The sequence below is a fragment of the Sphaerodactylus townsendi genome, linkage group LG02 (genome assembly GCF_021028975.2).
Source record: "Sphaerodactylus townsendi isolate TG3544 linkage group LG02, MPM_Stown_v2.3, whole genome shotgun sequence".
In the NCBI taxonomy this organism is placed as follows: Eukaryota; Metazoa; Chordata; class Lepidosauria; order Squamata; family Sphaerodactylidae; genus Sphaerodactylus; species Sphaerodactylus townsendi.
In genome coordinates, this window is record NC_059426.1 from 70,196,801 (window position 1) to 70,267,929 (window position 71,129).

Below are 71,129 nucleotides of genomic sequence, written 5' to 3' on the forward strand. Positions count from 1 at the left end.
AGCCCTGAGTCCACTTTCTGCTGGAAGATAAAAGCGTCAGGATTATATTGGAGGTAGCAAAAAATTGGCGGAGGTATTTAGACTGAAAAAAACAAAGAACCTCAGATGCTGATGTTTAGTGTAAATAGTTTTGCATTAATAGTTTGTTTCTAGCACAAGTTTACAGAATTCATTTGCTGATTGGTGTTTCAAATAGCATTGTATTTTACAATTTGTACACTATTATTTTATTGGTATGGGTGAGTAGACTGCAATAAATAAATAATATTAGGCTCTGCTCTTCAGCTTCCAGGAAGAATATGGTTTACCACTCTGAGATACAATGCAAGTCTAGATGGACATTTAGTTCAGTCTACTAGGACTCTTCTTATTCTTACGTCTCTATTTTACTAACCTGAGAGGAATGGCGGACCACCATTATGCGCAATGGGAGAACAGACTATTCACCTATATAAAATGTAGGCAGGTCCCTATTGCTTTCCCCATCCATAGTATTCAACCAACCCTGCTGGACGGTCAAGAAGTTTCTGGATCCATCACCTGTTTTCAAACAACATGAACCCAATAACATTTCCTGACCAAGGAAATCAGTTGGCTGTTCCACACTATGAAACATCAACAGAACATTGAGAAAATGAACTAGAAACATAGATGGTACTGGGATCTAAATATCAGGAGTCTGATATTTCTTGGGTTCGGTTAACTGAAAATAAATGTATTTTACATTAATCTTACCTAGAGATTTTGCAACAATATTCAAAATACTACTGGCAAGATCAGAAAAGTTTTGGATGTATCCACTTCCTTCTTGAATAAAAGAAAAAAGGCATGTTGGATTTCGCTAGCATGGTAATGCTTTTCTTTAGACTTAATGACTCAGGTAAAATTAACAAAGGCACTATTAGCGAAGGATGATCCATTTTATCTGTCTGAGGAAGTGTGAGGAAATCTCCAGGTGAGAGGGAGATGTAATTCATTCTTTTGTCCCCAGGAGGTTTTATTAGGTAAATGTGAGCAGTGGGTATTTTAAAAGTTCCTGAAAGGTCTCAGGATATTAATGAGGAAGCCATAATAGGTGAGTTCATTAAAATTATTTTTACATTCATTGAAGGGCGAAAAAAAGATTTTTCCTCTAACTTTCCAGAATACACCCCCTGCTGGCAGCACACTGAATTAAAAGTTGAGATAGATTGAACAATGAAGTAGTTTATGTTGGTGGGCAAAATCTGCAGCATGAATGTAACCCTCTCCTAGCAGGATTGCCAGATCCAGTGTGGTAAACTCCTGGAGATTTGGGGAAAACAGGGACCTCAGTGGGATCAATGCCATGGAGTCCAGTCTCCAAAGCATTCATTTTTCTCTACGAGGAAGGATCTCTGTAATCTGGAGACGAGATATAATTCTGGGTGATCTCCAGTCCCAGGCTAGCGTCACCAAAATTTCAGGCTATCGCCAGATAACACTTCTGATGATACCAACCAAGTTTGGTGAAGTTTGGTTCAGGGAGTCCATAACGTTGGACCCCCTGATGGGTGCCCCCATCCCCCATTGTTTCCAATGGGAGCTAATAGTAGATGGGGCTACCCTTTTGAGGATCCATATCTTTGGACCCCCTGAACCAAACTTCAGTAAACCTAGGTGGTATCATCAGGAGAGTCTCCTGCTGACACCACCCAGGTTTGGTGAAGGTTTGCTCAGAGGGTCCAAAGTTATGGACTCCCAAAAGGGGTGCCCCATCCCCCATTGTTTCCAATGGGAGCTAATAGAAGATGGCGGCAACACCTTTGAAGGTCCATAACTTTGGACCCTTGAACCAAACTTCACCCAACCTGGGTGGTATCATCAGGAGAGTCTCCTAAAGATACCCTGAAAGTTTGGTGATGCTAGCTTAACAATTGACCCCTGACAGCAGGCACCCCCCAAAATTCCCCAGATTCTCCTTTTGAATCCAACCCCTTCGGCATGGATTTAAAGGGAGAATCTGAGATCCCCAGATTAAACATTGAAAGTGATGCTGTTTTAGGGTGGGGGATAATCCACCCCAAAACAGCATCACTTTCAATGTTGTTTTAACTGGGGACCCCAGATTCTCCCTTTAAGATGGATTTAAAGGGAGAATCTGGGCTCCCTAATTTAAACACCATTGAAAGTGATGCTGTTTGGGGGTGGATTTCAGCATCACAGCAGCCACCCATGGGGGGGCGCAAATCTCAGGTTTTGCACCCGGCTCCATTTTCCCTAGCTACCCCTCTGCCTGGAGGGGAGGGTGAAGGGACTGCCGGCTACCAGCTGGGAGCCCAGCCGGGGGGGGGCGGGGGGTGGGGGGGCAAGCAGGGCATGGGAGTCTGCCATCTCTGGCCTCAGAGAGCTGCTTTTATAAGCACTGAGGCCAAGGGTGGGGCTTGGGGAGGTGTGGCCATGCCCTTAGGGGCGGGTGTGGGCGTGGACTCACCCCCGAACCCACCCCCCATAAAAAATCTATACCTATATCACTGCCCCCAGCTATTTTCTGTTATAATTTTCTGTCAAAGGAGACACCTAGCTCATCTCCCAACTACCAGACTCAGGAGCCATCTAATAAAGTGCTACTAGGTAGTGCTTCTTCAGATGGGGAGAGAGGCTGATGGGGTTGCCATTATGTTACCACCTCTGGTGGACATGGGGCCCCCAGTATCTCTGGCATACTCCCCACCTCAGGGTGCGAAGCCACAGGTCACTCACCTGATTGGCTAGATTGTTGCTCTAAATGGGCACCCTTTTTGTGCAATTGAAAATGTCAGCTTCTGTAGGCTGCTCCAGGAAGCCTATCCCTGATACACACCCCCTGCCGGCGGCACACTAAGCAGGAACATGTTGCCTTTGTTGTTTAGGGCTTCTAGAAACTATATGAAGTCACAGTTGTCTTGTACTCATAGGAGAAGTGTGCACTTCACATCCAACATCAGGAACTGTCTTCATGAGTATCTCTTGCTGATGCCTCACTTATGGCAACCTGAGATCATTCTGGGTGGGGGTGGGGAAAATCAGCATTAGGCAAGTTAAGAGCCACTGGCCCAGCTACTACCAGACTCTGGTCCATGACGAGGTTCTCGATGAGGTGCGCATGGCAGACAGCATTTAAAACTCCCTTGAAAAGCAGTTTGTGGGGTGCATACACAGAGATATCTCCATGGACTTCATGGTGACCAATGGCAGGGCAAATTAGGGCAGCAGCACAGACACTGAGTCTCAGGCACATTTACTATGCAGCCCACTTTCTCCACCTTGTGGTTAAGGATGCTTTGGGTCTGGGTTCTGAAGAGAATCCCAGGCTGCAAACTGAGACTTGTGATTTTCGACATCTCCAGAATTGCCAGTATCTCATGGGTCACTTCTTGCACCGTGTGAAAGATACCACGAGAATCAGATGCTGACACACATGCCAGAGCACTTGTTGTGACATACCTATGAAGATGCCAGTCATAGATGAGGGCAAAATGTTAGGAGCAAAACTACCAGACCATGGCCATGCAGTCCAGAAAACCCACAATAGCCACTTGATACCAGCCATATGTAGGTTTCCAGGCACACATAGTTTTGAACTGCAGATAAGACTAAATGTACCTTTTTGAAAAAATAAAGTCTATCTTTTAAAGTAAAACTGCTTAGTAAACATTTCCCCAGCTGGTTAACAGGCTGAATAGCACAGAAATAGCCAGCATTATGTAATGGTTACAGTACTGTACTAGGATCTGGACTAAATTAGGAAACTATATTTATCCTATCCAGAAATGGAGCTTTTACTTTAAATATTAGTTTGAATAGACAAAAAGCTCTGAATTATTTTCATTCCTGGTACATTAAAAAATTGTATGAGTTATTTTTGTTCCTGGCACATACAGAAAGCCTCATGCACTTTGCCAAAATAATTGATTGTAGAATCTAACAGGTTCTTGAGGGACCAAGAATCTTAAATTCCAACACTTGTCCTGTTTAGTAATTGTATTTTAGATAATTCTTCATTCAGTTCTCTAAAGTTCCTTACAAACCATTTGGGAAAAGACATGTTTTTAAAATTTATGAAGTTACATACTTGAAAGCATTCATTTTCTATGCTCAATTTTTTTTCTTTTTTTCTTTAAAGCTCTTGATACTAATTGGGGAAGAAAATGCCCAGTCTACGTCAAGTTAGGCCAAAAGGCTGAGCATGGGTTTCTCTGTAATTCTGGGCCGTCATTAACAACAGGAGGAAGCTATGAGAATGGGGTTCTGTTGAGATCCACAAGTATTAAAACAGTGTTTTCCTGCAGGTGAACCCAAATATTTTAAAATATTAATTGTATGAATCTGTGATCTTTATAAATCTAGGAGGCTGTTCCATATCATGCAATGTTATGAACAGATTGCTTAAGCTGTTGTATTTTTAAATTCATTAGGTTTCTTATTTCTTTGTTTTGTTTTGTTTCTCCTATGAACACCTAAGAAACTCCTTTCCCCAATTTTACTTAAATGGCCCAGGCTGGCCCAATCTTGTCAGATCTCAGAAGTTAATCAGGGTAATAGCTGGATGAGAGATCACCAAGGAAGTCCAAGGTCACTATACAGAAGCAGACAATGGGAAACCATCTCTGTTTTTCTTTGCCTTGAAAATTCCATGAGAAGTCACCAAAAGTTGTAAGCAACTACCAGCACTTTACACATACACACAAAATATTCTGTGTCATGAAGATGTAATTTAGCATCTTTTTGCACCCTGTCAAAAACATGGGAAAGTAAAAAAAATGTAAATTTCTAATAACCACTTGGTGGAAGGATACAGACAAGCAGTTTATCATACATTACAAGCATAGTGTAATAAACTTGAGAAATGGTTGTTTCTATGTACCCTTAATCAGTTAAAAGAAAAAAGAAAATTAGACTTGACATTAATTGGATGTGCATTTCACATAAACGTAGTGTTTTAGATCACATAAAGTTAAGGTTCTTCAAATAAGCCTAGAATTTCTCAGTGATGCCACTTTAGGATGTTCAAAGATGTTTTTATTCATTGCTGTGATTTAACAAAGAGAACATTTCTTCTGATACATCTGTTGAAGACCCAATTTATTATCTTCTTTCTATTTGAGAATTTACATTAAATCCCAGCATTACTCCCAGCTGGTCATCACATTACATAGCACTAAATAGCATATACGTATATAGAAAACACAAAACCTTTTGGTTTCTTTCCTCATGATTACAAAAAAGTAATATGGTATTTTTACTTCAGTGAATTACCCTGCCTGCTATTCTGTTCACAGCATCCTTTACATCTTTGTTCCTAAGGCTGTAGATTAGTGGATTGAGAAAGGAAATCACAAGTGTGTAAAACATAGATACAATTTTGTCCTGATCCACTGAGAAATTGGAACCAGGGCGAATATACATGAACATGATGGTTCCAAAGAAAATGGTAACAGTGGTTAGATGGGAAGCACAGGTGGAGAAGGCTTTGAATTTACCCTGGGCAGAGTGGATCTTTAGGATGGCAAAAACAATGGCAATGTAAGAGATCAAGACAATCAAAAAAGTAGTCAGTGCAATTATAGTGGATAAAATGAAATGTACAGTGTGAGTGACATGGATATCTGAACAGGATAACTTAAGCATTGAGGGAACATCACAGAAAAAATGATTAATGATGTTTGAATTGCAGAAAGATAAACGAAATATCAAAATGGTTTGAACAGAAGAACTTGCAAAACCACAGGTATATGCTCCTACCAGTAATATGGTGCAAAATTTCTTAGACATAATCACGAAGTAGAGCAACGGGTTGCAGATGGCTATGAAACGATCATATGCCATCACAGCCAGAAGACAGCCTTCAGTGGTGATAAAGAGAGCAAAAAAGTAAAATTGCACAGCACATCCTGTGAAGGAAATGCTTTTACCCTCAGTCACAAAGGTTGCCAGCAACTTGGGGCCAATTGCAGTAGAATAGCCAATGTCTACAATGGAGAGGTTTCTGAGAAAAAAGTACATGGGAGTGTGTAGCTGAGCATCTATCTTGGTCAATATGATTATCCCAATATTCCCCACCAGACTGGTAAGATAGATGATAAGAAACAGCATGAAGAGGGGCACCTGAAGCTCCGGGTGATCCATGAATCCAAGAAGGATGAACTCAGTCACATTTTGATTCATTGTTTATTCCTGTGTAATAACACACAAAAAAGGATATTCAGAACCAATACCAATACATGGCAGAACTAATACAGAAATAAACAAAATTGTGGTGGGGACTGGTACAAAATGAATAAATAAGCTTCACAATCCATATAACTTTTAGTTTTCCACATGTTATGAAAACAAATGGTGAAAATTTCTATTGATTTTATAAATCTAGAATACTCCACCAGCTGTGTTTGGAAAATATTCACAACCTTTCTTGTCATACAACTAAACAAGAAAGAAAGAAAATAACAGTGCAGTTGTAATGTTTCATATTTTTTGTTTGATTGTTCATTTGTTTGGTGAAGGTCCAATTAGGAAGTAGATTTTTCCTGCCAAATATTATGAATTTTCACTTGCACAGTGGACACAAAGAGCATGACAACCTTGTGTCTTTTTTTTTTTTACCCTGGAGCCTCAAGTGGCAGGAGTACATGTCTGTTTTAAAACAACATTTTAGTGCATCAGTAGGGGGAAGTGAATTTTGCACACATATATCCACTCAGTGAGGTTCATGGTTGTATGAGGAATTGAACCCAGGTCTCTCAGGTCCAGCTTTCTAATGCAGACCACACAAGATCATACGTTGCCAGAATGTTTTCAAAGCAGGCATGATCATTGCAATGTTTGCTGCTTTATGAGATAATCTACCTGCACAAAGCTATGCCTTTCTGACGATGCTCTGGAGAACAATGAAGTAAATAAGGTCCATATTACCTTTATTACACTTTACACAATCTACAGGTTTCTTCCAGCTCCTTCTTCCTTATGGCCCTGTAAGATAGGTGAAGAAAAAAGAGGAGACACATCACAAAGAGGTGGACAAGAGCAGGGAAGATATTCTGTCTATTGTTTCCTCTGACTGATAAAAAACTGCTTTTCAAATCAGAGCCAAAACAGTAATACATTAAAAGAGTAAAGTTTAGTGCATCAAATGTAGAGATAGAGATACACAGAGATAGCATGCAAATATTTTAAAATTTAAAAAATGGAGTTCTTTCTATAGAAGATGATATTCTGAGTCCCAAAGTAAGAACTCAGGCAAGTGCAGCAACAAGTCCCCACAATGTTTCTAATTGCCATATAAATCATTGATAATTAGAGAGTCTCTAATTGTCATATAAATTGATAATGGCACCATCAACTGGCTAACATTCAACTGAATAAAACAAAAGTCCAGTGGCATCTTAAAGACTAATAACATTTATTTCAACATTAGTCTTTACGGTTTTTGTTTTGTTTCACTATTATAGTAAAACAGACTGGCATGAGTTGCTTACATTTGCTGACTCATAATTCAATTCTTAAAAACAGGGAGCAAAATGCAGGCCCAGGAGAAGTCACCCAGTTACAAAGACTGGGTTGTGTAACGTATAATGAGATCCCAGCACTGCATCATGCAAACTGTCCTTAGTATATATGGATGGACTGGCCATTTAACTTGCAGTGAAATTTCCCAGTAGGCCACTGCCCTGCCAGTAGCCAGGAGCAAGCATAGCCAAGCCCTAGCCAGGCTGCAAATGACTCAAGGCTCAGATCCTCCTTCAGCAGAGGAAATTGATGTGAGTCCCACTGTCTTCTCCTGTACTGCTGCCAGTTTAAGGAAGGAAGCAATGAGTGAATTAATGTTCTTTACTGGGGCTGCTGCTGAGCTGAGAGGCCACTGTACCATTGACATATAGCACCACTGAAACTACTGAACTTGCCTTGTTCCAAAGACATTTTCATTTCCCAATCCGCTCTCATGCACATAAAAGTGTGCTTCCTGAATCATGGTCAGTATAGGTGGAGTAAGAAGTTATTGAAACTGAGAGGTTAAAAAATGCAAAAATCTCAAAAAAATTCCTCTATAGACTGAAATTTATATCATAGTAGTGAAGCCAAAAGGAAACTATTAATAATATGATATAAATTGTAACTGAACTTCTGTAACTAGCTGCTTCCCACTGTAGGAAAAGAAGACATCTCATGTAGCATCACAGAAAAACTGCCAAACCACACAAAGATAGGGGACTGGAGTAAATTATGATTTAATTTAGTTTTCAGGTAGTGAAGCTGTTCATAGAGCTGATTTCTAGAAATAAAGCTGCCTATGCATTTTAGAGAGCATGTCAGGTTAAATTCAAAATATTCAAAAGAAACATACCAGTCAGGAGGATGAGATGTCATTCCAAAAGCCAAATGACATGATATGTGCATAGCATGGTTCATTTATTCATTTTGTAGATGGATTGGCATTACTTTGGAGCTGAGTGACTGAAAGTCTCAGGTGAGTCTTATATCACTAATTTGCTCCATATGACCTCTCGGCATAATCATCTGAGGACACTCTAGGTGGGAATTTGTGTCTGTGCTATTCTTCCTTAATTATGGTTTCAAACATAAATGTTTCCACTCCATTCAAATCACAATGTATCAAGAATTCTCAATAGATACTATTCTTAATCTTGTTACGAAGTGAGTGGTACAATTTTTGTCCACTCGTTTATAACTCGTTTATAACTAAGACATTCTGTTAATACTAGATTATTATTATCACAGGTAGCTAAATACGGTATTATTGTGTTACTTTTGACCACTAAGGAGGGCCAACAGGCTGAAATGTGTCTGATTTTAAGGGTCAAAAAGTGTCCCTTAGGACCACTCGGTGTCTTGTAATTGTGATAATTGAGTACATAAGCTGGGCTATTATGGTCCTTTTATAAATGTATGATTTTAATTTTTAATAAATACATATGTGTTTTGATACTTAGCAGTTTTATATTTAGTGGCCTCTTTATTTCTTAAATGTTTAGGTACTTAATTCTAGTTTGTGGGGTTAAGTTTGTTATCCCCTTCTTTGTTTGCAAGCCCATAGAGCCCAGTGGAAGGCTCTTCAGCAGTGGGGAGGCTAAGAAGTCCTCCTGTAGGCAGCAGAGCAGTGCCACAGTGGTGCTGTGTCCTGCCACGGGGGGCTCTGGATGAGACTGTAATTATGAGAAAGTTTGGAATTATGAGAGTATTCTTCCAAAATATTTTATTTTTTCCAAACTATCCTGATCATTGTTAAAGATAAACCATTGATACAATGGAAGAGAGATTTGATAAAGTTTATGTGCAGAAAGAAAAAGCTGAATCCAAGGATGAATAGCACTACCTGACTTGAGGATGTACTACCAAGCATGTGCCTTCATATGGATAAAATAATGGATAGTTTTGGAAAAAGAAAGGCTATTTAGATTAGACGGGCCCAACAATGTATATGGTTGGCACACGTACATGTGACTTGAAAAAGAGAAATCGGATAGAATCTTCAAAACCATTTGTGAAGGTGAACCCTTTTAAAAATATGGATGAAATATAAGATCAAGATATATTGCATTACAATTAAGAAATTATAAGAAATTGGGATTTGGTTTAAGATATAGAGATATAACAGAGAAAAGAGATAATGAGATGTTTTTTAAAGCAAGGGAACAAATGAAGAGGTAAAATGTCACTGGTTCCTATATATGCAAGTAAGAAATACACTTGAAACAAATGAGAAGAAATGAGGTTTTGCACCAGACCATACAGAATTTGAAAAGAGTTTTTGTTCTGAGAATGAAAAGCTGATAAAGAAAAAGCACAAATATCTGTTGATTTTTCAGACTGAGAAAGAGTTAATGAAGCAATGACAAAGTGGGCACAAAATGTAGGAAGAAATATAACAATGGAAGAATGGGAAAAATCTTGGAAGAGGCTAAATAAGTTCACATTAAGTATGAATTTGAAAGAAAATTATTATAAAGTCTTCTATAAATACTTCTATATTTGCCAGCTATTGCCAGTTATTGTTTAAAAAATGTGCAAAAATGATGCCCCAGCTTGCTGGAAATGTAAAAAAAGGTACATATTTTCATACATGGTGGCCCTCTAAAAATGTTCAGAAATATTGATGAACAGTTTATAATTTAGCTCAAAAATATAAAAGATGAAATTTGATATGAACTCTAAAATGTACTTATTTGGAATATTTGATATTGAAGCATTAAATAAAAATGATACCTTGTTTTCTATGTGATTACAGTGGCAAAAATGCTGGGAAATGCTGAAGATTCTGACTGAGGAGGAATGGCTGAATAAAATATGGGAGTATATGAAATTAGATGAAGTAACCAAAATGTTGAAAGAAAGCCCATTAGGAAAATGTGAGAGAATAAGGTTACCTTAGAATTTATGATAGAACAATGTGGCTCAGATTTATTTTCAGCTGTGTTTAAGTTTTAGCATGAAGGTTGGATATTTATTAAGTTTCCTCTCTTTTTAGATGATGCTGTATTGGTATATTTCCTTTTAAAATCTCTTCTCTGTTATTTGAATTAGATAGGCATGACATATATTAGACAAAGAGGCAGAATGTAAGATATTTCTCAAATGGATGTGAACATGGAGGTCAAAATGTCTGTGCAACACTAATTAAGTGTGATTTTTTAATCTGTATGTATTCTTTTTGAAGAACTTAATAAAGACTTTATATTAACAAAAAAGAAATATAATTATTATTGGGAAAGAAACCATCACTCAGATTTTTAGACTGATGGGCTCAAGTCTTCAAAGCTAATAAAAGACACTTGTGAATCACCACGAGGCGCAGTTGCTGCCGGGGATGGGGAAGAAGCTTATAGGCCATAGTGACGCACTCACTTCCCTGCATTAAAGTTGAGGGGCGGAAGGGAGAAGGACTCCATGCTAGAGAAGGGCGTGAAGCTGCCACCAGAAGAAAGTGAGGGGCGAAAGCAAGAGACTTTAAAGCCGGCTTCCCCTCCCTTTGCTCCCGGGCCATGTGCTCGCATTGGCTTTCACGACATTTGCTCCACCCACCTCTCCCTAAATTTTTTTTTTTTTATGCGTGTTAATGGCATGCTTATTTTGTCCATAGCCCTGATGATTGGGCGGTTTGGCGCATGACAGGTATGGCTTCTGGAGAGGGAAGGGGAAGGGAGCTAGGGAGCTACTCTTTCCCCTATGGGAACGGGCAACAGCGGCAAGAGGCTGACCGCCCTCTGTCGAACCGGGCCGGCGGGGAAACATCTCTGGCCAGGAGCTGCCTGCCCGCTGAGAGCCCCGCAATGGAAACCCGAAGGCTTCGAACGCAGGCATCCGGCCTCTGGCTGAGCTGTCGCACGTCACCTGTTTTACCAGACCCAGACCCATGCTTAGCCTCACACTTCTGCTCAATAAAATGGCTATGGCCAATTTATTACCCAGCAATTGAGTACTGTGTATTATTGTTAAAAGGGGACTCGCACAAAAAGAGATCCACCCTCGGACAGCAACAACTGGTAGCGTACAGTGGTGCAGTAGATTGGAGATAACATGTCTCTTAGGAAACTCTCCACAAGGCCCTAGTAGGTCCTAAGGGAATGTTAACAACCACAGTTGTGTCTCATTGACAAAGATGCCTTTAGGGTTTTTGTTGCTAATTGCCAGTGAAGAATATATAAATACCATTTTTTAAAAAATTCCTTCAATAGCCTTGCATTCATGAATGAAACATATCCTGTTACCACAGCAGGTAGGTTCCACCAGCTCAAAATGTAAAGCTTCAGTTTTTACTTTCTTTGTCACTAGGAGATGCTATTCCATCTGCTGCATATCACATACTAAAAACTGTATTGGTTATTCAGCCTCCAGATTCAAATTTTGTGTAAAGTACATCATACTTAGAAGGCATTTGGAAGACACCTCTTAGAAGGCATTTAATTAATTTTGAAATAGATTATACCAAATCAGTGAAAAATTAGCAACTTAAGATCCAATAGTATTATTCTAAAGATTATGTAATCAATCAAACTTGGTTCAAGATGAAAAGTATAGATTTAAGTTGGCATAGAAAAACCTCCAGATATATGATTGACTTAGATTACAGATGTAATAGTTTTGAAAATTTTGAAGCCAAGGGGAAAAATTCCTTGGAGAACGGAAGACTCTGGGAAAAACTGAAATATATTAAGTACTTTCTTAACAATCCTAAACTGATTTTATTGTTTCAGCAACATGAATCACTTGTAACTTAGCATATAAAATTGTTACTTTTGACATAAGCATGAAATGTAAAAATACAAACACAGTTTACATGGAAAGGAAAAAGTTCATACAGTTTCAACTTTCATTTATTAAAATTTAGAATATTTATATGTTGCCTTTATAAAGACTTGGTCAAGGTGGCTCCCAATGTAAAAGCTATGCAGTAAAAGCATAAAAACAATATAGGAATTATGTATAATAAAGCAAGCCATTGAAACTGTGATATTATACAGGATGCTCCAGACTTACACATCGTCTTATTATTTTTACTTGAGGGTACTAAATTTCAGTAAGAACTTAATAGGCTTAAATCTGGGGTTTCTGGTGTATACTATTCAAATTGTATTTATTTGTTTTTGTTTGTTTACTTCATTTATACCCCACCTTCCTCACCAAAAGGAACCCAAAGAATCTTAAATTGCACTTTTCTTTTCCATTTTTTCTTCACAACAAACCTGTAAGGTACATTAGGCTCAAGGTGTGTAAATGTCCCAATATCACCTAGCAAGCTTCCATGACAGAGGGGAGATTTGAACCTGGTTCTTTAAGATCCTAATCCAAAACTCTAACCACTATGCTACATGTTTTTTTTGGGGGGGGGGGTCATCTCATATAGAATTAGGAATCTCTCACTTTTACCTTACTATGCTCATGTACTATTCCTTCAACAGGCTCTTTCAGACATATTCAAAAGTGGGATATTATATTGTATCTGTTTAAAGCTTGGCCTGTATTCTTATTAGCAAAATTCAAGCATCTACAATACCAGCAGAACAAGGAGAAAAATTAAACATAACACTCTTCACACCACTGGCCTTTCCATGACAACAGATTTTCTTCTGCTCATAATCTTGTCTGGGTTAAAACACAAATACTCTTAGAATACCAATTTAACTATTTTTATTCAGAAGCAAGAGTCAGTGATTTCAGTTGGACTTGAATACAGATTTTGGGAGGGTGGAAAGGTGAGGCTTGGGGTAGGGGATGTTTGGAAGGTGTGGCTAAGAGTGAGGGAGAGGTTCAAAGTGAGGGAGGGTGGCAAGGTGGGGGAGGGTGAATGGGGGTTGGGATGGGGGAGGGTTGAAAGGTATGAGGAGAGGTGGGGAGAGGGTGGCAAGGAGTGGCTTGGAGTGGGGGGAGGTTTGGAAGGTGTGTCTAAGGGTCTAGGGGTGGGTATGGGGAGAGGTGTGGAGAGGGTGACAAGGTGTGTCTAGGGGTGGGAGAGGGAGGGATTTAGATGGTTGGAGTGGGAAAGTAAGATGGGGGGACTTTGCTGAGCCCTCCACAGGCCCGGTGTTGCTGTGGGATGGGAGGGGAAGGTGAGGGGCGTTGCTGGGCCCATGGAGCTACTGCTCCGCATACTCAGCAATGGTAAATGGGTGTGCAGGACACACAGGGTTTGGGTCCCTCCCTATGTGTCCTCCATGGTGATTTGCTAAGGTGATTTGTTCATCATCAGCTCTTCAAACCCTTAGCCAATTATATATTGTAAGCTATATACAAATGGTGACTGGCTAGAAACTTGCAAAGAAGGTGCATCCCACTCACCTACACTTTTGCTCCCTTTCATTTGCCCCCTTTTCAAACAAACTTCTACCCACTTTTTCTCCCCCTCTCCTTTCCTACGAATCTTTCTCCCCTTCTTTTGGGTCAATCTTTCCCCTCTATTCATCCTCTTTCTCTCTTCCATCAATCTTTCTCCAAATATCACTTCCTCATTCTCTGACAAGTTACCCACTCTCTTCCACCTCCCCTTCTCTATCAATGCTCCCGTCTCTCTTTCTCCCCCCTCTTTACTATGACCTCTTCAGCTGCAGTCTGACCAATTATAAATGGAGGGGCAGGGGGAGTTTTAAAAGGTACAGTACACTTTGAACCTACAGCTGGCAACTTCAGAGGTGTGCAAGTTGGAGCTTCTGCCCAGCGCCACTCCTGCTTCTCCCAGAAGTCTGACTAATTAGAAGCCAGGAGAAAGTTTTAAAAGGGCAGTTGAGCCAGCAGCTGGAGACAGGGATGAGAGTCATCTCACATCCCTTCCACAGACAGCACTCCCGGTAGTCTTTATGCTTATTTCTTCTCAAACAATAAGAGATTTGAAAGATTGCTAACATGGGAAACACAATTTTTGGGACCATGTAATTGCAAATGTTACTTTTTTTTCTTGCAGTCATAATCACTGAACACTGATGGAAGGACTGAATCAAACCACTGTAACAGAATTCATTTTTGTAGGCTTCATGGACCATCCAGATCTGCAATTCCCTCTCTTTGTATTATTCCTTGGCATTTACATTGTCACTCTAGTTGGGAACCTGGGAATGATTGTTTTAATCCAGCTTGATGCCCGTCTTCATACTCCCATGTATTTCTTTCTCAGTAACTTGTCAACTGTAGATGTTGGTTACTCATCTGTCATTGCCCCTAAGATGCTTGCAATCTTCATATCTGCCAACAGAACTATTTCCTTCATTGAATGTGCTATACAGTTTTATTTCTTCTGCATCTTTGTGACAAATGAATGTTGTCTGTTGGGTGTGATGGCCTATGACCGCTTTGTAGCCATTTGCAATCCATTGCTTTATAGCACTGCAATGTCTAAGAGGCTTTGTGTCCTTCTTGTTATTGTATCATACATAACTGGGTTTGTGAATTCCACTACACAAACCATTTTTATATTTAGCTTGTCTTTCTGTGACTCCAATATAATCAACCATTTCTTCTGTGATATCCCTCCCATTCTGAAGCTATCATGCTCTGACATACACAACACAGACATAGTTCATTTTACCTTGTCTTCAGTAGTTGTTATAAGCACTATTGTCATTGTCCTGGTGTCCTATGCTTACATTCTCACCACTATCTTGAAGATCCGGTCTGCTGAGGGCAGGCACAAGGCATTCTCTACTTGTGGTTCACACCTAGTAGCTGTCACTATATTCTATGGGACCCTAATCTTTATGTATTTACGTCCCACTTCAGGTTACACAACAGACCAAGACAAAATTATTTCTGTATTTTATACCTTAGTGATACCCATGCTAAACCCCCTGATTTATAGTTTAAGAAACAAGGAGGTAAAAGAAGCCTTGAAAAGGATAGTATACAGAAAAACCTTCTGTCAGTGAATAATCAGATCTGCATTTGGAGAAGATAATTTAAGGAGGCAATTTCCTGGGTATAATCGTTTTATACATTAATACTTATTTGATCCGTGTTCTTCCATGTAACTTCTTTTGCTTGTCACAACTCCAACTTCACTCAATATCCCCTTTGAGCTTAAGAAGAATCTCCCTAAATTCCCATACACCTTGCTTTTTAAGTGAATGTATGATATTTTGATACAGTCCAACTAAATGTTTATACAGTTGTAAGCTGCTTAACTGAGGCACCTTCCGCACATGCAGAATTATGCACTTTCAATCCACTTTCAATGTACTTTGCAGTTGGATTTTACTGTGTTTAATAGCAAAATCCACTTGCAAACAATTGTGAAAGTGGACTGAAAGTACATTATTTTGCATGTGTGGAAGGGACCTCAGAGTTCGACTCACATGCTCCAATTCTCCAATCATATTATTGGTATCATGCAGGTCATATGTTAGGGGAAAACTAACATGTTCTAGTTTCTTGCTTCTCCCTGCTTTCTTGCAAAAGGAGGACTGGCAGCAAATCAGTGACGTAGGTATAGATTTTTTATGGGGAGGGGTTGGGGGTGAGGCCATGCCCCCACCCACCCCTGGGGGTGAGGCCACGTCTCCCCAAGCCACTCCTATGGCCTCAGTGCTTATAAAAAGCAGCTCTCCGAGGCAAGAGATGGCAGACTCCTGTGACCTCCCCCCCCCCCACTGGCTGGGCTTCCCAGCTGGCAGCTGGCAGTCCCTTCTCACTCCCCTCCAGGCAGAGGGGTTGCTAGGGAAAATGGAGCCCAGTGTAAAATCTGAGGTTTGCAGGCCCCCCGCTATGGGCGGCTGCTGTTGTAACCCCCATGCTCAGAATGGGTTGACCCAGAAAGGGGTGGAGACTCAAAGCAGCAGAGAGCTTGTGTGGTTTGGAGGAGACAAGGCTACCAGACTTGGACCTTGATTAGTATAAGCCCTTAACACCTTGTTAAGGGTTTTTTATGTTTGTAATGGGTGAGAGTTCTCCTGGAAACCTTCATCATGTTGAATCCTGTTCATCAAGCCCTTGGAGTCTTCAGGAGCCAACCCACTTGCAAAGAAGAATTGGACTTGGCAGTATCAGTAGACTGTAAATATAAGGACTTGAAAATGCAACCTGAACAGGACCTTGAAGTGTGATGTTAAATGTTGATGTTATATGTTATATGTTAAGAAAGTAAACAATTTTGTTTTTTTTAATTTTGTTGTTGCAAACTCATTTCAAGTTCTGCCCCACAGAACCCACAGTTAGAGGTTACACTGTGACACTGGAATCCACCCCCAAACAGCATCACTTTCAATGGTGTTTAAATTAGGAAGCCCAGATTCTCCTTTTAAATCCATTTTAAAGGGAGAATCTGGGGTCCCCAGTAAAAATAACATTGAAAGTGATGGTGTTTTGGGGTGGATTCTCCCCCACCCTGAAACAGCATCACTTTCAATGTTTGAACTGGTGACCTCAGATTCTCACTTTAAATCCATGCCAAAGGGGGGTGGATTTAAAAAGAGAATCTGCGGAAATTTGGGGGCTGCCTGCTGTCAGGGCTACAATTATTAAGCTAGCAGCACCAAATTTTCAGGTTATCTTTAGGAGACTCTCCTGATGATACCACCCAGGTTTGGTGAAGTTTGTTTCAGGGGGTCCAAAGTTATGGACTCTCAAAGGTGTAGCCCCATCTACTATTAGCTCCCATTGGAAACAATGGGGAATGGGGGCACCCCTTTTGTGGGTCCATAACTTTGGAGTCCCTGAATGAAACTTCACCAAACTTGGCTGGTATCATCAGGAGTGTCACCTGACGATAGCCTGAAATTTTGGTGTTGGTAGCCTAAAAACTGCGCCTCCCTCAGGCCAAAAACAAAAAACCTACTTTAAAATGCAAACGGGGGGGGGGGGGGGGGAGCTTCGGACATGCAATGGAGAGGTTGAACCCGAGAACCCCCCCTTACCTACGTCCCTGCCTGAGCAAATCAATATGTGGAGGAGGCAATGTATTAGCACAGTCTAGCTGCTTCTAGGGATGTTTGAGAGTTGGGAAACAGCACTCACATACACAATTCTTTGCACAAATCAAGATATTCAAGGAGCAGCAGTGGCGTAGTGGTTAAGAGCAAGTGTACTCAAACCTGGAAGAACCAGGTTTGATTCCCCGCTCTGCCACTTGAGTTGTGGAGGCTTATCTGGGGAATTCAGATTAGCCTGTGCACTCCAACACATGCCAGTTGAGTGACCTTGGGCTAGTCACAGTTCTTCTGAGCTCTCACAGCCCCACATACCTCACAGGGTGTTTGTTGTGAGAGGGGAAGGGAAAGGAGTTTGTAAACCCCTTTGAGTGTCCTACAGGAGAGAAAGGGGGATATAAATCCAACTTCCTTCTTTCTTTCTTTCTTTCTTTCTTTCTTTCTTTCTTTCTTTCTTTCTTTCTTTCTTTCTTTCTTTCTTTCTTTCTTTCTTTCTTTCTTTCTTTCTTTCTTTCTTTCTTTCTTTCTTTCTTTCTTTCTTTCTTTCTTTCTTTCTTTCTTTCTTTCTTTCTTTCTTTCTTTCTTTCTTTCTTTCTGCTGCCCTAATTGCAAGAGCTCAGTGCGGATTACAGCAACAAATATAACATATAAAATTTAATTTAATGAAACAATTAAAACAACTATAATAATTAAAACCTAATCCAGACTGGACAAAATACATTTAAATTAAAATCGACTTGAAACCTTGAATCTGAGTTAAATTTAAGACCGGCAACAGATGTTATTAAGAAATAGAAAGGGGATTAATCGTTTAGGGTCGATAGACTGTTTCCATTTTTAGATACTCTAGCTAGGCAGGAGTGTTTTTATTTATATGTATGTGTCAATAAAAAATAAAGTCATTCAGAATAATTTTCTTCACAAAATGTGTTTTGTTGAAGGCACATTCAAGCACAGATTAGCCTGATGGAGTTTTTACATGCATTGAATAGCTGAAAAATTCTCCAGAAGTAACAGGGACAGCATTGATAATTGCAAAGAATGATGGCAAAGGAACTCAGACCCCACAAAATGAGGAATTTTGGAAGAGTGAGCAGCATTCTTATTCTATCTTCAGCCATTTCCAGTGAGCACTTTTCTCCCCAGGATGTAACTGATGAATGTACTTGGGATTTAGTGTACCACATTATTTTCTGGTACATGTATCTAGAAGTAAGAGCAGTGCAAATAGTAGCATGTAATTCAAACTTCTCTCTTGGCCCTTCTTATTTACAGGATCATCTCTCTCCCTATGCTCCTCCATGACATCTCTGTTCATGTCAGTAAAGGTTTTTGCAGATACAAATAGGCAAAATCAACAACTACCTTTACCTGTTCTTTCTCCATTGTGGATCCCACCTAGTGGAACGGTCTGCCCAAGGAGGTCAAGTTAATTCCCTCTCTATGCGAAAGGTCCCTCTCTGTGCATAATGGAACTATTCCAGAACGATTTTCTGACTTCCAGTACAGAAAATGGCTCTGGGTAGTCTTGCTAAAAGGAATGCAATGACACAATCATGAAAATACAGAAAGTTTAGAAAAGAATCAAAATAAAACTATTTCAAAAGAAATTCCCAGAGAAGAAGATGCTAGAGTGCTTTTAAAAACAGACTCCAGAGCCTAACCCTCTTTCAGTTGGCAAACTGTCAAAATAAAAACCAGAAAAGACACAACATTTTAAGAGGTCAGCAACCAGAAAGAGGGGAGGAATTGGTTTCTGCGTTAAAACTTTGTAAATCCTGGGTAACTGTTGAAGTACTGACATCTACTGATCAAAAATGGCTATTACATGCAAAGGTTCATTGACTGGTGATGTTATCAAAGTCATTAATAGTGTAAAAATGTTGTTCACCAGTCTGCAGACTCTTAGATCAGAAAAGGACTCTGTCATGCCCCCACAGAGGCTTCTGTTATTTCACCATTAAGCTTCAGTTTCCCCATAGTTAGCATGGTTTTAGTTCACTGTTAAGTCTTCTAAGGGAGGGTATTTTAGTTAGCCCCTGTCCCTTTAAGACATTTCCTAATAGGCAGTCTTCCTTTTTTACCCAGCAATCCTCTGTTTTAGTTCTAGCCAGTCAGTCATAGCGAGGTGCCAAGGGTAGCTGGAGACTGGAATATTTGTGACGTATATTTTATTTATTTATGTATTTATTATTTATTTATTTGTTAGATTTAGGAACCGCAAACCACCGAATGGCACTATGGTGGTCCATAGAGCGTAAGTTAAGGTTAACAGGAATTAGAACCAGACAAAGGCTGAAATAACTGAAAGAAAGCAAGACACAGTGGACTTTCTTGAAAGCAGCCAAGAGAAGACACATACAGCTTCAAATCTGCTCAAGACAAGCAAGTATTCTGATTTAGATGGACCCAAGGAAGGAGTTAGGGTCTTGATTCTCTTAAGTAATAAACCTATTGTTGAACTGTTGAATCTGGCTTGTGTCTCCCCACTCTGTCCTAGCCAAGTACAGGGCACCAAAAACAGATCCACTTCTATGAAGGACAATGTTAACAAGAATATCTTTACAATGAAGTCTGAACTTATGGATGATAGTAAAGAAATTAAACTTGATTTCAAAACAGTGGTACAATGGGAAAAATAGTGGGAAGACAATGGAGGAAATCAAAATTATGGAAAAATTGGGGACTCTGGACAAACTGAAGTCAAATTGCACAATCAAGTCATTCTTTGTTTGGAGTACCAGATTAGAGAAAAGGCCCTAAGGCTTAGAAAGGTCTCAGAAGATACAGGCTCAATAATGAAAGATTTGAAGAAGATCTCAGATTTAGCCAACTATCTACAGATTAAGGAAGAAGAATTGGCATGAAGGATTGAAGAAAATCTATAGAGTTTCATTAAAAATCCTAAAGTGAGAGGACTGTGTAGAGACATTGTCATACATTTTAAATTTCAAAGAAATGATAGGACAAATTCTAGAAATATGCACAAAGTCAACAATCAAGTAGAAGACACAGACATCATTGTGATGACAGAGATTCCCTTGAGAGTTCTACCAAAAAGGAAAGAATACACATTTTTAAAGGACATTTTAAAGAAAAACCAGATAAGATTTTCTTGGCTGAAATGGGTAGGGATTTTCTTTACCTACAAGAAACAGCAGCAAACAATTAATTCTATAGCAAGTACCAAAATGATCTTCAAGAAGGTGAAGAAATAGTTTATTTAAAAGTGGGCAGTTAGCACAATTAAGGGCTTTTAATTAACTGTTCTGGGAGAAGTTAGTGATAATTAAAGAGGGGATGATAAAGTTTGATACAAGGTTAAGAGGGATAGAGTATAAATGGCAGAAGACTTAAACTTTGGGAAAATACCGGTAAGTTAGGAAGATAGTTTGTATTGCTTCAAGGTAATACTCTAAATATTAAGAAATGTTTAGAAATAAGGAAGAAATGATGTTGGCTTAATGTTTTGAAAAACAATGAAAGGGGTTTAGATAAATTTGACAGCAGGTTTTGGGCAGGAAATCATTTAGTTGTATGTAGACTTTATGTTGTTGTTTTTCCCTTTGTAAGTATGTGGCTGGATCACTTTTATCCTTTTCTTTTGTTATAGTTAACAGACCAGGTGATCGGGAGCAACAGCCGCAGAAGGCCATTGCGTTCACATCCTACATGTGAGCTCCCAAAGGCACCTGGTGGGCCACTGCGAGTAGCAGAGTGCTGGACTAGATGGACTTTGGTCTGATCCAGCTGGCTTGTTCTTATGTTCTTATGTTCTTATGTTCTTATAGTTGATGTAATCCTAGTAATTAAAGAACATAAAGAATATATTTAAAGAGGGATTTTCTGTGCAGTTAATGAGCCTGCACAGTACAAAATGGTTTCATACAATTAACTTGGATAAACAACATTTGAGTTTTGCTGTCAATATTGTTGTATAGAGTTTAAAGAATTTGTACCAGCAAACTATTTGGGAAATCTTGTAATTCCAAAAATAAGAATAGCTTTCACTCAGACACAATTTAAAGTACTGTCAACTGGGCTACTAAAAGGGAGACAAAATTTGTAACAGAATTAGCCTTGTGGAATCATGAAGTGGAAACAATGGGGCATGTTCTTTCTTACTGCCGTTTTTGCAAGAAAATGTCTGACTAGCTGCTTCTGCCCATTTTATGAAAATTTCCAGGAACAACTGAAAAATCTTAAATGATTTTTTAGTAGATAAAAATAGTCAGACCATGCAGAAGGTTGCAAAATTCTGCATAGGGAAGCAGTTTATATTTTATTGTACATCTTAACATTTTACTTGGGTTTTTTTTGTATTTATAAACTACATGATCAGAATTGAAATTATTGTTATTGTCATTTGTCTGTATTTTAATTAAGTTGATTGTTGACCATGATATTAAATACATGTAATACATGTATTAATAGGTGAATGAATGTTATTTTTCCCTGTGATATTGCTCCCTTTGATATTGTTATTATGTAACAGTTATTGTGTTTTCCTACGCAAATGGTGTTATGTACTGTTAATTTGATTTTGTTAATTTTATTGATACTGTTAATGGGTCTACTGAAATTGTTTACTGTTGTTGGGATAATTAGTTTTGTTATTGCATTATAGTGTTATGTACTGTATTATGTTATGATGTATTATATTTTGATGCTGTTCACCATCTTGAGCCCTTCAGCGGAGGGCAGTATACAAATTAAAATTCAAATAAAATAAATAATAAATAATTGGAACTTGGTGATCTTTACTGCTATACATGGCATATTGTAAGTAGGACCATATTTCGTAATTTCTGTACTACTAAATGTGTCATGTTGATAATTATTCTGTGCTTTTGTTCCTTTCTGGTGGCTCCAGACTTCTGATATCCTACCATACTGATTACTGACTGTCCCATTTTGTCAATTGTATTGATGCACAATGTATTGATGCACAATTGATGCACCTTGAGTCCATGTAAGAGAGGCAGGCTACAAATGACATAAATGAAATAATAAATACATAAATAATATGGTCTGATTCATATTAGAACTGGTTTGCAAGACAGAGGGGAATAGATTTCACAGCTGTTGCACAGCACTTGCATGGCATTGAATGTATGAATGTGTTGATAATTTCCCACTAGAATTACTATAATGTCCTCAATAGAATTGTTTTTGAACAACTGTCAGAAGTTTCAGATGTATTCAGAGTGGAATGGGTTGCCTTTCTAATGAAGTAGGCAATATAAATGTCATAGTCTCAGATGCCAGAGATGTTACTGAACTGTAGACAAAAGAATTTACTGGCAGAGACTCTAGGCGGCTATTACGAGTAACCTGGATAATTGCATGGAGGCCTTACTGATCCTCCAGGAGGTTCTAGAAATGTCTTTGTAGTGCAATATTTTGCTGATCATGAAAACTGCTTGGTGAAAGAGGAGTCAGCGTACCTGTGGACTCAGACCTCTTGCACTGGCATCAGTGGCATCCTAGATGTTCATCCTACCAATCAGTATGGCTGTTGTGCTCAGGCAATTTTAGCAACAGTCCCTTCTGTCTGTTAGCTCTGCTTTACCAACTGTCCTTTTCTTAATGCAACTAATGTGGCTTGCCTTATCCAAGATTTTATAACATCATGGTTGGATTACTATTATGTGGTCTATCCTGAGCTGCTCTTGGAGAAAACTTGGTAACTACGGCTGGTGCAAAAAGCAGCAACAAGATGTAGCAAGTGAAAAAGATAGTGAAAATAATGTTTTAAAATAGAATAATTGATATAACTCAATGCATTTTGTAAAATCTATGCTAGTAAAGTTCACAACTCTTGGCATGAAATCTGAAACAATATTTGAGAAAATTAAAAATCTAAGGACTCTGTTGTTTACTTATAAAAGAAATTAAAGTAATGGTTATTGATGCAATAAAACTGTAGGAATTTTCTTTTATACATGGTAGAAACATAGAAGACATTTATAGAGACAAACTAAGCTAAATAATGAACATTTTGAAATAAGGGGCATGAAGGCTATTACAACTTGGTTGTGTGTTGCATGGTTCATCATTTAGGCAGTCCCCTTTCCTCCCATCCCACTTTACCCCATTGATTTTGTTTGAAAGCACATGTATCCCATTGAATAACATTGAACTTACTTTTGAGTAGACCTATAGGCAACTGCTCCCACAATATATGAAAGCAATTTATAGTTAAACTGTGCCTTCTTATTCAGTTTTGGAATTATAGCTGCAATGGTAATTTTGATTTGAATATTTCCTGTTTTATTTCTTTTTACAAAAATGTAGAATTTTTGTTTTTCACTAATACAGCATACAGCAAAATGCTTCTCTTAAAGCAATGTTAAGGATTTTCAGTATTTCCTCTGCAATCACAAAGATTAGACTTACATTTCTACAAAAAGAAAAAAAGAGAAAAGGACAAGCACCACAGAAAAATTAGTCACAGGTGACTAAATTATAGAGAAACATTGTCTTTCCTATATATAATTATCAAATTATCTGAGACATCTGCTAGTAGTACAACATGGAATACATTTTCCACCCTGACTGCTTTACAAAAATTCTTTACTTTTTGCCCTATTTTTGTTCATTAAACAACCAAAAACAATACTTTTATTTTGGTATCACCTTCTTTACAAAAAATAAGAGAAAACAAGAACCACATTACAAATTATAAAAGTTGATTACTCTTTTAAAGGCATCCTTTACTTCTTTGTTCCTCAAGCTGTAAATCAGTGGGTTCAGCATTGGGACTACCAGGGTATAGAACACAGCTGAGACTTTTTCTTGCTCCTGAGAGTACATGGAACTGGGTTGTAAATGACTTAAACTTACTGGTCCATAGAACAAAGTTACAGCAGTCAGATGGGAGGCACAGGTTGAGAAGGCTTTGTATCTATTCTCAGATGAGTGGATCTTTAGGATCGTGGTGAGGATGAATATGTAGGAGATTATGATGATCAGGAATGTAGAAAGAGCAATTACCCCAGAGAAGATGACCAGTAGAAGTTCATTAATGTGGATATCAGAGCATGCAACTTGCAGCATAGCTGGTGTGTCACAGAAAAAGTGGTTGACTGTATTAGGAACACAGAATGATAATATCAGTAAGCCAGATGTATGTGTGAATGAATTCAATACCCCTCCCAAATATGACCCTCCCAGCAGATAAATGCAAATCCTTTTGGTTATAACAGCAGTATAGAGCAATGGATTACAAATGGCTACATAGCGATCATATGCCATTGCAGCTAATAGGAACCCTTCAGTAGTCACAAACACCACAAAAAACCAATGTTGGGTGATGCAAGCAGCAAAAGAAATTGTTTTAGACTGAGCAAAATTCATTAGCAGCCTTGGAGCAAAGATGGAAGAATAGCAAATATCCACCAAAGACAGATTGCTGAGAAAGAAGTACATGGGGGTGTGGAGCTGGGGACTGATCCTGATCAATACAATCATTCCCATATTCCCTGCCAATGTCAGAACATAGATAATCAGAAATAAGACAAAGAGAGGGACCTGAAGAACAGGCTGATCTGTTAGTCCAAGAAGGATGAATTCGGTCACCATGGTGTAATTTTTCACAGCCATTGGATTGCAATGACATGTCAGGGCACCTGATGAACAGAATGAAAGGATGTGAGTCATTACACTCATCAGATCTCATTGACACACCAGAATTCTGAGTTGGGCAAATAAGACATTCTCTATGCAAAGTGCTGCAAACATTCAGGAGGCTAATATGCCTAAGGTTCTATATGAAAGGAGTTGCTAAGAGACTGGAGTGATTCTTTCTAAAGAATGGGGTTGCAGAAGAGCCAGTTTTACTTGAGTAGCTCTGCAGACTGAGAGATATCCTCAGCCTGTCTGGTGGGGGATGCTTTTTGAAAGAGCAAGAAGGCTTGGTGCCATCTCTTCATCCTTTTCTCAGGAAAAAACTGAAAAAAAGTATTGAACATTGATGGGTGACCGTGTTGGTCTGCAGCTGCAAAATAAAACAGGAATCTCATGGTGCCTAAACTATCATTTTTTTTGGTAAATACTAATTTTGTTAGTCTATATATGATGTCACTAGACTCCTGTTTCCTTTTAACTACAGTTGCTGTTTGTACTTGCTTGTGGCATGGCTTGAAATAAATATATATTTGAATAAATAAATATATATTTGAATATATTTTTATAAATAAATATATATTTGAAATAAATAAATATATATTTGAATATATATATATATATAAAACTCTGTTCTACCACTAGCCTTGTACAAGAGTTTTTCCTCTGCCGCTGCATCAGAGGAAAGCACCACTATTGACAGAACAGAACAGAATAATTTCCCTCACCATACGGGTTATACACCCCAGTGGTAAATGATTGTGGGGAAAATTTATTTCATTCATATTCATTATGGATACCTACATGAGACATCCATTTGCTTTCTGTTCACATCATTTCAGCTAACATTCTGGACATTTGAAGCTCTGCTCGTTGATTGTTGAAATGCTAATTTTACCTGCCTTGTCAGCAAAAAATTCTAAATGAATAATACTAATTGTTTGTGTCATAGATTTTAGATTTGTCAGATTATATTGCAGTCCTATAACTGGCATTTTCATTCATTCTAAAATAGAAAACATGCAACAAGTTAAATGAACATATTTTGATGCACAGTTTTTTTCAGTACCTTAGAAGTACAGAAAGACAAACTGGAAATCAGATGATTTCCCACATGAAGGCAGTTTACACTTCCAAATATTCTCGACTAAATGCATCACAGCACAGCACATGAGCAGGTGGCTTGATCATATCAGAAATGATTTGGGATGAAAGAGGGAGGTTTTATTTTTATTTTTTTAGTGACATCAGAATCCCTGAAGCAAGTCATATCTCAGAGAAAATAATTTAAAAATCCCTTAGGAAGCTTTGAAAAAAGCTCTTGTATTTTGAAAAGTTCGTTCAGATATACACTGCATCTCTTTTTGAATTAAAACAACACACTTTTCCCAATAGTTTTGATTTAAGCAAGCAAGATGCATTGTGGCAATTGTTCTGGGTAATACATGCCCCTCCCCTCTAAAAATTTAGCCTCTTAGAATTTTGGACTCTGTAACTCAGCTGGGTTCCCCAGCCCCCTTTCCTTCTGAAGTACCCACAGACAATGGGTGCAAGTTTCTGAGCATCTGTTCCATTCCCCCCACACACAGTCAAACTACCAGATAGTATGTGCTAGTGTTTTGAAAGTTCCCCATCTCTGATCCAGAGTCCCTGTGTAGATTCACAGTTACAGGGAACCCTGACAGTGGAGTGTATTGCTAAGGGTCTGTGTGCTGAGCAGTTACACTGAGGCATAGACTCTCCTTGGCCAGGAGCAGTTCTATTCCATCTCTACAGCCTTAATTTGTGGAAAGCTACCAGTATGTTAAAAAAAAGGTCCAGTCTGGACAAACTAGACAAGTGGATAGTTTAAAAGGGACAGAATCCCAGAGAAGTAAAATCCTTCCACTACCCTGACCTCTTACAAATACTGTGGGGTGCCTTCCAGGTGCAGAGTAAAGGCAAGAAACTGCATAGGTCCAAAGCAAATGTGGGCACAGCTTGAGGACTGTTGTTAGTCTTTAGAAAAAATGTGTTGGTTTATATGAAGAGGCCAGTGACAAAATTGAAAGTTTGATGGTGGAGGAAGGAACCCTCCAGGCAGAACGCTTTGATGTTTAGAAGAGGTTTTAGTTAAAGGTCGATTCCCCACTTCAAAAATGAAAGTAGATACAAACTGGTTTGGTAAGATTTGGGACATTTGAGCACGGTTTCATGGTCCCCACTGCACCTTCTGCCCCATTGTTCCCAGAAACACAGCAGCCATGCAGGAGTCCCCACTGTTGGTGGATCAAACACGAGATCCGCTCAGGGGCTATCCTGATTGGCTGCTATGTTGTGCAGGGGCAGGATTTGTTTTATTTTCAAACTGATGGATCCATGTCTCTGCGAGCATGCACAGAACGACCCTATGTGGGAACGAAGAAACGGGCGATTAAAACAAAGCCCCGTTTCCACGTGCCTTCATGTAGAAGTTTTTAAGTGAATGCAAAGTAGACACAAACACACTCCCCCACCTGCCTGGTCCAGGAGTTGTTTTGGCTTCCATTTTGGATTGGCAGTTCTCAATAGCAGAAATAGAAGCTGACACATTTTTGAATTGCCATTTCAAAAGGTAACTATGCAGTAAAGCTACAGTACCTGCACAAAAGAAAAAAAAGGGGGGGGAGGATTCTTCTGCATCATGGATGATGTCTCACCACCATCAGGAATAATACATTTTCAGCAGTTTCATGTAGAATAAATGCAATTGAAGAGGCAAGGGGAGGAATGTTTCCAAGAAACTAAGTTTGACCACTGGGAAAACTTGTGGTAAGCTGTGATGCAGAAAAGGCCTATAGCTAGTTTATACGGTATAAAATGCCACTGATATGAACTGAGAAGATATGGTGAATTTAGAGCCAATCGGCAATTCCTAGTCTGGGAACAGTCCAACCCACATTCATTCTCATTTTATTTGAAAACTTTAGTTGCCATTTCAGCATAACTAACAGTCAATCCAAAGCCTTCAGCATCAGGATGCAGTACCACTGAGGAGCCGTCCCACCAAGAGAGCTTTCTAATGGTGTGGGGAGCAATTTAAAAAAAATGGGAAAGCCCTCTATAGGTCTTATGCCTCCTAAAGGGTGGGAGCCAAGTCTGACATCGGGAATGCCCTGGCCTGTCCCACCACCCCACCTAGCATTCATCACAAATGCCAGGTCAGCTCTGCCATGGCCGGAACTTCTGGCTTTTGCAGAAGTGAGGCTGAGCAGCTAGTGGCCGCCGGCATGTCTGCCTCCTCCTCCAGGGTAAGTGCTCCTGGGAGGGCAAGTGCAAGGCTGATCCCCCAAGCCCTTTTACCCTCTCTCTCCCCCAACAGAGGTGTAAGGATATTAACTATTTTTGGGCCTTTCCCCACTCTCGTCGTTCCCTCTATGCCGCGCGCTGCTCTCAGCCCGCAGCATCCCAGGTGCGTGCCTGGCCGTCCCCACGACCCCGCGCTCTGCGCGGGGCCATCAAAAGGCGCCGTTAAGAAGAGCGCCTGGGATGCTGCACGCTGAGGGGCACTACAGCAGCAGCTTCGGGGTGGCTGCACTGTCGCCGCCCCTCTCAGTGGGGAGTGCCGAGGGACCCCGCGCTACTCTCCTGGAGTAGCGCGGGGCTTAAGGTAAGTGGGGAAAGGCCCTTTGTCAGTAAAGGAGATTTGTCTCCCATAATAGTTCTTTCTAATTTTGAATGTTTAAATTTAAACCATCATGTATCTTTTTAAATCCTCAATCTCTCCATGCATATGATACATTTCTTTCAAGAGCAGTCCTTCTGCAATGGTTTGAGAGGAGAGAAAGGGGTGGGAGAAAGAGGCTATGAAAGACAGATGACCAAGCATGAAGTTTCAGAATAATTCACAACTTTATTGGCCATTACTCTTGAATGTTTTGTGACAGGAATTCATCAGGCAAATGCTTTACAACACATTCTTGTTTCTCAAACTGCAGCTCAATTACACTTGAAGCAGTTCACTCTATTCCTATGTCTCCTATATATTCTATATTTCTATATACCAATGGCTGGCATTTACTCCTGGAGGAAAAGGGATGTGAGCACCACTCTTTTACTGGGGGCAAAACCTGCCCCACTCTTGATGGCAAGAGGCTAGGCTTCCACTGGCATGGAACTAATGAAGGAATTAGTCTCAATGTACATACTAAGCACTCCCAGGCTGTGATGGAATTCTAAATAGTTATCCACCAGTTTGCCCCCTCCCCTTTCCCAGTTCCCCTCCCCCTACTTACCTGGCTGCTGCACCCTCCCTAATTTGATGTTAGGGGGGAGGCCAGGGAAGTCAGCAGCTTCTTTCAGAAAGAGGCTTTCAGAGCCCCAGAAAGCCCCTTCACTCCTCCTCTCCTGGGAGACTATCTCCCAGGAGAGAGGGACCTAGGGGGCTTTCAGAGCCCAATCAGCCTGGTGCTTTTGCAGCCAGGCTGGTCAAAGCTTTCAAAGCTCCCTCGCTCTTTCTCTCCTGGGAGTCTTTCTCTCCTGGGAGGGGGACCAAGAAAGCTTTCAGAGCTGCAACCAGCCTGACGCCTTTGCAGCCAGGCTGTTCCGGGGCTCTGAAAGCCTCGGCAAGGTGCCCGGCTGCTCGGGGCTCTGAAAGCCCCCTCAGTCCCCCTTCCCTGGGGTGTTGGGATTCATTGAGCCAGTTCTCCAAACTGCCGAAAAATTAATTTAGCTGGGGTTCGGGCGAACCAGTGCACACTGGTTGCCTCCCACCACGGTTCCCAGGGATTCCTGAATATGAATGGGATTTCCCCCTTAAAAACAGTTTGCTCATGTACTATATTGCTTTCATCTGGAAAAGGATGTCCATTTCTCTGGATATACTGGATTTCCTGCTGCCTAAAGAATGGGATGGTAGCATAGAAGCCTTCTCTATAAATAATGAAAATAATTAAGGTGGTTCACTGAGAAAACACTTTTTTTCCAATCAATTTTTTAAAAGCACATTTAACATCTTTGTTCCTCAGGCTGTAGATCAGAGGGTTCAACATGGGTATTATCACTGTGTAGAACACGGAGGCCATTTTGTCTGTGTCAAGTGAATAGCTTGAATGGGGCCTGAAGTACATGAAGAGAATGGTCCCATGGTATATGGCCACAGCTGTGAGGTGGGAAGCACAAGTGGAAAAAGCTTTGTATCTCCCCTCAGCAGAGTGAATCCTTAGCACAGCTACAATAATGAATACATAAGAGATTATAATGATCAAAAGGGTGCTCATTTCAAACAAGCTGCCAAATGTGAAAATCAGCATCTCATTTAAATAGATATTATCGCAAGACAGTTTCAGGAGGGGGGTGAGATCACAGAAAAAATGGTTGATAACGTTAGAAGCACAAAAGGATAACCTTAGCAATCCACTTGTATGAATGAGAGAGTTCACAAAACCCACAAAATATGATCCAGCTACCAATGCTGTGCAAAGCCTTTTAGTCATTACAGCGGTGTAGAGCAAGGGATTTCGGATAGCCATGTATCGGTCGTATGCCATGGCAGCCAAGAGGAAGAACTCTGTGGTGGCAAAGATGGCAAAAAAACAATATTGTGCAATGCAGGCAGTAAACGAGATAGATTTGTTGCTCATCATAATGTTGACCAGCATATTAGGTGTGACTGTGGTGGAATAGCAAACATCTAGAAAGGACAGATTGCTGAGGAAAAAGTACATTGGTGTATGAAGTTGGGAATCAATCCAGATCAATACAAACATTCCAAGGTTCCCAGCCAAAGTGATAATATAAATTACTAAAAATATAGCAAAGAGCAGTGGGTGCATCTCCTGATGATCTGTCAATCCCAAGAGAATGAAATTGGTAATCTCTGTGTAATTGTCTCTAGCCATTGGTTTAACGTTTCCTGTTGGGATGAACACAAATGGTTAAAATACAAGCTTCTGGGAAATTTGATTCAGACTTCTTCTTACATTCTTCTTTAAAACTCTGATAGTGGCACTCAGCATGCTGGGGTGCTGAGAAGGGATGTCATTATTACTAGTGTCTTGAGAATCTTAACATCCCCTTTTACCTGGATATCGTGTTAATTTCATCAGATCATCCATTTTAGCAAGTTCATAATGGCAGATTGTGATTACTTTGCAACCCTATTTTACTTTTTCAACCTTGCTGCCATTTTCCCTAAAACCTGACCAACCTTAAAACAAAATGAAATATGACATCAGTGACAGTTTGGGATAAGCTTATAATATGACTTGGTCTTGATAACACAAAATTTAAAGTACTTAAGAATAGCATAACAATAACACCAAAAGATCAATGATCAGTTCTCAGAAACGAATAGAGCTGCTGTGGCAGTGGCTGCTGTTGTCCCAGGTCCTCACTGGTGAGGTAACTAATTGCCTAACCCAGTGGTTCTCAACCTTCCTAATGCCGCGACCCTTTAATACAGTTCCTCATGTTGTGGTGACCCCCAACCCTAACATTTATCCATTTTACAGATGGAGAACACTGATGCAGAGAGTCTTAGGTTATTCGACCCCCAAAGGGGTCGCGACCTACAGGTTGAGAACCGCTGGCCTAACCTATGGAAGGATTAAACATTATGCCACAAAAGGAGCTTCCTGCCCTTCTGATGCAGAAGGAAGGAAATGGATAGGTTGCTCATGAAAGTAGGGCAAATTTGTAAGCACACTGAATCATCAGGCATGCCGTAGGGTTGTTTCTAAACAACCCATCATTCATCCTTATGGGGATGGGTTAAGAGGGGGCGTTCTGTGTGGTGAGCAGCATAAACCAAAAACTTAGCTATCTGTACAGCTCAACTGGGAAGAGTAATAAACGTTCCACCTCATGGCATAGGCAATAAACTGATGGCTGTTTGGAGCTATGGTGGTGTTGCCCAAACACAGAGGCCCTTTCCGCACGAGCCAAATATAGCATCCCAGGGACGGCAAAAACGCCGTCCCTGGGAGAGCGTTCGCACAGGATCAAGGTTTTGATAAACAGTGGCTTCCCGGCGGCCTGATGTGAACCGCACCACCGGGAAGCCACTGCTTTCCCATTGGCTCCACTCACCTTTTTGTGCAGCGTCCCTCTGGAGGGCTGCAGAGACCCACCCATGCTGCCCTGCGACCTCTCTAGTCAAGTCCCCCTGTGTCATTAAGAAAGAATACAGTGCAACAGCTCCAACATCTGGTACAATAGGCTGCATTATAAAGATACTGCTGTTGAAAATATCTATATAATTACTAGAAATTTGTATTCCCCAAATTATAAGACTATAAGAGGAACTCTGATTGAATACATCAATGCTCTGTCTAGTCCACCATCAATGTTTCACAGTGGCCAATCAAATGTCAACTGAAGGCCACAAAACATAGCATGGAGGCCAAAACATTACTTGGTTGCCCCTCCCCTTACAGCATTAGTATTCAGAAGTATTCTGCTTTTGAACTTGCCAGTTCAATTTATTCTTCATGGCTAATAACCATTGATGGACCCAATCTTACTGTAAATTATGGGAAAAACCGATGTTAGCGGTTTCTGATAAAAAGCTGGTTGATCTTATAATGGCTCTTTATAATGACAACAAACTATGTATAATATATTATTCAGCGGGTAGACTTACAGGAATGATTCTGATGACGAGAGGTGTTCGACAAGAGTGTATTTTAGCTCCAACCCTCTTTAATGTTTTCATGAACAATTTGGAACAGATATTATTGAATCCTAATGGACATCTGCTTAAGATTGGTCCTAGGAGAACACCTCTCCTTCTATATGTGCATGCTGCTGCTCTTTTATATAGAACTAACTGCACACTCTCTTTTGCAGTTACCAGGTACTGGGATCTACTTGGAACTGAGTTGTTGAAAATGATTGAAATGTTCTATGAGTTCCTGTGATGAATGATGAACGTATTTATCCTAGCACTCTCCAATGAATATGCAAGAGAAACAAGTTTGGATTTCTTTAGTTTATTTAAGTAGCTGATCCACTTCATCATCAAACCATTAACTATTTTAGGGAAAGATACAACTGCACCTTCATTTTGGCATCTCCAGTTTGACTTCAAAGTTGACCAGAAATGTTGCCAGATTTTTTATCCTAGCTTGCATATGAGTCTTCCAAAAGGAGCTGAGATTTATCTCCCTCTTTCCACATGTCACACAGATATCTAAGGGTTTGCTTGATAATGCTCTGCACCAAGCATGTGGTCTCCCATCCCATTCCACCTTATAGGCTGCTGAAGGAATACCTATAAATTGTGGGCAGGTTGCCAAGTTGTTCTAGGAGCAACTTGCTCTGTTCCTGCCATCTTTAGTAACAGACGAACCAAGTCAGTTGCCTACTTACTCTAAACTTCTCAAGACAACATGCAGCATGAAGAAAGAAATATAATTCCCTAAAAAGTCAGTCATAAGAGATCCAGAAAATCCTACTTGGGCCACCAAATGATTGGCTAGACCTATGTTCCGAGTGCAGGTTGGTGGGTGAAAGCCTGCATAGAGAGGGCAGCAGGCCCCTTTTATGGTTTCCTTACATGGTTTCCTATAGATTAGAAAATTAATTGATCCAGTCAGTTTCTTTATCTGATATCAATTCAGTCAATCAATTCAGTCAAATTCAGTCAATTTCTTTATCTGATATCAATAATGCATTTACTTGAAAGGAAGATGACCGTGAATGCAAGATGACCCAATTAAAATGTCATACATCTATTGCAGATAGTAAGTGCCTACATGATTATATTTATTTATTGTTTGAGATCTATATTCAGCAGACACAGTACTGTAAAAGATAAATACATACAACATTTATAAAACAGTTTTCATAAAGCATAAGTACCAGATAAAATAAAACATCTTCCATCAATACTAAAATGTATCCTGTTTGTATGCTCCCCAAAGATATGGAAGGTAATGCAAGCATGTACCATCAGATGACTACAGCAACTGACAGTGCAAGATGGGAGATGACGTAATCTCCCCCAGAAAGTTGGGCTAGTCAACAGAACCAGTTTTTCACCACAATGAATGCAAACTTTCCCCCTCCCATGTTGTCTAGAGTGGCCTCTGGTATGCTCACAAGCTCCTCTGTTTTTTTGAGGCAAGCAGCAAATACACTCACTTTACTGATCTTCTGGAGGACGAGCATACATAATTGGTGTCCTTCTTTTGGTTTGAGCAAGCCTGCTTCAGATATCAAGTACTTTGTGATTAATGAAGTTGTGAGTTGACTATGAACAAAATGAGCCACTTTACCATATTCTAATATCTGCTTACATACAGATGTACAGCACAGAATATTTAGATAAACCTGAAAAGAGCCATATCTTGAAGAAATAGCTAATGATATGCAACCTACCTTCTGGAAGATGAGAACATACTCAGTAGCTTCAACTTTCATCCATGATTTTCTGAAGACCTTATATTTAGTTTAGGGAGATTGGAGTCAAATCCCACTTTGTCAAAAACATCCCTAATGCACATACAAGGCAATTATCTCTCCTCCCAGTGGTATGTTTTTAAAGAAGGGTATTTGATCTCAAAATAATACTGATTGCCTGAATTTTTTTGTCTGTGTTGTTTTTCTTCTTACAGGATTACATGGGATTGTATAGTTGCCCCACCCCAACAAACAAACAATATTTTCACATGCTTCTGAATATTTTCAATTCCGTATATGTCATTGGTGTTAACATTAACCTTCTCAACCCTTATTTCTCAAAAAAGTATTCTGGGTCATCTCAATCATCACAATGCTTTCTTTCTTTCTTTCTTTCTTTCTTTCTTTCTTTCTTTCTTTCTTTCTTTCTTTCTTTCTTTCTTTCTTTCTTTCTTTCTTTCTTTCTATAGATTATGAACCACTCACATCGATTAGTGTGAGAATGAGAAATTTTATTATTCTCAGAGATGGCCACATTCAGTTGTGTGGAGGCCACTTTGTCTGTACCCAATGATAGCTAGATCTAGATTGGAAATACATGAAAAGAATTGTGCTATGAAAGATGGTTACTGTCATGAGGTGAGAAATGCAAGCGAGAAGGTGTTGCTCCTGCTCTTGAGAAGGCATTGCTCCTTAACACTTTGACCATAATGAAAACATAGGAGATGAAGAATGTGATGATGCTACTCATTTCAGCTAAGCTGCCAAATTTGAAAAGAAGCAATTCGTTGATGAAAGTGTTTCTGGAGGACAGTTTTAGCAGGGTGGTGATATCATAGAAGAAGTGATTGTGTCACAACTTTTTAAATAAACTTGTCCCAGACTTGCCCAATAAACAAATCAGTACTTTGAAAGCAGAATTCTTATTTATTGATTACAAGCATGTTGACTTATATTGTCAGAACTGCATACATTAAAACAGGAAAAGCATTACATCCCCCAGTATAGACATGTCACATTCACATCCCCCCTCCTATTCTCCTTTTGGGTGGGAAAGTACACTCACATACTCAAACATATTCTTCAGACAGTGAGAACTTGGAAAGAAACAGACATCTTTTGCCATCCCCTGCTTCCTAGCGGCAGAACCATTACCAAGGTAAGAGTCAGACTGGTACTGTCTGGATGAAATGCAAACAATTCTCCAGGCTGGTCTGTAAGCACTCTAAAGAAAGAAATATGGCAGGATCCTGGCTAAGACATTAGAGGGTCATGACAAATTGATGACATTGGAATAACAATGGCCCATCACCAGCACCTTGACCAGTTTCTTTGATATACCAGCACCTGAAAGAAACACTCCTTTGGTTCTGGTGGGTTTTCCGGGCTGTGTCCGGGGATTCTTGTTCCTAACATTTTGCCTGCATCTGTGGCTGGCATCTTCAGAGGTGTATCACAGAGGGAAATCTGTTACACACTGTGTCCAGAGAGAAGGAAATGTTTGGGGTATATATTGTCTATGTCCCAGGGTGGGGAACCAATCAGTAAGTGTTTGCGTGGATCTTGTTATGCAAAGATATGGTTGTTTGTGGGTGGATTCCAGCATCACAGCGGCCGCCCAATTGGAGTGTGTGTGTGCAAAACTCAGATTTTGCACCAGGCTCCATTTTCCCTAGATACGTGAAGTATGGTATGATGAAAGAGGTTACCTGGCTTGGGGTCAGGCAGTGAGTTTCATATTATTCTCTTTTCTCTTTGCCAATGTCCACTAAATCATTTTATATTTAATTGGCTTAGAATACATGTATACAAGTCTGTTAGCAAAGGATATTTCTGCAGTTTTCTGGTATTTTCACATTTTCTGGTATTTCACATTAAATTTTCATTCAAATGGTGATGTAGTATTGCATAACAACCAGCTGCACACTGTACCAAAATATGGATACTCAACTGCAATGGTGAATCCAGTATGTTAGGCCCTTTCCACAAAGGTGGTTAATGGCGCCCCGGGGACGGCAAAAACGCTGTCCCCAGGGAGCCATTCACACAGGGGGCGCAGCTGCTGCGCCGTCCTCGCACTGCCCGACCAGCGTGAAGCCGGCGTTTCCCAACCTCGCTTGGCAAACGAGGTTGTTGGGAAATGCCGGCTTCCAGGCGCCTTCCCTCCCCCCCCCACCAGGCGACTCACCTGTCCTGTGGCCCTCCGGCGCATCGCTGAGGCCTGGGGACATGCCCCCTTTGCCCTGCGACCCTGGAGCGGTCGCGCAGGGCAGGGGGGCGTGTCCCCTGGCCTTGGCGATGTGCCGGAGGGCCGCAGGACAGGTGAGTCGCTCTGACGACGGCGCAGCTCTGCACCGTCGTCCCTGCCGCTTCTGGGACCGTCCATGCGAACGGTCCCAGAGGGGTCGGGTCAGCGTGGATTGGGCCGACCCGACCCATTCCGCCTCCGTGCGGAAACGGCCTTAGTTTCCTGAATGACAGTTTGAATTTGGGTCATTCTGGAAATTGCATGGATCAGTAGCAGCCAATAAGAATATTGTTCAAGATCAAGGCCTGTGAAGGGGACCTGTTGACTACAGGGCTGTGGTAAGCATATTCAATTAAATATGTAGCTTTGGTATTGTCAGAAGTCTAAAAATACTGAAAATGCACAGGACTCTGGACAAGGTACAATTAAATCAGATCAGGGTTAAGTAGGTGTCCCTTAATCCATTTCATATTTGTTCCAGAACTATGTTCTATGTTGTTTTACCCCTGATTTCTGGTTTTACTAGAAAAAAGTTCTAAAATTTGTTCCAGTATTAGACTATGCAGCTTGCCTCCATTTTTTTTGCTTCCAATAGTAAGTGTGTAACATTTCCTTTACCATGTAATTATTTTGTTATTCCCCTCTGCCATGGAACTCCCCAAAAGTCCTTGAATTAGGGGGCTCTCTTCACCATCTCTTTGCTTCTCATAAGGGCACCATTTTCCAAATAATAATGAAGTGTGCTCAGGCTGAGCTATAATGGCTTGTTCACTGTACCTTGTGTCAGTAAGCTTAATGACAGTGTTTTCTGTGTAAGGTGGGATAGTTCTTTTCAGTTTTACAGATAGCTGTGCTTGGATAATAGATGCCAGTCAAAGTAGCAGAAACTTTGCATAACTTTGCAAGGCTAACTACTGTGTATGTCACTAGCCTCTACCCAGAAGGCTAAGGACATTTTAATTATCTCACCAGTTCCTGTCTAGAAAGACGGAGTTCTAGATTCTTTCCAAGTGACAAACATGTTGGATGGAAAGGAGTCATCAACATTCTCCAACACATTCTTATGACTGATAGTTATTTCATTCTCCATTTGGTGTGAATAAACATTATTCAGCCATCAAGGAAAAAGCAATGGTGAGCTTGACATATTTTCATGTATTTCAGAGTGGGGGTTGGTGAGGGTTAAGTTGCCTTTAAAGATATTACAAAGTTTGAAGAAATTTTATGTTCAGAGTATAAAATATTTTACTTTGAAAATCTTTTAACAGCATTATTGCATTCTAAAGATATCCTTTGATCTTTTCTCACTAGTTCAAAAGATTTACATAAGGCTGCAAAGTTCCATCAGTATATTAATCTGGTAGCACTTTAGATGACTGATTATTGGTGAGAGGGGGATTTGCAGTGCAATACAAAGAAGAGTTAACACCCTTCAAAATTAATCTACCGTAAATTACTAGGCGTGGAAGGGTGTAACTTTTGCTTAGGGTTGCATTGTTAATCAGCAAGGGCCATGTTTAGTAGCAAATTTTTTTAAATTACTATCGTGATATATTTTTAATAATATGGAATAGAAAAATTATTCCTTAGTAATGAATTGTAGCATTTATGTATGAAGTTGTAAAATGCCTTATGTTTCTATATCTTGATCACCTATGTCAGTGGTGGCGAACCTTTGGCACTCCAGATGTTATGGACTACAATTCCCATCAACCCCTGCCAGTATGGCCAAGTACCCCTGCTGGCAGGGGTTGGTGGGAATTGTAGTCCATAACATCTGGAGTGCCAAAGGTTCGCCACCACCACAGATTATGTTAAAGTTTTAGCAGTTTTTATGAGTTAATGGATTCAATTACCCAATTAATTGGTTAAAGATAACAGATCAATCAACTACAAACTACAACTGGTGAGATTTAACTTTAAATTACAATTACAGATAGAAATATTAACTCAGTTAAAAGTTTATAAAACTTTAGAAGTCTTTAGGCATACATTATTCATGAAGATTATTTTTCTTCTCTGAACTGTAATACATTTACATTTAAATCTGTTTGATTCAATATTCTTTAGACTGCTTTTTGATGTAACAAAAATGTTATTCAGCAGTTCTGACTATAAGGAAGGAGTAGCTTAGTATTTGTCATTATTATACTGCATTTAATATGAACACCACTTTATAGCCTATATTGTTTACTTGCTGATCAATGCTATGAAAGAATATACAAAACTAAACTCATATGTACCTCTTGTAGTGATTTACAGTCCTTCTGCCCTTGTTGGTGAGCAAAACAGAGGGAAATTTTAAAATGTGTATATCAGGTTCCAGAAAACAGAAAGGCAATTTTGAGCATCCTTGTTCCCAGTAGTTGAGGGGGGGCCAAGCAGAAAGGCTGAGTTGTAATCACATTTCTAATCTTCATGGTGTTAGGGAGGCACACATGATTTGGGTCTTAACAACACTGATCTATCACTGAAGGGGAAACAGGAGGTTACATCTGCATCCCAAAACACTGATTCTCTTTAGACTCTGAAATACTTCAATTCACCCCAACTGCAGCAATTTCCATGCACAGATATCTGATAGTGAATACAGATTGCTACAGTTGAGAAATGACTGAGTAAAAAGTCAAGACAGAAGTTACTCTTGATTAAATGGTATGATCTTGCTTTTATCTCTTGGACTGGAATGTGAATAAGTTCTAAACTTTAGATACATTATTTCATTTTTAGTTACTTACCTTCTTGTTATTAATCACAATACTTCCTACTGGATATTGCCTATGAAAACTACCATCTCATAAAAGTGAGTACAGTACAAAACATAAATTAAAAAGCACATTCAAATATGCAAACTATATGCATTTCAAATTAATATGGAAATGATAGTTCTTAGTAATTCAGTTTTTGATGGTTTTCCTTTTTCTGCAGTTACATGTTAATTTTCCAGTATCAGCCTGAGTTTTTAAACTATGTTTTCCGGATGCTTTTATTCTGAGACACTGGATTTATTCAAAAAGTATTAGAAAAAAAGGAAATCATAAATGCATTTGAAATATTTAAGTGTATGCAGATTGTTTAGGCTTCACCCCTGTCAAATGGATACTACCAAATATAATTTGCTTATTCAGAATTTTTTCGAGTTTGAAAATATAAATAATACATGTCAATTCCAGACATATTTATATTTGAAGGAGCTCTTCTAATTTGCAAAAATTCTAAAATCATGGACCTCAGAATTATGAGGTAAGTCATAGTGTTCCTACTACAAATGAGAAACTGAGGCCCCTTCCACACCTTCAGAATAATGCACATTCAATCCACTTTCACAATTGTTTGAAAGTGGATTTTGCTATTTCGCACAGACCTAAGATAGGATCCCTGTTTTCCCAGTTCCTGTCTCATTTGCAGCAGCAAAAAACTGCTGCAGGGTCCAGTTGTTTGTCCGGCTGCTGGTTCCATATGTCTGCCCATATGTCTGCATCCATGTAGAACCAGGAGTGGGATGAACAGTCCTCTGCATAGCAGGGTTTTGGTTTGTTTGCTGTTGAAAATGGTGAAGCGGAGAGGAGAGGAGAGGAGAGGGAAGGCTGAAGCACCCTCTGCCACTGCGCCATCCTCCACAGCCAATTCAGGGCTCACCTGATCATTTTTAAGATGTGTTCTGGTCAAACCTTTAACATGAGTTGTTCTACATCTAAAGCAATGAGATCATTACTTTTTAATAGAATAGAATCTAAAAATTCAGAAATAATAGAATGTGGTAACAGATTGTTTGATGTTACACTAGGACAGCCTGTCAATAAGTTTGTGCCCTCACATAAGAGGAGTTGATCTGGAATTGTGAAGTGACTTAGCAATTGCTGATTTTAAAAATGGTAACACATTGGAAAAGGCAGACAGTGGAAATGAGGCAAGGAGAATGTGGGTGGGACATTAAAAATGCACACCTTCTTATCTTCAGATTTACAGCATGCAAAGGTGTTTTGATTGCAGTTTTTCCAAAATGATAATTTATTTATCTATTTATCTACTTACTTCATTTATCCCATTAAGACTCAAGGTCCACAGTGCATAAAAAGTGCCTTCAAGTCACAGTTGACTTATGGCAACCCTGTAGGGTTTTCAAGTCAAGAGATGTTCAAAGGTGGTTTGCCAATGCCTACCCCCACATGGGCTGAGAGAGTTCTGAGAGAACTGTGACTGACCCAAGGTCATCCACCAGGCTTTGTGGAGGAGTCAGGAATCTGGTTCTTTAGATTATAGTCTTCTTCTCTTAACCACTACAATACATTGGCTCACAGGGTCCATGACAGGGTTATAAAAGGCAATGCAATTAAGAAAATATAATGCAATAAAACTGAATCACACAAGGTAAAAAACAATTCAACAGAAAACCAAGTTAGGAAACCAATAAATTAGATTTCACAGTTAAAGGATGCTGAATGTCAGACAGTATAATACTTTAAGTAGTTCAAGAGGAAAAAAGGGCCGTCAAGCAATTTCACAGGCAACTGAATTTAAAATTCTATTCTCTATATGCAAATCTCTCTCTCTCTCTCTCTCTCTCTCTCTCTATCTATCTCTCTATCTCTCTATCTCTCTATCTCTCTATCTATCTATCGAGAGAGAGAGAGTTAGTTTTACATGTTGCAGGCAAGGGGAGGAAATCTGTAGGCTTGGATCTTGATGTATTTTTCTGCCAGCAGAAGAATTCCCATCGATAGCACATGACTCTTTATTGTTCCCATTTTTTACAGCCCAAAATGGCCTCTTAATGCTGAATTGGGGAGGAAGGGGTGTCAGAGGGAGTCAGAGGAATTATTTATTTTATTCAATTTTTATTTTTTTAACTTATAGGCTGCCTCTCTCATATGGACTCAGCGTGGCTTTCAACTGTAATTAATAACAGTACAGCAATTAAACATCAATCAAACATTCTTATCCCATATTCAACAGCATAAATCTCTATAAGAAATAATCAAAATTTAAACTAATTCCCATGAAATCAACAATCACACTAGAAAAGTTAAGGAAAACAGAGGAAGAAAAGTTTGGATTTATATCCTCCCTTTCTCTCCTGTAAGGAGACTCAAAGAGTCTTACAATCTCCTTCCCCCCCCCCCACAAACACCCTGTGAGGTGGGTGGGGCTGAGAGAGCTCTGAAGAACTGTGATGAATCAGCCATTTATTGGAGTGCATGGGCTAATCTAGTTCCCCAGATAAACCTCCACAGCTTAAGTGGCAGAACAGGGAATCAAACTCGGTTCTCCAGATTAGAGTGCACCTGCTCTTAACCATTATGCCATTGCATGGAGAAAGGAGGGAAAGGAAGGGACAGGGAAGGGAAAGAGAGGCAAGCTATATGAATACCATTTCTGTCCTCAACTGTAGGCCTGACGGAACAGATCCATCTTACAGGCCCTGTGAAATTGTGCTAAGTCTTGCAGGGCCTGGGTCTCATTTGGCAGAGCATTATACCAGACTGGGTCCAGAGCTGCAAAAACACTGGTCTTGGTTGAGAGCAGTCAGATAGCTTTTGGGCCAGAGATCACAACTGAGTTGGTATTTTCTGAGTGTAGAGCTTTTGGGGGAACATATTGGAAGAGGCCCCAAACCATTTAAGGCTGTAAAGGTTAGTAGCAGAACCATGAACCTGATTTGGTACTCCATCCAGAGCTAATACAGCTGGCAGAGCACTGGCCGGATATGTGCCCACCATAGTGTCCTAGTGAGGACCAAAGCCACCACATTTTGCACCAGCTGGAGTTTTAAAGCAGCCTTAAGAGCAGCCCTGTGCAGAGAGAGTTGCAGTAATCTAACCTAGAGGTGACCACTGCATGGATCACAGTAACTCAAAGTCAGGTTGAGATAGCAGCCTTGCTTGGTGAAGAAGATAAAATGCCAGATGGGCATTTTATCTTCTTCACACACCAAGTGGCATGCTGAGATTCTGTCTCCAATTGCTACCCTATTTTGTCAGCTGAAATTCTCCATAAGATCCAATGCTTAATATACATGTCCTAACTGGGACTCTATATGAAGAAGGCAGTGGGGAAGAGGAGGGCATAGCTGCATATGAAGCCAGCATTCTTGTTCTGCCTTTTAATGTTCAGGTGGCATGCAAGAGAGGGGAAGGAAGGGGAGGGTCCCGGCAGCTGGACATGGCCCACCCACCCTAGCAGAGGGAGGGGAGGGAGTGGCATGCAAGGGAAGGGGAGTGAGAGAGGGGAGGGAGTGAGGGGTGACTTACAAAGGAGGGGAGGGAGGGGAGGGGGCCTGGCATCTGGACCTGCCCCACCCACCCTAGTGGAGAGAGGTGGAGGAGAGTAAATGAGTGAGGGGTGGCATGCAAGAGAGGGGAAGGAAGGGGAGGGTCCCGGCAGCTGGACATGGCCCACCCACCCTAGCGGAGGGAGGGGGAGAGAGTAGCATGCAAGGGAAGGGGAGGGAGGTTCATCATGGGTCGTTTCATAATGTGTAAATCAACTCTTTTCATGTTACAGAAGACGTCTGAAGAAAAACAGCTTTTAAAGCTATTTCAATTCAATTAATTTCTCCTTAACTGCCTCTGAAGTAATCCAAAATGGAAGCAGAAGACACAGCCAAGGGGAACCATACCACAGTGACTGAGTTCATTCTCTTTGGTTTCACAGATCATAAAGAGGTACAGGTAGTCCTCTTTGTCCTCTTCCTAGTCATCTATATTGCCACTTTCATGGGGAACATTGGCATCATCATTCTAATCTGGATCAGTCCAAGTCTTCACACTCCAATGTACTTTTTCCTGAACAACCTGGCCTTCCTTGACCTCAGTTATTCTTCTGCCATTACTCCCAAAATGCTGGTCAATTTCTTAACAGGAAGGAAAACCATTTCACTTGCAGGATGTATTGTGCAAATGTATTTGTTTGCTTCCTTTGCAGATGCAGAGTGCCTCCTGCTAGCTGCAATGGCATATGACCGTTACATGGCCATTTGTAATCCACTGCTCTATCCAGTTCTCATGTCCCGCAAGGTTTGTGCATGGCTGGTAGCTGGCTCTTATCTCACCGGCAGCATGAGCTCATTGGTACATACGTATTATACCTTCCATCTTTCCTTCTGCAGTTCCAATGTCATTAACCATTTCTTCTGTGACATCCCTCCATTATTAGCTCTCTCTTGCACCAATACTCATATCAATGAAATCCTTCTCTTTGCCCTGTGTGGCTTGATACAATCAAGCACCTTCTTGGTCATCTTGATCTCTTATGCTTATATCCTTTGCACAGTCCTGAGGATACAGTCTGTCCAAGGCCGCCACAAAGCTTTTTCAACTTGTACTTCCCACTTGACAGCTGTTGTCTTTTATTATGGAGCGCTTCTCTTTACCTATTTGCGGCCAAGCTCCAGCTATGCCTTGGACACAGACAAAATAATCTCAGTGTTCTATACTATGGTGTTTCCCATGGTGAACCCTTTGATCTACAGCTTGAGGAATGAAGAAGTGAAGGATACCCTCAAGAGAATATTGCAGAGAAAAGTGGTGGCGCTCAGAAGGAATGGAGATTGCTCTCAGTGCATTAGACAATAAAATGGAGTTTCTGTTTTGCCAATTTTTGTATGGCACTACTCACAAATGTGGGCTTGAAGTAATGGAACCCCAACAACTACCGTATATACTCACATATAAGTCGAATTTTTCAGCACATTTTTTGCCCCCCTCAACTTATATACGAGTGAGGTGTATTTTAAAAAATATTTTAGGGTTTTTATTTTGTGGTCCGGCAGGGGGTGCAGTTTTTAGGCTAGTGGCACCAAAATTTCAGGCTATCATCAAGTGACACTCCCGATGATACCAGCCAGGTTGGGTAAAGTTTGGCTCAGGGAGTCAAAAGTTATGGACCCCCAAAGGGGGTGCCCCCATCCCCCATTGTTTCCAATGGGAGCTAATAGTAGATCGGGCTACATTTTGAGGGTCCGTAACTTTGGACCCCTTGAACCAAACTTCACTAAACCTGGGTGGTATCATCAGGATAATCACATGCTGATACCAGCCAGGTTTGGTGATATTTGGTTCAGGGGGTCCAAAGTTATGGATCCCCAAAGTGGGTGCTCCCATCCCCCATTGTTTCCAATGGAAGCTAATAGTAGATGGGGCTACCCTTTTGAGGGTCCATAACTTTGGACCCTCTGAACCAAACTTCACCAAACCTGGGTGGTATCATCAGGAGGGTCTCCTAACAATACTCTGAAATGTTGGTACTGCTAACATAAACATTCCTCCCCTGACCAAACATCCAGTTTTGAAGGATTTTAACTCTTGTGTTTTAGCTTGGTTGCTAATTGAGCCAAGGTTTTTGTACTTTTAAAGTTATTGTTGAGATCATATTGTTTTTGTTGACCCTCTTTTCCACTTACAGAGCTAGTTTACTGTTTTTCTTTGAAATAAATATTCAAAAACATTAAATCTACTGATGCCTCAATTAATGTAATTTTATTGGTATCTATTTTTATTTTTGAAATTTACCAGTAGCTGCTGCGTTTCCCACCCTCGACTTATATGCGAGTCAATAAGTTTTCCCAGTTTTTTGTGGTAAAATTAGGTGCCTTGACTTATATGTGGGTTGACTTATACACAAGTATATATGGTATTCATCCAAAAATAGCAAGACAGAACAACAGCTTGTCCAAATAAACATGTTCAGAGTGGAAGAGCTTTGATGAGTGTGCAGAACAATTGCCTGCGGAACAGCTTTCAATGTAGGGAGCTATAATATACAAAGGAGAGTTCAGAGCACAAGAAATCCTTGTATATATACCTGGGTGCTCATGGATTTCATGACTTCAGACTATGGCATTCCAGATCTAGAATTCAACTGTGATAGTGGTGTCACCTATGATAAAAATGGAAGTGGGGATCTTCTTGCTAAAATGTAAAAACTGTTATTGGCAAGCTGCGATAATTAAATGTATTTCAAATTATAGAATTAAAATGAATGTATTTCAGCAAATTATATAGTTTAAACTGTTAAATTTTTCAACCGATGGTATCATCTTTGTGCCCTGTTAACGAGAACTCAGTAGTATTTGCTAATCCTTAGGTTTAGTTCAGCCAGACTAGCTTTGCATTTTATCTGAACTGGGTGAACATTCCATGGCGTTGATTTCTGAAAGTGCTGTTGTTACCATGATATTAATGCAAACTGGACAAAGCTGGGGCTGACTGGAATGTTCTCCACCAGAAAAAAATTAGAAGGAAAAGAGGAACTTTACAGAGGGCTTAAAGGGTTTGCTTAAAGGTTCCTCAAGGGTTTCTTTTTATGCTTTTTGCTGGGTTGGCATTCCCAATCTACAAACATTTCATCCCATTTTTGCCTTAAAATTATCCGTTTTAAAGGACAGTGATATCATGTAGCAGATTCAGCTGTGACATTACTGAAAACCAACAATTCTAGTACTGATGTAGTGGTTAGGAGCAGGTAGACTCTAATCTGGAAAATCAGGTTTGATTTCCCACTCTTCCATATGAGTGGTGGACTCTTATCTGGTGAACTGGATTTGTTTCTCCGCTTCTGCACATGAAGCTTGTTGGGTGACCTTGGGCTAGTCACAGTTCTTCAGAACTCTCTCAGCCCAACCTAGCTCATAAGGTTCCTGTTGTGGGGAGAGCAGTGACGAAGGGAGGGGAAACTGCATCTGAGACATGAACTGCCTGCATGCCCCCTCCTTCCCTGCCCCGACAGGCCCCCGACCCCACCCTTAACACGTGTCTGCAGTGGCAGTGCCCGGGGCGAGCCGCCCCAGATGTCCCCATTGCAGCTCTGCCTCTGGGGGAGAGGAAGGGAAGGAGTTTGTAAGCAGCTTTGAGACTCCTTACAGTTCAGAAAAGTGAGATATAAATCCAAACTCTTTTTCTTCTTTCTAATCTAATTCAGAGTAAGGGGGATGTCTAATTATGAAAAAGTATCTGCTTTCAGAGTTAGGTTTATTTGCCCTTATTAATGTCATGACACAGTCAAATCTGATATGATAACATGGTGAAGCGCAATATGGAGAAAAAATGCTGATTGAGATGCAGCTGATTGGAGTTGCAAAATAGCTCACTGTGTAGTTGTTATTGGAAACCCATCTACAGGAGATGATTTTCTTGAATGTGGGCAAAATGCCTTCTTTCTGGCTGCTCCCCATGAAGAAACTCCCCAAAAATCAACCCAGTGGTGATTACTGCAGGAAGGAAGAACTGACAGTTGGATCCAATGAACATTTCTGCTGAAGAAAGGGGATGAAGGGTATGAATTTGCTAATTCATCCTTCTCACAGCATACCTCCACCCCCACCCCCGATGTTACAGGGGATCCCTTATCCCACAGAAGCAGCATTAAAAGCATTTGAAGCTGAAATGGGAGGACGGAGATGGGAAAATTACACTCAGTCAATCAGTGGAGATTCTTCTGTTGGTGGAGATTTCCTAACCCTAAATCACAAAAAAGTCACCATGATTTGGCTTAGTGCTGCACACAGTACAATAATTTGCATAGTAATCAGGAATACACATTGAAAATAAGAACCAGCATTTATTTGATATTTCCATAAAGGATGGAGCCAAGTCTGCACTTGCAGCACAGTTTTTATTGGCATGTGAATCTCCTGAATGTGCACTGGGACACTGCAAACAGTTGTGCTGCTACCCAAGATGTAGACACAGTCTCTCAATAAAGTGGGGAACATTAGCTCAGAGCATACTGATTCTTAATATTATGAGAGGCTGGGTAGGAAATGTTTAGTACAAATGTATACTAAGGTCAGCTCTTGGAAGAAATCCACAGAGAGGAATATAATGCAAATTTGACAGTCTTTATTGTAGGGATAAGGGGTTCACAAGCACTTGGTTCAATGCAGCAAACACACACACACACACACACACACACACACACACACACACACACACAGAGAGAGAGAGAGAGAGAGAGAGAGAGAGAGAGAGAGAGAGAGAGAGAATTCCCAAGATATAAATAGGTTGGAAAATAGGTCTGGAATAGAGATGGGTATGGGGTATATGGGTAATATGACCTGATGATGATGGGAAGAAGATCCAGGGTTCAGAGGCAAACAGCCAGTGTCTGGTTCCAGGGGGCAATGCTTTGGACACAGCAACAAAGATGGAAAGGTGTCAATGACTCTGAGCTATTGGACCTTTGGAGGGTGGGGCATTTATAGGATGAAGGACCACCTCTAGGAGGTGTCTGGATGACCCCGGGGATATTTCAGGAGGGCTTTGATCGTTGAGGACAAAGATTTGGGATGTGCAAGATGGAAATTGAGAGGAGAAGGGTGATTAAGAGTAATGGGAGAGACATTAAGTGGATTGGTGTAGAGGGGAGTTGTCTACCTGGATAGGTAGTTGATGAAATTACAGTAGAGAGACAATAGAATGCAAACTAAGTCAGTCAGGAGAAGTTAGTCATAGAAGGAAGTATCTGGGTTAAGACAATCAGGGGAGGTAATGCAATCAGGGGTCCTTTTGTGTCTGGAATAGACATGGAGATGAGGACCCATCTTGCGGGGCAGTTGTATTGTGCTGAGGGTACACCCTTCCTTGGGTGTAGAGCTGAGAATGCATTGTTATGGAAAGCAGGCTGAGAGCATGGGAGAACAAAGGAGTTTCTGGAAGGTTCTTGTAGGCAGACATGGCCATCTTAGTTCTGCAATGCCAGTCTCGCCTTTTAGACTAGCAAATTGGTAGGGATATTTGGAAACAAGCACTATGCCCCTCCTCTATGCCAGGGCGGTGAGATAACAGTGCTCTCCAAATTGTGACCATTGTGTGGTTTTATACTGCATGTACTCCACAACAGTATACAGTAAGGCCCTTTCCGCACAGCAGAAAGGGCTCCCCTGCACCGGCAGGAATTCTGCTGATGGAGGGGTGGGGGCCGTTCGCATGGGAGCATGGGAGCGGCCCCCGCAGAGGCCGGCACCGGAGAGGCGGCTCTGCACGGAACCACCTCTTCCCCGTCCCTCTCCCACTCACCTCGTCGCCTTCGTCGCCCTGCTGGCCTCCCAAGACCCACCCACGCTGCCCTCCAACCTCCAGAGGTCGGAGGACAGCGAGGGAGGGTCTTAGGAGGCCAGCAGGGCGATGAAGGCGACGAGGTGAGTGGGAGAGGGACAGGGAAAACAGCGTGTTCCTGGCAGTGCAGTTCGCACCACGCCGCCGGGAATGCGCTGTTTTCCAAAAACCTCCCTCCAGGAGGCAGGTTTTTGGAGGCAGCCTGATGCCGCCCTGGGGGAGGGGGTGTTGGGGAATTGTTTCCCTATTTGGGTAATAAGCAGAGTGAGAGGAAAGACCAGGAGACTTTTGCTGTGATTATAAAAAGAAACTTTACTTAACTAAATCAGGGTAGGGTATACATGGAATAAACATAACAAATCCTTACTATTCTAGTACAAACTTAGTTGCAGAACTTAGGCACATTTGAGCCCACATGTGGCCTAGGCATTCACCTCTTAAGGTGAATCCATCTTACAGGTACAAGAAAAAGAGAATGGAGTGTGAGACAAAGAAATATAGTTAACTTTATAACCTCTGACCTACGTGCTCTGCCTCACCTAAGCAATGTCGGATTAACTGCCCAATGACTAATCAATGAATAGATAGCAAGACACTGACCTCACTAGCTAGTTAACATGCACACAGTTAACCCCTTGTTATCTGGATTGTGACAGACACTTGCAAATCCTAACAAACCCCTTCTCAAGTGTCATTGTCACAATGCACTTGCAATCATAAAATCATAAAGCTTAATCATAACAGTAAAACAAAATTCAACTTCATCATAACAATGCAGATATCAAATTCAATCACATTAAAATTGCATGCATAAACTTTCTCGAAGATTTTCAAACTTCAGTCTTCCCAGTGGCTTCGTGAAGATGTTAGCCACCATCTCTTCTGAGGGTGTATACTCGACATTGATCAGTCCCTCCTTCATTATCCGCCTCAGTCCTGAGATCTTGATTGTGATGTGTTTACCTCTGTTGTTGATCCCTTCAGACTTCATCAGGGTAATACTGGCTTGATTGTCCTCAAACAGGGTGATTGGCTTAGATTCATCTATGCCAAAGTCCTTCAGTAGAGCAATGATCCATTCCATTTCTCGACATGCACTATTGGCTGCAATGCATTCAGATTCTGTAGTAGATTGAGCAATAATAGTCTGTTTTCTACTAGTCCAGCTTATCAAGTTCTCTCCATAGTAGAAACTGTATCCACTTGTTGAAGCAAAATCAGTGTTGTCTTCACCCCAGTTTGCATCCATGTAACCTAGTAGTTTTGGATCCTTGCAGGATGAAATCCTCAATTTTAAGTCCATTGTTTTAATCAGATATTGAGCTATTCTCTTTACAGCTTTCCAATCATGATGATTTGGTGCACTTGTCTTTCTGCTTAATATTCTTACAGCAGCTGTGATATCTGGTCTTGAGACTGTGCTCAGATACAACAGCTTTCCAATAGCTTCTCTATATTATTGTTCTCCATTGGCTGTCCATCATTGAGCTTGAGGTATACAGGCTTCATTGGTGTCCTGACACCTTTTGCATCTTTCATGTTCACTGATTCAATAAAGTCCATGATCTTTGCTTTCTGGTTGAGAAGAAATCCTCCATCCTGGGTTCTTTCCATTTGTATTCCCAAATATTGCTTTGCTTCTCCCAGTTGCTTTACTCCAACAGAGTGATTCATCATCTTGGCAATTTCTGCTGCATCCTCACGCGTCTGGCAGCAGACTAAAAGATCGTCAACAAATGTCAAAATGTACTGGTATTGTCCATTTTTCATCCTTGAAAATAAACATAGTTCAGCTTGCCCTTGCTGAAAACCTTGTTCTTTTAGTAAAGCTGTTAGCTTTCTTTTGTTAGAAATAGTCCCAATGTTCAAATGTTGCACTTGCATCTGCCGTGAAGCTGCAATACTCAACAATGTCCTGAAGGCTGTCCACTTCCCTACCTCAGGAGTGGGCAGTTGCATACTTCCATCAAGGCTAGTGGGTTCACTTTTAGATTCAACATTTTCAGATTCAACATTTGCATGACAAACATAGTCATCATATTTCTTTGGCATAACTCCTTTGTTAGCCCTCTGTGATCTCCTTTCAGTGACAGGAATCTCTTCTTCCTCTGTGTCACTTTGCTCTGAGTCAGACTGCCCAGTTGCCCCTTCTAAATTGGCAGTTTCCAAACTCTCACTGGGGGCAACAGCTGCTTCACTGACCAACTCTGATAAGGTGAGTTCCCCAGGCTCTGGAGCGGGCCTTTGCACTGCGTTGCCCTGGATAGGAGCCTCTGGGAAATTCCCTTCATCAATGTAAACTGTATTCAAGACATCAACTTGTCCAGTTGTAGGATTCAGGATCCTATATCCCCATGAAAATGGGTTGTATCCTATTAAAATACCAAGTTCCACTCTTGGATCCAACTTCGCTCTCTTTTCTTTAGGGACAAAACTAAAAACTTTTGATCCGAAAGACTTTAAATGCTTTAATCCTGGCAACTTGCCATTCCACAGCTCATAAGGAGTCTTTCCTGTTGCTGAGTGAATACTTCTGTGGTACAAGTAGGTGGCAGTATTTGCTGCCTCTGCCCAGTAGGGGTCAGGCAGGTTCGCTTGCATCAACAAACAACGAGTAGCTTCTAGAATAGTCCTGTTGACTCGCTCAATTCAACCATTCTGGAAAGCGCTATACTTTACTGATCTAGCATGCACAATGCCTTCACTGGCTAAATACTCTTCAAGATTGTGATTAACAAATTCAGAGCCATTGTCAGAGAATAACACCTCTGGAGACTTGCTAAACTTGTTTTTCAGTGATGCTAGATAGCCTTTCAGTTTATCAGCAGCTTGGTCTTTTGACTTCAGGAAATAAACGCTTACAAATTTACTTTTGGCTTCACAGATTGTGAGCATATACCTGGCTCCGCCACAAGATGGTGACAAAGGGCCTATCAAGTCACAATTGACCCTTTCCAAAAACTCCACATTGGCTTCACGGCCTTTTGTTCTACTGACCCTAGGTGCAGTCCCTTTTGCTTTCAAACAAATCTCACATTTCTCAAGAGTTAGGCCACAATCAAAAACTTTCAAATTGCAACTTTCAACAAGTTGTTTCACAGACTTAAAAGATCGATGACCCAATTTTTGATGCCAAGAAAATAAGCACGTTTTGTGTTTGCAAATGTCCTTAGACACTTTCAAAGATTTATCATCAGCATCAGACAAGTTTACATTTTTCAGATAGCAATAATTTCCATGGAGCTCAGCACGGAATGTCCTATTTAATTCCCTGTCAATGATAAGACAACATTCTTCCTTCATAACAATTTCACATTGTGCTTTTACAAAGCTTGCTGTAGACAAGAGATTATCCCCAGCAGTTGGGACATAGAAAGCTTTTTTCAAAGTAAACGATATGAGTTCTCCTTTTTCATCATAAAAACTTAATTCAACAAGTCCTTCCCCTTCAGGGCAAAAACTGCTACCATCAGCTTGGGTTAAAACTTCATTACATGGCTTCAAGTCAGTAAAATACTTTTTGTCATTCAAAACATGCTTTCCTGCACCAGAGTCTAATAGAAACCAATTCTCCTTTCCTTTGGGTTCAGAGTCATTGGCTAGCAAAAGGTTTTTGGAGCTGGAGGGGAATTTTCCACCTCCCCTTTTCTTTTGCTCAGAGGATTCATTCCTGAAATTCCTTTCTACCTTTCCAGGCATTTTTCTTTGTTTAGGGTTATTACCATCTGAATGGCTAGCTTGCTTGGACCAGCAGTCAGAAGCCACGTGACCCTTTTTTCCACAGGTGAAACAGGTTTTCTGCTGCCTTTGAAAATGACCATGTACTTTCAAAGTAGAGCTCCCATTTCCTGGAAAACTTGACTTCTCTTTAAGACCTATTGCAGCATTTCTTAGGTAATTTAAGGCATAATCCACTGTTAAATCATCACGAGCTTGAAGTACAGCTACATGAGAGTTATAGCGTTCTGGCAGACTCACAAGAAAGCACTTAGAAAATCATCGTCTAGCAATGTAGCTCCTGTTGCTCGTATTTGATGTCTTAAATCCTCCATATATTGTAGATGCTCAGTTAAAACTCCACTTGGGGACATTCTGCAGGTATACAGTTGTTGCCTGAGCGATCTGACAAATTGACTTGATCCAAATGCATATCTACCATTTAAAGATTCCCATAGAGCACATGCAGTTTTGTAATCCATTGCTAGAGCAGCCTCAGATTCATCCAGAGATGAACATATGAAGAGCAAGGCTCTTTTATCATCACGTTTAAACTGGCTCTGGGCTCTATCACCGGCATCAGGCCCTGGCGGATTCCCTGTTAGGACATACGCTATTTCTTGGACTTCCAAATTCTGAAACATGCAGGTGCGCCACATGAGGAAGTTATTTTTGTCTAGTTTCCTTAGTGGTGGCAAACTGGGGGCTTGACTTACGTGACCTGTACAGACATTACGTGTAGAAGATCCGGATGCACTGTCTGCTGTGGACATGTTGCTCCTCTTCTTGTGTCTTCTTCCCATTCAAAAGCACCACTGTAAATCCAAAATACCTCCGATTGAGGCAGCGAGAAAAAAACTTCCCTTTTAAAATCTGCACAGCAATCTCTTTTGCTTGGTCTCCTCGCAGCTAGTAAGCTGTCTGGGCCCATAACCTTTTGTTGGGGAATTGTTTCCCTATTTGGGTAATAAGCAGAGTGAGAGGAAAGACCAGGAGACTTTTGCTGTGATTATAAAAAGAAACTTTACTTAACTAAATCAGGAAAACATGGAATAAACATGGAATAAACATAACAAATCCTTACTATTCTAGTACAAACTTAGTTGCAGAACTTAGGCACATGTGAGCCCACATGTGGCCTAGGCATTCACCTCTTAAGGTGAATCCATCTTACAGGTACAAGAAAAAGAGAATGGAGTGTGAGACAAAGAAATATAGTTAACTTTATAACCTCTGACCTACGTGCTCTGCCTCACCTAAGCAATGTCGGATTAACTGCCCAATGACTAATCAATGAATAGATAGCAAGACACTGACCTCACTAGCTAGTTAACATGCACACAGTTAACCCCTTGTTATCTGGATTGTGACAGACACTTGCAAATCCTAACAGGGGGAGGGGAGCCAGGTTGGTGCTGCTGCGTTTTAGCAGCGCCGTCTGTGCGAACGGCTCCCTGGGGATGGCGTTTTTGCCGTCCCCAGGGCGCCGTAAATGGCCTGTGCGGAAAGGGCCTAAGTGAGTTGAGGGAGAAGGATCATGCCTGCTCACATTCACGAGCTCCTTCCTGTCTCCATACGTGTTCAGTGTGTTTTCCTCTACACATACAGAATATATGTGCATATAGTCTCAACAGAATCAGAAGCCCTGCCTTTTGAGGGTTTCTGATCATGAAGATAGAGCTTGTGTTCATATACATTTTGTGTAGCTTTTAATATTTTATGCTGAATACATGGTCTATGATTGTGACAGTGCCATTTCTAGACTGTAGAACACAGCAATCTTTGTATAGTCCTTGAGAGTTTGAGCAGTTTTTCTATGCATCACAATTTATATCTTTTCTGAAGCAAACTCTGGTATACCTGATATGTCATGTAAAAGTGCAAATTGGCCTTTTTTAGTGGAATGATTTTGGGTATCACAAGGCCTGCTGACAACTGGAGATGGTTTCTTTTCTATCACCTTATTTTCTGCTAGTTTCTGACCCATGATTCAGCTTCTTATTTTAGAAGGAGGAGTGGAAAATGACACCAACAAAAAATGAGTAAAATTTTTCCTGTCTATCTGAGTCTGTACCATGGAATCCTCAGATTTCAAATCTTTGTCACATAACAGCATCCTTGAAACAAATTTACAACCAAATCTCATGCCAAAGAGGAAGAATGAATGGAAAAATAAAAAGGACAGTGTTGATTAATTTTTCTCCATCTGAACATACACATACAAGATGGGAGCCTGCAAGGGCTTCTGGGAGGGAGGGGTTGTCTCATTTTCCTTTCCCCATTATTTCCTCCTCCCCTTTCCTGGAAGCCCCCAAATCTTTTCCTCTTTTCTGGCTTTCTTATCTCCTTCTCACTTACCAGATATCTTTATCTGTCCCATTTTTAGCATTCTTTCCTTCTCTTTCCCAGCAACCTCTACCTCAGAAAACTATGGCCTAGGTGCCCACTCTTGGTTACCGGACCAGGGTCAAGTGTCTAGTGGGGCGCCCACAGGATCATGTGGAAGGGGTACCTCATTTCCCCACATATCCCCCTTCCCATCCTAATTCCTCTTTCTGTCCTCCTGGAAGTCTCAGTATTGTCAGTTTTCCCTAGTTCCTTCTCTCCCCATCTGAAACCAACATGTGCTGTCCATCTTCAGTTATCTTTATTCTTTATTTACTTCATTTATACTTTATCTTTCTCAACAATGGGAACTCAAAGCGACTTACATCATTCTTCTCTGCTGCGTTTTATCTTCACAACAGCCCCATGAGGCTGAAAATGTGTAACTGGCCCAAGGTAATCCAGTGGGCCTCCATGACAGAATGGTGATTTAAATCTGGGTCTCACAGATCCTAGTCTGGCTTTTCTAACCACTACCCCACACTGGCATTTGAGTGGTGGCTGCTATTCAACAGTAGCAAGCAGCTTGGCCTGGGTGAATCATGCAAGTCAGGAGATAGCAAGTTGCTGGTGGGCTTGACCTTGAAGCATCCTCCATTAAAGTTCAAAACAGCCATGGAAAGAGGCCTGCCCCTCCCACTACCTTTTACAAGGCTTGAAAACTAACTATTGTGGTTGCCTAGCAATGTCCACTGAGGGCATTTGTTTCATTTTTTTAAAAAAATCCACCATTATTTATTTATCTATTACATTTCAAAATTTTCTGCCATCTTGAGACTTTTTCAGGTTTTTAGACAGATCTGTCTTGTCCACTTATGGTCCAAGTATCTGGATTTTGGTATCCCTACATTTGGCTTTGTTGTGTGTTATCCCCTGGAGAACAATGAGTCCTCAGGGACATAAGCAGAGCCCAGTAAGCCCAGACCAGGTTGGGAGCCAACAAGGGCTGGGCTTGGATCAGCCAGGGCCCCTGCAGGCTCTACAGCATGCACAACAGGCAGGTCAGGACTCAGAAGTTCCTGCAAAAGCAAGCCGGGCACCCAGCCCTGCTCCAGCTGAAGATACACAGGCACCTAGCTCACCTGAGCCCATATGACAACAGAGGCAGCAGCGCAGGGAGCTTCTTCAAGTTAAATATAGAAGTGCATCTGCTAGCTCAAAGAAAGCACTTTCTGCAGCAGGGGGAAACAGAGTCTTCACAGGGTGAAAATAACATTCTGGAGGACCCTATATATTAAGCAGGTTCACAGACCATACCAGCCGGGATGTAAGGCGGCACATGACTGCTGCAACACTTCCTCTGACCCATTGACTCTTTGTGTTCTGATCCTCAGACCTCTGCTGGTGAAAGTGCTTGGCAGTTGTTGGATTTAGTTAATTCTGGATCAGCCCAGTCCTGTGTGTGAGTGCAATTATAGAAACTTCCCAATAAATAAATGTAAAAGGAAAAACTTACATTTATTCAAGTATCTTCAGTTCACAGCTTTGTTTCAGGTAAGAGGTAGATAGAAAGAAACCCTAATCTGAAGAATTACTTTCCCGAGGACAAGTGGGCACCAGGGGCGTAATGAGGCAGCCCAGGGCAAACTGTAGCCCTGAGCAAAACCTGAGTTGGATGTCCCCCCCATGGGCGGCCACTCCACCACGACCAAAGGGGTGCCCCATCCCCCATTCTTTGCCAAGGACATGGGGGCTACCCTTTGAGGGTCCATAACTTTGGACCCCCTGAACCAAACTGCACCAAAATTGGCGGGTACCATAAGGACAGTTTCCAAATGATACCCTGAAATTTTGGTGCCGATACATCCAGAAATGCACCCCCTGCAGGAACATCCTAGAAATTTGCCCAAGAATCTTTGTTCTGCATTGAGTTTTCTGCATTGCTGTCAATGGGGGTTGCATGCTGGGGAGGCACATTTCTGAAGGCAAAGTCTCAAAACTTTCATGGTCTCATCAGGAGACTTCCCTAATGATACCCCCCAGGTTTGGTGCAGTTTGATTCAGGGGGGCCAAAGTTATGGACCCTCAAAACTGTAGCCCCCATCTCCTATTAGCTTCCATTGGAAACAATGGGGGATGGGGCATCCCTTTTGGGAGTCCATAACTTTGGACTCCTTGAACCAAACCTCGCCAAACTTGGGGGGTAGCATAAGGACAGTCTCCTGATGATACGCTGAAAATTTGGTGCTACTAGCCTAAAAACTGCGCCTCCTGCAGGCCAAAAATGAAAAACCACTAAAAATACCCAAAAACGAACCCTGCATTTTGATGCCCCCCACAAGGTGATGGCCTGGGCAGCTGCCCACTTTGCCCAATGGGCATTACGGTCCTGGTGGGCACCCTAATGCACCATCACGTGTGTGCAAGTAAGAGCTGCTTCTGTGGAAAAAGTCCACAGAGGCAGAGAGCCATTGTCCATGCGCTCAGGGCAAAGGACAGGAGAAATGTGACTGCAGCATGGAGAAGAAAGGAAGTTAGTGGGCGGTCTCCTGGCCCAGACAAGGAGGGCAAGCAAGAGAGGCAACAACATAGTTAAAATGAGACACACAGCACCCTTCAGTGTCCAGGCAGGCAGAAGTCGCTCATTCCAACAACAGCCTCTTTGGCTAGACTCAGCTCCCTGCTGTAACTCAATACTTCTGCGGGGGCAGCCTCAGGACAGGCCTTGTTCAGAATTAGATATAGTGATGAAAACAAACTTTCTCAATGGAATTTTTTCAGTGTTTTGATTAATTGAGTGTGTTTTGCAGGGGAAATTTGTGTTGCTTCAGTCATTTGTTTGATTGTTCTTTCAGTTAGAGTTAGGCAATTTATCAGTGGACTGACCTTCTGCATCTTGACAAGTAATATTTATCAAATGGCCAAGTAGTCTCTTTTCCAAGTATCTGGTTATTGACAAGGACTTCATGTTCATCCCATGCCTAAACTTCACAATACAAAGTTCTTCTTGTCCTAGAATTAATCATAATATATTTACTTGTCTAGCCACGGGAAATATAAAATTTACAAAAGATACAAACTTCTCAAATTAAAACAAAGTTAGTAAAAAGGTTAGAAGTCACTTCTCCTTTGTACTGGTTAAAATAAAATAAATGCCTAATAATCAAGTGTTCATCTTTACAACAGGTTTTTGCTAATATTTCGTACATGCTAATATGTTTATATCACATTTCCTTAACTTCCTTCATCAAGTGAGAGCAGGGTGGCATATATGGTGTTTGTCTGATCTGTTTTATTGTTACAACAACCTATTGGGAGAAGCCACAAAAACAAAGTTCTTCAAAATCTTAGCAAGAATATTCCAACAAATACAAAACAAACAATGGTTCACAGACTGGAAATGTTCAATTTACATTCCAGTTCTGAAAAAAGAAGATATCAAAGACTGCAGCAACTATTGTACCATCTCATTAATTTCTTATGTGAGTAATGCAAAATCTTACAACAAAGCTGTTTCTAATGTATGAAACAAGAAAGGCCAGATGTTAAAGCTGGATTCAAAAAAGCAAGAGGCATTGGAGATCATTTTACTGGAGCATAGGAGAGAATTTCAAAAGAAAGTCAGCTTGTGTTTCATAGTTCACAGCAAAGCTTTCACTGAAAAGTTATTTGCAATGTGAGGCTACTATTAGGACAGAAAACAGAAAAAAAGAATGGTTTCCAGTTGGCGAAGGTGTCGAGTACGTATAGAATGGATTAGATTTAGATGAAGGTGGAGTGAAAATTCAGCAGAGAAACATTAACCACTGGAGATATGCAGATGACATCATGTTACTGGCAGACAATGGTAAAGGATGGAAAGAACTACTGATGAAAGTTAAAGCAAAAAGTGCCAAACCAGGATTACAGTTGAAGACAGCTGAAGACAAAAATAATGACTGCTGAGGAATTACGTAACTTCAAGACTGACAATAAAGACATTGAAATTGTTCAAGATTTTCTATTCCCTGCTCCATCATCAACCAAAAGGGAGACTGAAACCAAGAAATCAAGAAGATTGAGACAGGGGAGGGCAGCTATGAAGGAGCTAGAAAAGATTCTTAAGTAGAAGGCTGTGTCATTGATGATCCAGATCAAGATAATTCATATCATAATATTCCCAATACCCTGGACTGATGTGAAAGTTGGACAATGAAGAAAACTGACAGGAGGAAAGCTGATTCATTTGAAATGTAATACTGAAGGAGAGTTTTATGGACTTCCCATGGACTTCCAAAAAAGACAAATCAAGCCTGAATTCTCCCTAGATGACGAAGCTGCATTTGGTTACATTATGTGAAGACAAGAGTCACTGGAAAATACAATAATGCTAGGAAAAACTGAAAGCAGCAGGAAGAGCCAACATGAGGTGGATTGGTGTAGTAAAGGAAGTCACAGCCCTCAGTTTGTAAGACCTAAGGAAGGCTATTAACAATAGTACATTTGAGAGGTTATTTCATAGAGCCATCATACATCAGAAGTGACTTGATAGCACATAACCCAACAAACAGTGGGGGTTAGGTTGAAATGGAACCACAAAACCAAGTAAGTTTCTTGACTGTAGGAATTTAAGCCCAATCTCCCCAGTGCTAATTTGGTGATCCAACAAATTGACCAAAGTGGTACAGGGTTAATATTCTGTTCAACTGACAACATTTGTTTTTAGTAGATTGGTGTCAAGTTACGACTTTGACAATACATCAAGTTATGTAGTCATAAAACTAAATCACTAAGGAATATGAAGATGGCTAACAACTTTCAAACAGAAAAGAGAAAACTAATGCATTGGGAAACTGTTTCTCCTCCTGACCCATGAATTCTATCAGAAACATCTGCACAGATTTCTCTCCAATGTCCTCTTCAAGGCATCCTTTACATCTTTATTTCTTAGACTGTAGATTAAAGGATTCAACATGGGAAACACAACAGTATAAAAAACTGAGATTATTTTGTCTGTGTCCAGGGTATAACTTGAACTAGGACGTAGATACATAAAAAGAAGGGTGCCATAGAAAAGGGCAACAGCTGTCAAGTGGGAGGTGCAGGTTGAAAAGGCTTTGTGGCGGCCTTCAGCAGACTGTATCTTCAGGATTGTGCACAGGATGCAAAAATAAGAGACAAGGATAACCAAGAAGGTGCACATTTGTATAGAGCCACATAGAGCAAAGAGGAGGATTTCGTTGATATGAGTTTTGGAGCAGGAGAGAGCTAATAATGGAGGGATGTCACAGAAGAAGTGATTGATGACATTAGAACTGCAGAATGAAAGATGGAATGTAAACCAAGTGTGCACCAGTGAGCTCATGCTGCCTGTGAGATAGGAACCTGCTACTAGGCAGATGCAGAGTTTGTGAGACATGAGACCGGTATAGAGCAGTGGATTACAAATGGCCATGTAACGGTCATAGGCCATAGCAGCCAGCAGAAGGCATTCTGCATCAGCAAAGCAAGCAAACAAATACATCTGTGCAATGCAGCCTGTGAATGATATGGTTTTCCTTTCAGCTAACAAATTGGCCAGCATCTTGGGAGTAATGGCAGAAGAATAACTAAGATCTAAGAAAGCCAGGTTATTGAGGAAAAAGTACATTGGAGTATGAAGACAGGGATTGATCCAGATCAGCACAAAGATACCGATGTTCCCCATCAGTGTAGCAATATAGATGATTAGGAAGAGCACAAAAAGGACAACCTTTATGTCTTGTCGATCTGTGAAACCGAAGAGAATGAACTCAGTTATTGTAGTATGATTCCCATTGGCCATTTTGTTTGAGTTTCTTGCCTTTGCCTCCAGATCAGTGACAGGTGAATCAACGAGAGGAAGGAACAGCAGGGAGAACTTCAAATAAATTGTTTTAGACAATGGTTTTCTTTGCCTCTTATTTGAAACCTGAAGAAAGAGAGCAAATATTTTTAAATACTTCAGTCTCATCGCTTAATTATTTTGTAACTGATACAGATCTTCAGAATGCTCCAATTTATTTTCCATTTTTTCTGATTTTCCAGTATGAAGCCCATCTTTAATTGTTAATATTTTATGTTTTTGTAATTTATTAGGTGTATGTGGCTCATTGGCAATTAAGCAATAAGTGTAGCCTCAACAATGATCTATGTATTCTTCCAAATATCCTTGCCAGCAAAATTCAACATCCATATCTACTTCCAAAAAAACTCTTGCTTCTACTCTGTCTCTGTCAATTCATTAATTATTAAAACAAAGTCAAGAAAATCAGCTTATTTAGTTTCCTTTTAATTTTAAGTATATGCTAACAGTAAAATAATATGATATTGCGGCCAGATGTGCAGAGGCTTCCTTGTAATAAATACAGACGCGGCTTGGATTGAAAATGGGCCGCAGCCCTTTATTATTACTATAATTGTTATACTGAAGCTGGGCGATCAAGAGAAGCACATCTTATCTGCCAGTCAGCATCCCTGGCTGATCCCGACTTCAACCCCAATTCTATTGGGGAGGACAGAGGTACTGGGCCATGGGGCGCTCGCCCATTCTTCGTGGCTCCCACACTGCTGGGGTGTCGGGCTCACCTGCAGAGGCCTTTGCAGCATGCTCCCCGAGCCCGCCCCGCCCCACCCCACCCCAAGCCTCTTATGGAGACCCCCATAGGCAGGGAGGTCTGGCATGCAAGCTCGCCCCCCCAAAAGATGCGCTCCTCTGCTCAAACCACTACAGAGCTGACTTGGCAGCTCCTGCCACAGCTTCGCAGCAATCCAGCCGGTCCCACTGGGCTCACCGAACGGCCAGAACCCCCTACCCCCGTGTTGCTCCAATCAGCGCGCACTGCATTGTTGGAAGGCCATGGCACTTCACGCACATGCTCGTGGGCGGGAACTTGCTTTTTTATAGTAGTTTAAAGTGTTCATAGAATTTTGCAGACATCACTTCAGTAGCCTTCAAACAACTGTGTAATGTAAACCAGTATTATTGTTGTCCAGATATCAGTTATGGGAGAAAGTTAAGGCTGCTTTAAGGACACTCAGTAAGTTCATGGGTAAGGCAAAAGTAGAATTTGGAGGCTTCTCACTTCCTCGTCTTAGCCACTGTAGGATGATGTCAGGGTTGTGTTCAGTTTGGTGCATTATCAGCAGCTTTGTTACATAGGGTTGGCATATGCCTTATTTATTTTAGAACCAGAATGGTGTAGTGGTTAAAGCATTTGAGTAGGATCCATGTTCAAATCCACATTAAGCTGTGAAAGTTCAACTGTGATAGATGAACTTGAACCAGTCCTTTCTCTCTCTCATTGTAATCTCAAGGCTGTTATAACAATAAAATGAAAAAAAACCCCTCTGTCCTGACTCTGTTACAACTAAACAGTGGATTGGATTCACAGATCCTTCCAGTAAGTAAGCCTTGATCCATTGGGGGTAGACTTTCTTGCCCAGCAGAAGGGAGTTATAAGATCCAACCATGATTCCAGAGTTGTGGAGACAGGGTAGCAGGCTATTTTATTCCCTTCTGTGTTTTAAGCAACCTATATTGTGGGAGCCTTAGTATTGAATGGTTTCATATGGATCAAGCCAAGGCATGTGGTTTGCGCTGGAGCACTGCTTATGCATTGTTGGAGATAGAAAGAAATGTGGCTGGTTCACTGCTGTAACTACTCTCACTAGTAATGGAGTTTGTCAGCATTTTATATTCCATATCATTATGCTGTTCCTGTAAGTTTCTGTACCTTCACTGACTTCACCGGGGCATGTGGGGTGGGGGGGGGAGAGGGATAGCAATATTTTTGTTGTTTTCTGTCCGAATTATAAGCTAAGTGACTGATCTGAACCACATTTAAAGTTTAAGGCTGAAGACAGATGAGATTATAGTTTTGTGAAAGAAAAGAATGAGACACATTTTTCTTTTTTTATGGGCTCTGGTCAGAAAGATTTTGCTTGGGTTATTTTTAAAGTATTTTAAACACATGTAAATCCCATTTGATTAAAGATGAACCATGTGTCTGTACCAAATACAATGATCAATCTATCATATCACTTTCAAATCTGTTTGAATTGATTCTGATGCTAACATATTTATTTATTTATTTATTTATTTATTTATTTATTTATTTATTTATTTTATTAGACTTTTATACCGCCCCATCCCCGAAGGGGATGTGATTTTGCACCACTCATTATTATTATTTAAAAAATTTCATTGGACATTCCACAGAAGATAAACTGAGTGACCATTCTTTCTAGTGTAGGGTTTCATTGTTTAACACACAGATTTACAGGGGAAAAACAAGTCTTACATATAAAAGTAGCTTCAGCGGTTAATTTCCCAGTATATAATATGACTATAATGTTCCTCGGAAGTATCTTTAAATTCTGGATTTGTGTGGTTTTTGGCTCTGGCTTCTCATTAATAAGATGTAGGTCTTAGATACATGCTCACAGGTTCTCTATTCTAATTACTATTTTGCAGGATTGAGCCATGACATTAAAAAAATGGGCCATTAAAGAGACGATAAAGAGATGATAAAATTAAACTTGGACTATATCATATCAAACAGCAATACTTACCACAGTTATAAATATGATTGTTTTCTTGTTTCAAAGTATCTTACTCTGAAGAACATCTGTTGATAGAACAATATGCATGGTTGTCTTGCCAATAAATTGATCAATTGGACCATTATTGAAACCCATGAAATAGCAAGCCCATTGTACTGAAATCTATTTATCCTCTAATGATCCCGATCATGACTTACCTGGGAGGCATTTAAGGAAGTATTCACTACCTGACTGCAAGAACGGCAGCTTTTGAAGATGATGCATTTATTATTGAGTCACTGGAGGTTAGCCCGTTGAGAAACTGAAGAAATAACAAGGGACAGTCATGGAAAAAACCAATTAAAATATGCAAGATGATATTGCAGTGGTGAAATATGTGAACCATTCCATTTGTGTTAATGAGTTCATCTTGAGTATTTTTTTATTTTTCTTTTGAATTTAAAATGGGTAATTGGAGGTTGGAAGCACAGTTAATGTGTTGCTTTATATCATTACACTTAACATTTTGCTTTTGTATCATCACTGGTGCTGGAATATAGAAGAAGAAGAAGAAGAAGAAGAAGAAGAAGAAGAAGAAGAAGAAGAGTTTGGATTTATATCCCCCCTTTCTCTCCTGTAGGAGACTCAAAGGGGCTTACAATCTCCTTGCCCTTCCCCCCTCACAACAAACACCCTGTGAGGCGGGTGGGGCTGAGAGAGCTCCGTAGAGCTGTGACTAGCCCAAGGTCACCCAGCTGGCGTGTGTGAGAGTGTACAGGCTAATCTGAATTCCCCAAATAAGCCTCCACAACTCAAGTCAAAGATATATAGATGGATGTTTTCTTGATTATGAGAAACTCCCTGATTTTTCCATTCATTTCTTTAAAGTTTCAATCTTGTTCAATATCTTGTTTAAAATTTTGCTTAATATCAAAGCTGCCAATTTTTAGCTGGTTGTTGGCCTTTCAATATGAACCTCACCCAGATGTATCAGTGTAATATTCATGTGGATCCCAGAAGGGCTGCCTTCTGAATCTGACTGAAATTGATTTTGTCCATTTGAAGATGCTTCAAGTTCCACTCTAGTGTTTTCTGTAGATGCAGAGCTTCAGTGGGGCCACCTGGGGACAAATGCCCTGGGTGGGCCATTGTTCGGTCACGTGGGGGTGGAAAACTGCCCCCCACACCTCACCTCTTTCCCCCCTTGACCTGGCCCGGCCCTGCCAGACTGCTTTTTCAGCCGGTGGAGCCTCTGCTGAACGAGCAGCCTGGCGAGGCTGTCACCCAGTGCTCCTCGGCCTGTCCCCTTGGGCCCGCCCCACCAGGCTGCCCAGGCCTGCCACTGCCTAAGGTAAGTGGGTCATGGTGGTGTGGCCCAGGCCCACAGGGGCCAGGCAGAAGCCTTCCTGAGCCCCCTGCCACCCCCAAAGTCTGATTTCCCATACTTTTCTGACTATTTATGATGATGATGAGCTGATGCAGTCCTGTGCTGGTGTGGGTGCCCACCCCACCAGCACAAGGAGCAAATGTACCAGTGAAGGGTCAGTCTATCCAGGTGACTGGGCACTGTGGGTCTGTGGTGCCTGACCCAAAATCTACTACTTATCCCCATGCCTGTCAGTGCAAAACACTGCACTGGCATGGCTGGGGAGTTGGTGGGGGAGTTCCCAAGGGTGGAGCTGACATTGGTCAACTTCCACCCTGGATTTGGTGCCCTGCACTTACATAGGGTTCCATTGGGGGAGTTCTGGTGGTGGGAAGGGTTCTTGACTTTCCCCCCTCTTGCACTGCCAGAAAGATCTTTGGAACTGGTACGGGACCACCTCCAGCACTCCAGCCCCATCTGTGCAGTCCCTCTGGATTGCATTGTCAATATCCTGATCTTTCCGCTGGAACAGGCTCGGAGCAGCTAACAATATAAATAAAGTACAACTGATTTTAAATATCATAAAATGCATGTTATAAAATCATATAAAGGTAGCACTAAAAACAAATCAAGGGTAGGCTAATACCCCCCCCACCCGATTTAAAGATGGACAAAGAGGAGCAGCAAAAGAGAAGGAAGCCAGTGTGGTGTAGTGATTAAGAGCAGGTAGATTCTAATCTGGAGAACCGGGTTTGAGTCCCCATTCCTCCACCTGAGTGGCAGAGGCTTATCTGGTGAACCAGATGTATTTCCACACTCCTTTATTCCTGCTGGGTGACCTTGGGCTAGTCACAGTACTTCAGAACCCTCTCAGCCCCACCTACTTCACAAGGTGTTGGGGGAGAGGAAGGGAAGGTGTTGTGGGGAGAGGAAGGGAAAGGAGCTTGTAAGCCACCTTGAGCCTCTTTACAGGAGAGAAAGGTGGGATATAAATCCAAACTCTTCCTCCTCTTTCACCTCCTCCTCCTCTTCTTCTCTACATCTCTACTTTGTTGCTGTCTATAACTATAGGCCTGATGGAACAGCTCTGTCTTACAGGCCCTGCAGAATTGGGATAATTGCTGCAGGGCTCTGGTCTCATTTCTTCTTACACTCTGAGAATTCACAGATTCTTACCATTGTTAAATAGAAGAAGGTTGTGTTTTAAGACAGAGATGGCTTATATTTTAGCTTTCAATGTCTGCATATTTAATTTGATTTTATAGAACTATTGCAGTAATGGAAATTTACTCAAACAGGTTGATCCTTACCTATACAATAGCTAGCAGGCATTTTCCATAAGGGGATTCCATTCAGTCCAATTTTCTTTGATACATTGAATTTTTCCTCTGAGATGAAAATATATAAAATGAGAACGCTGGCTCTCTATTAACAATCATTTCATGAAGAAAGTTTTCAAAAATAATTTTATTTTTTGTTATTTTACATTAATAAAATGTTTTCACCATTCTTCTTGAGATATGTTGCTTTCCTCTCATTGTTACATTACCTAATTTTCATGAAGGACTATTCTTATGAATGTGTAGACATGAGGAACAACTTCGTCTACATTGTAATGGTCACTGATCACCAAAATAGGAAACAATGTAACAGCAGCAGCAACAACAAAATTTACATCCAGTCTAAAGCTTTACACGCTACTTATTCTAAAACTTGTTCAGTGTGTTGGTTGTTAAAAGTGGGTTTTATCCACCAGTCTCCTGAAGGCACCTTTCACTTCCTTGTTCCTCAGGCTGTAGATTATAGGATTCAGCATGGGAATCACCATTGTGTAGAATATTGATGCAATTTTGTCCGTATCTAATGAGTGGGTACCATTAGGCTGGCAATACATGAAGAGAATAGTAGCATGGAATATGGAGATGGCTGTGAAGTGGGAGGCACAGGTAGAGAAGGCTTTGTATTTCCCTTTGTTGGACTGGATCTTCAATACTGATGTAATAATGAACAAGTAAGACATGAGGATTATTATTATGGTGCTGGTTTCCACAAATGTAGCAAAAATGAAAAGAAGCACTTTATTGGTGTGGTTATCAGAGCAGGAGAGATCCAGTACTGGGGAAATGTCACAAAAGAAGTGATTGATGGCATTTGGCCCACAGAAATCTAACCTAAAAGCAGAACAAGTATGCACAAGGGCACAAACAATGCCACCGATATATGAACCAGCTACAAGTTGGATGCACAGCTTTCTAGACATAACAGCTGTATACAACAAGGGATTACAAATAGCCACATAGCGGTCATATGCCATCACAGCCAAGATAAAAGATTCAGTTACAACAAACATAACAAATAGGTACATCTGAACTGCACACTCAGCAAGAGAAATTTCTTTCATCGTAGATACAGAGTCGATGAGAAATCTGGGTGTGATGGATGAGGAATAGCAAATGTCAACAAAGGACAAATGACTGAGGAAAAAGTACATTGGACAATGGAGATGGGATTCTACCCTGATTAATATAATTATGCCAATATTCCCTATTAAAGTGACAAGATATATCAGAAGAAACACCAGGAATAGGATAATATGAAGCTCTGGATTTTCCGTGAAGCCCAGAAGGATGAACATTGTCACAGAAGTATGATTTTTTTCTTTCATTCCTGTAGGAACTGGTGTGTGTTGCAAAGAACTGGAAAAGGTAATGCCAAATAAAACAAGGGTGTCTCAAAATCCTACTGCTGAATTATTAGTATTAGTAGTACTAGACTTTTTTCTTTTCAAAAAAAGGTGTCATGGTTAAAAAGAAAACCCTTCAACTTAAATGTTCATGCCTTCAAGAGATCATTGGTCTTCAAAGGGTGGTTTTGGTTTGAATACATTTCCTTCCTGGAAAACAATAACTGATAATACGTAACATTAGTTATTTTTTTCTGTTGTTCCCAAATTGATCACATATTAAAAGAGAAATACATATAAGTGTTTGATGAAACAGAAAAAATGTAACAAGATGGATTCCCAGCATTACAATTCTGCTTTTTGTCATATCTGCCTATTTCTGCTGGTTCCATATTATTCTTCATTTGAGCAGAATCATAGTATTCAATTCCTTCCCAGAAAAATTAGCCTTTCTAGGTTTGTGGCAGGAATGATAAAGAGAAATCTCTACGGAGCACATGTCCCTTAAATGCAGCTTCACATCCACTGTTTGGTACAGTGACATTCACAGAGTAAATCCTGTGAAGACACATGAAGAGCACTGGTCTTTTATCTTTGTATGGGCACCCTAGCACCTGCAGTATTATTGATTAGATGAAAAAAACCCACATGCAAATATGCGGACTTCTAAGAAGCAAATGATGCGTTTGTATTTGTATGAAAAGGCTTCTGAAGGGGTGCCTGTGGAAGTTCTGGTAAGATGGATGTTTGTGCTTTCTGGTTCTAACTGCAATTCTGTTTCTGTTCCTACCTGGCTGAATCTTTCCCAGGAAGTTGCCAAACCGAAGACACACATTACAACGAAGCCAATGATGAAAGAGAGACTGCTGTCACTTGATCTCAAGGCAACTGTACAAAGTTTGTATAGCAGAGCTCTTTTTTTATTTGCTTCTAAGACCTTTGGGATCCAATTTGTGAAGCACTTTGAAAATTTCCTGTCTTGGGATCCGTGAAAAATGTCAGAATCCAATAGACACCTTCCCTGAGGCATGATTATAATACATATACATTATTTTACATCCGTGGTGGCGAACCTTGGCACTCTACATGTTATGGACTACAATTCCCATCAGCCCCTGCCAGCATGGCCAATTGGCCATGCTGGCAGGGGCTGATGGGAATTGTAGTCCATAACTTCTGGAGTGCCAAAGGTTCGCAACCACTGTTTTACATATTTAATACTATATATGGTATTATATATTTACTATTATATATTTTCTATTTCATATACTATGAATACTATTATATATGTAATATTATATATACTATTTTTAAATAAGTAAATAATATGATCACTTCAGAGCTGAGTAAGGTGACTTAGTTATCGATGGAGAAATACTTTTTTATAATAGCACAGACTTATTGGTTTCAAGTAGGAAATAAGATTCCAAACTGCATACAAGGAAAGAGGGCTGAAATCTTGTTTCTGATGGATGAGCCAGGCATCCATAGAATCAACATGCCATTTTTTTTCCAGTTTGGCCATTAGACCTTTATGCAGAGGTGTACGTAGGCAAACTGGAGCGCTGGGAAAAACCTGAGTTTGATGCCCCCCATTGGCGGCCACCCTCCCCCACCGTGACCAAACAATGTTTTTTTCCACTAGGTTGTTTCAAAGTCACCATCACATTATAGAACATCCCCCAACTTACAAATCTGAACACAGCAATGGGCCATGCTACACAGCAGAAATAATTTTTGGAAAACATTTTCAAAATGCTTTCAAAATGTTTTATTAATGCTATGAAAACATTTTATGGTGTTGTATCCAGTCCCCCCAATTGGGGGAAACAGCATCACTTTCAATGTTATTTAAACTGGGGACCCCAGATTCTCCCTTTAAGGTGGATTTAAAAGGATAATCTGGGCTCCCTCGTTTAAACAAGTGATGCTGGAATTCACCCCCAAACAGCATCATTTTCAATGGTGTTTAAACTAGGGAGCCCAGATTCTCCTTTTAAATCCACCTTAAAGGGAGAATCTGGGGTCCCCAGTTTAAGCAACATTGAAAGTGCTGCTATTTTGGGGCGGATTCTTCCCCAACCTGAAACAGCATCCCTTTCAATGTTAAAACTGGGGACCTCAGATTCTCCCTTTAAATCCATGCCGAAGGGGGTGGATTTAACAACCACCACCACCACCACCACCACCACCACCTTTATTAGGAATTGAGAGAATAAAAGAAAGAAAGAAAACAAGCCTTGGCAGGAAGGGAGTGGATTTAAAAAGAGAATCTGGGGAAATTTAGGAGGTGCCTGTTGTCACGGGTGCAATTATTAAGATAGCAGCACCAAAATTTCAGAATATCTTCATGGGTCCCTACTGATGATACCACCCAGGTTTGGTGAAGTTTGGTTCAGGGGGTCCAAAGTTATGGACCCTCAAAGGTGTAGACCCCATCTCCTATTAGCTCCCACTGGAAACAATGGGGGATGGGGGCACTCCCTTTGGGAGTCCATAACTTTGGACTCCCTAAACCAAACCTCACCAAACCTGGGTTATATCATCAAAAGAGTCTCCCCAAAAACCCTGAAATTTTGGTGCTGTTAGCCTAAAATCTGTGCCCCCTGCAGGCCAAAAACGGAAAAAACACTGAAAATACAAAATCCCCCACAAATGAACCTGCAATTTTGTCGCCCACCACAAGGTGGCACCCTGGGCAGCTGCCCACTTTGCCCAATGGGAGGACCATCTCTGCCTTTATGCTTGATATTTTAATTTGCTTGATATTTTAATTCACACAAATAGAACTTTACAGCTCATATAATGTTCTCTATTCTGGAGTCTCCTGGTAATATTTCAAAATTGCTTGCAGAGGAGCTGAAAGGCAGTTGTGAAATATTACCAGGACACTCCAGAATCGAGAACTCTGTATCAGCTATAGAATTCTATTTGTGTATTTCCAGATTCTCCTTATTTAATTGATTTCTTCACAACAACTTCAGGATAGATATTGAGTTAAACTTTAATTTATTTATTATATAGGTAACCAGACAATTGAGGACACACAAGATCTAACCACACCAGTGGTTGATTAGCCTGAAAGTTGGTGACACTGGTCACTTATTATTTGAATGCATTACATTTTGAGCCAGTCAGTCATTGTTATTGTGATGCAGAGAGTCTGTATATTTTGTTATTTAGCAACAGAGAACCTGTATATTTTGTTGAAATACCTGATTTGTAGTTTTTGGAACAGGGCCCATTTCCCCACTGAGAAATTAAAGCCGGATACAACCAGGTTTCAAAAAAACCAGCACCTTTTCATCGCGGTTTCTCCCTCCCTTCTGCAGCATGTGTCTAGTGAAGACCTCAGTGTCTATCGCGGATTCAAGCAATGTAACACTCCCCATGAGTATGCAATCTGCTCAGCGGGTCTGTTCTTTCTCGTTCTGATTGGCTGTTGTGTTGTGTTGGAGCGGGAACTTTTTTAAAAAACTTTTTTTCATGCAGCTACGTCACTGCGTAAATGCATAGGCAGAATTTCCCCACCTTCTGATTGGCTAGTGCTGGAGCGGGACACTTCTCAGCCCCAATTGAAAATTTATGTTGTTATTCTTCCCGTTTTTACGTCCGAACATAACCACGCATAAACATCAAAATCATTATACCATAGCTTCCTATTTACGTTCCTTCATATCCACGCCCAGCATGGCAAAAAAAAAAAGACTGTGCGCTCTGCACACAGCCCACTACACTCTGATTGGCTGGAAGGTTCGAAGAGCGGGAAGAATAAGCTGCGTCTGTCCCCTGTTTCTTCCCTCCCAAAGCACTACCTTCCCGGACTGTCATTAGCAGCTAGGAAAGCCAG

General features: G+C 40.8%; 7 protein-coding genes across 9 annotated transcripts in view; 2 read left to right on the plus strand and 5 right to left on the minus strand.

Moving 5' to 3' along the window:
- Positions 1–5,244: 5,244 nt before the first annotated feature.
- Positions 5,245–8,428, minus strand: LOC125427375 (olfactory receptor 1020-like). 2 transcript variants are annotated; one of them, XM_048486716.1, is made up of 3 exons: positions 8,339–8,428; positions 6,910–6,966; positions 5,245–6,174 (listed from the first exon to the last, which is right to left on the minus strand). In XM_048486716.1, exon 3 carries the CDS (start codon positions 6,163–6,165, stop codon positions 5,245–5,247), a length of 921 nt encoding a protein of 306 aa, XP_048342673.1. In that variant the 5' UTR covers positions 6,166–6,174; positions 6,910–6,966; positions 8,339–8,428. The 2 variants fall into 2 exon arrangements, with proteins under 2 accessions (XP_048342673.1, XP_048342674.1); XM_048486717.1 differs by lacking the exon at positions 8,339–8,428 and having other exon boundaries at positions 6,844–6,911.
- A 3,861-nt stretch (positions 8,429–12,289) lies between these two features.
- Positions 12,290–15,365, plus strand: LOC125427089 (olfactory receptor 1019-like). Its single transcript, XM_048486115.1, has 2 exons — positions 12,290–12,312; positions 14,423–15,365. The coding sequence occupies exons 1-2, from the start codon at positions 12,290–12,292 to the stop codon at positions 15,363–15,365; spliced, it is 966 nt and encodes a 321-aa protein (XP_048342072.1).
- Positions 15,366–18,801: 3,436 nt separating this feature from the next.
- Positions 18,802–26,175, minus strand: LOC125426272 (olfactory receptor 1052-like). Its single transcript, XM_048484532.1, has 4 exons — positions 26,056–26,175; positions 24,060–24,991; positions 20,149–20,193; positions 18,802–18,891 (listed from the first exon to the last, which is right to left on the minus strand). The coding sequence occupies exons 2-4, from the start codon at positions 24,963–24,965 to the stop codon at positions 18,802–18,804; spliced, it is 1,041 nt and encodes a 346-aa protein (XP_048340489.1). The 5' UTR covers positions 24,966–24,991; positions 26,056–26,175.
- A 3,730-nt stretch (positions 26,176–29,905) lies between these two features.
- LOC125427048 (olfactory receptor 1019-like) lies at positions 29,906–31,852 on the minus strand. Its single transcript, XM_048486030.1, has 2 exons — positions 31,844–31,852; positions 29,906–30,820 (listed from the first exon to the last, which is right to left on the minus strand). The coding sequence occupies exon 2, from the start codon at positions 30,776–30,778 to the stop codon at positions 29,906–29,908; it is 873 nt and encodes a 290-aa protein (XP_048341987.1). The 5' UTR covers positions 30,779–30,820; positions 31,844–31,852.
- An 11,326-nt stretch (positions 31,853–43,178) lies between these two features.
- Positions 43,179–44,168, plus strand: LOC125426273 (olfactory receptor 5AS1-like). The gene has a single exon (XM_048484534.1). It carries the CDS (start codon positions 43,179–43,181, stop codon positions 44,166–44,168), a length of 990 nt encoding a protein of 329 aa, XP_048340491.1.
- A 12,515-nt stretch (positions 44,169–56,683) lies between these two features.
- LOC125425914 (olfactory receptor 5AS1-like) lies at positions 56,684–60,498 on the minus strand (the record flags this gene model as incomplete). Its single annotated transcript, XM_048483706.1, has 2 exons — positions 59,568–60,498; positions 56,684–56,703 (listed from the first exon to the last, which is right to left on the minus strand). Coding segments are annotated over exons 1-2 (945 nt in total), but the record flags the coding sequence as incomplete, so codon positions are not given.
- A 5,830-nt stretch (positions 60,499–66,328) lies between these two features.
- LOC125425912 (olfactory receptor 5D18-like) overlaps positions 66,329–71,129 on the minus strand; it is a 7,233-nt gene continuing 2,432 nt past the window's right edge. Inside the window, exon 2 of one of the 2 annotated variants that reach the window (XM_048483704.1) lies at positions 66,329–67,254. In XM_048483704.1, the coding sequence (XP_048339661.1) occupies positions 66,329–67,254 (926 nt within the window). Of the gene's footprint in view, positions 67,268–71,129 lie in introns of those variants that run through there. The other variant, XM_048483705.1, reaches the window with a different exon arrangement.

Excerpts from the sequence above, each read along its gene's own strand:
- LOC125427375 (XM_048486716.1), bottom strand. The coding sequence starts at position 6,165 with ATGAATCAAAATGTGACTGAGTTCATCCTTCTTGGATTCATGGATCAC.
- LOC125427089 (XM_048486115.1), top strand. The coding sequence starts at position 12,290 with ATGGAAAGGAAAAAGTTCATACA. Across the intron at positions 12,313-14,422 it reads GAAAGGAAAAAGTTCATACA|ACTGATGGAAGGACTGAATC; the intron begins GTTTCAACTTTC and ends TAATCACTGAAC.
- LOC125426272 (XM_048484532.1), bottom strand. The coding sequence starts at position 24,965 with ATGGCTGTGAAAAATTACACCATGGTGACCGAATTCATCCTTCTTGGA. Across the intron at positions 20,194-24,059 it reads TAAAGGATGCCTTTAAAAGA|TTGGCTAAATCTGAGATCTT; the intron begins GTAATCAACTTT and ends ATCTGTAGATAG. Across the intron at positions 18,892-20,148 it reads AATCTTTCATTATTGAGCCT|CAAGACTACCCAGAGCCATT; the intron begins GTATCTTCTGAG and ends CATTCCTTTTAG.
- LOC125427048 (XM_048486030.1), bottom strand. The coding sequence starts at position 30,778 with ATGCACCCACTGCTCTTTGCTATATTTTTAGTAATTTATATTATCACT.
- LOC125426273 (XM_048484534.1), top strand. The coding sequence starts at position 43,179 with ATGGAAGCAGAAGACACAGCCAAGGGGAACCATACCACAGTGACTGAG.